Source organism: Rhinolophus sinicus, chromosome 1 (assembly GCF_057876585.1).
Source record: "Rhinolophus sinicus isolate RSI-liver-muscle chromosome 1, RSI-T2T, whole genome shotgun sequence".
NCBI lineage: Eukaryota > Metazoa > Chordata > Mammalia > Chiroptera > Rhinolophidae > Rhinolophus > Rhinolophus sinicus.
The window spans coordinates 74,410,677-74,482,765 of NC_142501.1; the positions used below are offsets into that span (position 1 = coordinate 74,410,677).

At 36.4% G+C, this 72,089-nt stretch overlaps 1 pseudogene; it reads left to right on the forward strand.

Annotated features, from left to right (window-relative positions):
• The first annotated feature begins 42,877 nt into the window (after positions 1-42,877).
• On the forward strand, positions 42,878-43,022 carry LOC141570300 (U6atac minor spliceosomal RNA; annotated as a pseudogene).
• The last annotated feature ends 29,067 nt before the right edge of the window (positions 43,023-72,089 follow it).

Sequence of the window (72,089 nt, forward strand, 5' to 3'; positions counted from 1 at the left end):
TCAAGTGATCTTTCTAAAACACTTTCTGGACTTTGGTTTTCCATGGCTTGTAATTCTTTAATGGGTTCCTGTACTCTACAGGACAAAGTACAACCTCCGTATTACGCAAGCATTTTTCATACTGTTTTCTTATATGCACTTCATTCCAGATATACAGACCTGGTGGGATTTACAAAAATAGAGCATGAATTCCAAAATTCTGTGCCTTTGTACATGTTCCTTTTTTTGAAGTGGCCCTTTGTTTCACCCCCTCATTGCCTAAGGAAACGCTCACCTCAAACTTAACTTCCTCTCCGGAGTTTTACCTGTGCCAAGAGGCTCTTTGAGGCCTATACTCCTTTGTGATTTTACAGAATCCTTTTTATTCTAGGACTGACTACAGGCTTCAAGAAGATTCTATTATAAATATTTCTTTTATGTTTTTCTTCCTCACTAGTCTGAGCTTATTCTTCTCTTGTCTCTTTTTCTACTAAAAAAATAAAAATGCTTGTTAAATGTTTACAGAAAGAATTAATTAATGATAATGCAGTTTAGTCTTTCATTTCTTATCAACTCCAAAATAATAAGAAAAAGAGAAGACAAGGAAAATCTTGGGAAATCGGAATAAAGTGAGGGACCAGTGTGATAAGCTTCCATCAACTTTATCAGAAAGAAACCTCTTTCCCTGTTTGTTCTGTGCACCAAAAGAGATTCTTTCTGACTTGTTGTTTGTGACAAGTTAGGGCCTGTCCTGTGACTCTATTTTGTTTGTAAAGACTATATGTAGTTATCATTGTTTAATGAAATACCACAAAATGTTTTTCTGAGGTTTCAGATTAGTAAATGGCTTTCTTTTCATGAAAGCATTAAAAACTAGTAATTCTGACCAATAATGCTTCACATTTTTGAACATTAGACTTTCTTTATATCTCTAATTTATAGGTTTTGTGGGTAAATTCACATTTATTACAAACATATTTGTAGATAAAAACATCTTTTGAAAGAAATATATATAATGCTTTTTTATTTATGCTAGGTTATTTGCCTGACATTATATCTATTTTTAAGAGTAAAAACAAGCACCTGAGCAATAAATGAATAGGATTTAAAAGCAGCACCTTGTTGTCGTCAGAGAACCCTGAAGTACAATGTGTGATCATATTCCTGAAGCCCAAGATCCATCATGACAGGGAGCTAGTATATCATATTGTCATGGCAACAGGATGTCTTTTCAGGTCTAAATTAGTTTGTGTTGCAGATCTATAACTTTACAGGATTACCCAAAGCTTTTCAAAAACAAGTTGTATTGCTTCCATGGTGCATGCTGTATGCTAAAAATTCATGGCGCTATTGCAAATGGTAATTTGAGTGTTCATTACTTTTGTTCTTTTTGTCTCCAAAGCGTGCAGTTATCAGACTGAAACGGTTATGCCTGAGTGTTTTGTTTTGTCATTCAATATAGAACTGTGGGGGTAAAGATTTTCTTCCCAGTATTTGCTGTACAAAGACTCTGGATTTAGGTTTTTGAATATTTGGATATGTATTTGGAAATATATGTATTCTTTCATTGAGACAATAATGATGAAAAACAAGCAGCTATTTTAATGGGCTGGATATTACGAACTTAACAAGCTTTATATGTTATCCCCAAAAGCCAAAACCTTGCAGCACTGTCAATTCTTTCTGCATGGAAAAGATACTTGTCCTGCAGATTCTCTGTAAACAGTGAGGAAAAACAATGATCAATGGTCCTGTTCATTGCAAATGTCCTTGACACCCTCACATTGCAGCACACGCTTAACAGCTCATTTGGAAGCAGGGGAGTGAGAACCACCACAAAGAGTGAGAAGGAGAGAATGAGGGGGGTTGGAGGGTGTGTGTGTGTGTGTGTGTGAGAGAGAGAGAGAGAGAGAGAGAGAGAGAGAGAGAGAGAGAGAGAGAGAGCTATTTGTGGTTGCTTTCTTTGCATTCTTTGTAATTGTTAACCCCTTAGAGATGAAAATTTCCCACATCAATATGCACTGTAGTATTATTCCCTCCAGTAAAGCAAATTGCTTTTGTAAGTCAGCTTCGTCTTTAAAGAGGCATACAGATGAAGGTTATGGACAGAATGTGAAATAGAGAAAGCACTTCGTGATGGTATTAATACTGAAGTAAGAGGAAAAGCATCTGCAGATTAAAAACAAATAACTACACTGGGAACTAAACTATACTACGTTATACCTTTTTTTCTATTGCCAATTATTTGTCTCAGTGTATACATGTATGGATGATGAAAATGATAAGATACAAGACATTCAGTAGGTTTTTGAAGTGGACCTCAGGAGTTTTTGTCTTGTTACTATTTTTGTAATTTGATTTTTTCCCCCTGCTTCTTTCTGAATATGACATAGATAGCAAGAGCTAAAATCTCGGAGTTCTTATGCCTGTTTATCTGCTATCTATTTGCCTAGAAATATGATAACTTGCATGTAGTCCATTTCATTATTTATAGTTTGATTTAAAGAAAAACTAAATTTGTGGGTCTCATTATAATTATTAGTCACAACTCCTCTGAAGTCCTTAGCTGTATGTTTTAGGAAAGAAAATGAGGAGTGTTGTATTAGATAAGAATAGAGAAACAACCATTTGTTTGGTTAGCAAAAATTAATCCTTTACTTCCATTGTTGGAAAATCGACTAAGCTTCTAACATCCATGGAGATGATATAGCATGCCTATTGCAGAAAGACAAGAATACCATTTTAATATCACAGCAAACCAGATGTTCAGGGCATGCTTTACTCCAGGTTCTGAGTATAGATTAGACATTTTTCTTTTAGGTTCCTCAAGCCTGGAGCCATTTATGAGTATTACAGACACTCTGTAGATCCCCAGTGGATTGAACGAGTAAAGACTTGCTTTAAAATTCCAGCTTGTTCCAAGAAAATTGCTTTTGGTGATGGAAAAGTTTCTTCATATATTTCTGCTGGTAATAAGTGTCATAATATTAAGTAAGCATCCTTAGAACATTTTTCAAAGGGCCGGGATTTTATATGCAATGAGTTGGAGAGAAGGTCCAATCTTTGTAAAGTACAGTTAAACTCCTCTCTTTTCATTCCCTCTCCCCTACACACTCGCACTAAGGGAACATTGAGCTCAAACTCATTTGAGGGAAAGAGAATCATCACCAGAAGAGACTGTTTCACTTCTTCAGGGACTATATTTGTAAGGAATATTCAATCAAGATGCGGTTGGTTGAATGGTACCCATCCCCTGCCCTCCCCAAAAGATACATCCACGTAAAATCCTTGGATCCAGTTAATGCTACCTTATTTGGAAATAGGAATTTTGCAGATGTGATTAAGTTTTGGATCTTGAGATGAGTTTTTCCTAGATTATCCGCCTGAGCCCTAAATACACAAACAAGTGTCTATGTAAGAGAAAGATAGAGGGAGATTTGAGACAAACAAGCAGAAGAAAAGAAGGTAATGTGACCATGTAAGGAGAGATTGGAGTCATTTATCCACAAGTCTAGGAATGCCAACTGCCACCAGCAGCTGGAAGAGGCCAGGAAGGTAATCTCCCGTAGAGCCTCTGGAGGGAGTGCAACCCTGCTGATACCTTGATTTCAGAGTTCTGGCTTCCATGACCGTGAGAGAATACATTTCTGTCTTGCATGATGACACCAAGTTTGTGGTAATTTGTTACAGCAACCACAGGAAATAATACACAGAGGATCATGAGACCTGAGTGAGTGATATGTGATGGTTACTGCTTCACCAACATCCCTCTTCCCACGCCCTTTCCCCTCTCTCAGTCTGTGCAATCATAGGAGAGAAGCAACCAGTTGGAAATTGAGAAAGCCATCATATTGCTTTGAGCTATTCCTGTTTCCTTCTGCCAACACTCTCCCTTGGCTCTTATGCACCACCCTGCTCCCAACACACCAACTTTAACATCAGTGGCTTTGCTTCTTATTCACATCCCCCTTTCTGCCTTACCTTCTTTGAACTCACTATCATTCCCAGGTTTTATGTTTCCAAAATGTACTGCTTCCCAATAAAAAAAAAAATATTGTTTGTGTCTCTTAAAATGTTTGAGATGCTTTTGAATCAAAGCTTTTGCAACTTCTGGCGTTTTCTCCAGAAAATTCTAGGTTTAACTAGGAACTGATCATAGAGGGATGCCAAAAAAAGGAATATATAGAAGAGGGCTGGCTGCCAAATGCAGTCTCTTCTGTTGCTTCTGTTTTTAGATCTGTGTATTTTTTCTCTTTTGCAATTATCAATATCCTTTATGGCTAGCACCTGCCATTCTCCTAAAAATAACAGCAATCAAATTGGACACTAATTGGTGAGTTTGTTTCTTTCTAGCATTTTTAAGGCAAAGGCTGTTGAGAGATTCTGGTCATAGAAAAATAGGAGATTTTGGTTTGTCTTATAGCAACAAATATAATTTTCCAATCATTATATGAAATAATTGACTTAGAAGAGATGGATTGCTTACTCATGTTTGCTTTCACATCCAAGCAAAAGAGAAATCACTGTAATTGCAGTGAGTTGAAAGGCTGGACAAGGCTATAAACTCTTATAGCTTCATCCTTTGCCACCATCTGATATAGTGGCAGAGATAAAATTTGAACATGCAGTAGCTGATAAAATTGACTTTCTCTAACTACATATTTTTGATTGTGTGTAGAGAGCATGGAGCCTGATGGCTAGAGATGGACAAACAGTTGAGGAAAGTGTAAAGATGGTTAAAATATCAGTTCATATTGAGACTATTTTGACACTGCATTTTCTTTGGTAGCACCAGGTAAAAATCCTATTTATCAATGATGCAACTTTTGTGGAGCTGCTCCCTTACATAATAGTTGGAAATTGAATTAATAATCCAGTAATTCATTAATAAGCTATTCTAAGTTTAAATAGGAATCTCTGTTGTAATTAAGCTTATGATCTTTGGAATCAGACAGGATTACAATTCTGACTCTGAAATATATTCCTAGACTTTTGTGTCATCTTACTTAATTATTTGTGTCTTATTTTCCACATTATCATTGAAATGGTTATAATACCTACCTCAAAGAGTTATGAAAATTAAAAGAGGCAATGCATAGCAAAAGGAGCAATGGTTGTCCCATAGTGTGTGTTCAAAAATGTGTACTATTGCTATTTCTATATGACAAACCCTGGAAATCCTCAAGTATGCTTTCTAGTATAAATCCAGAGAAGACAAAAAGGAACATGTAAATTAGTGTGAGTTAAGCATTCCCTGAACTGCTTTGAATGTCTAAATAATTTAGAGGAGCAATAAACTCTGAAAAGGGGATTGTTTGAGATGCACAGGAACAGAGGATATTTCCATGTAGTGACAATTAATTTAAACTCTAATAAATAAAAATAAGGAATAAATTAAAGTCGATTTAGCAAGCTACGAACATGAAAGAATGTTTAGTCAATGGAAATCTTGAATTTACAACGGGTATACCCTACTCCAAAATAAACCAGAAAAGTATGGTAAAGCATGACAACATGTTCCTCCATATTTTTGGTTTTCATCTTTATTGCTGTGAAATAGTAAGATAATCAGTGTTAGGAGGAGGGAGAGAGGAAAGAGAAAAAGCAATCAGCAGAATTTCAGGGCTCAGGCACTGGGAATGTTAGAAATTTAGTCCTCATGAAAATACTGGAAGTCAAGTACTCTCACTTAATAAGTGAAGGAATTGAGACGCAGAAAGATTAAATAACCTCTCCAGTATCCTTAGCTTATGTGGGTTACAAAAATAAAAGAAAGTATTTTTGTCCCTTTTTTCGGAGTCTACTTGATGATAATCAATGAATAGAAAACCTGGGGAACAGTTTCATTTGGTAGAGCTTGACTTCCTTTTTTATGCACCGCTATTAGTTATCTTAATGTATATATTTACAACTGTTCCAGATGGTGTTATGGGGGAGAAAACAAACAGAATAAATGCTTACAACGGGAGAGAAAGGAGGTAAGGAAGAACCATTTTCTCTCCCTTGGATTAATATTCCTAGGGAAATAACTCAAAGTGGATGGTACAATACCTCATCAAAGCTCATCTCAGATGTCAGTTCAGATAGCCTGTTACTTTGTATAATTCAAGAATTTAGGCATGGAAGCCAACAGGTCTAGATTTTACATGAAGCAAGAAATTCCAAGGTTTTGAAATCTATACTATTAGCAAAAATCATCATACTCAGGAGACAGTAAAATAGTTTGCCATTAAAAATATACTGAGGAGTGAGGAAAATAATTTTAAACTTGATTCTTGGTTTATTCCCCAAAATAGTGGGGTTCTTAAATTGTGGTCCCCACGGTAGCAGCATCATCCTTACTTGGTAATTAGCTAGAAATGCAAATTTTCAGACTCATTTGTAGAATAAGAAACTCTGGGGGTGGGGCCCAGCAATCTGTGCCTTAAGCTTTCCAGGTGATTCTAATACAAGGTAACTTTTGAGAACCCCTCTCCTAGAGTTGCAAATGAAGACTAAATAAAGGAAATGACAGAGGGAGTGAACTTAAAAGATCTGTTGCAGGGATTTCTCTTTCCAAGGAACAAAGTGAAACAGTGACAGAAAAAGAGAAAAGTCATCTTTAAAAAATAAAAATAAAAAAAGGTCTTGACTGAGACACACTATCAGAACTCCAAAGGCAGGCATTTGTCTTCCTAGCACTTCCTTGCTCAGGAACCCAAGGGCAAGACTATCACAAAGGGACAGAAATCAAAACATGAAGGCAGAGAACTTGAAAAGAGGCCCTGTGCCCACATTCTCTTTCCTAACGCAGCCAGGAACAGAATTCTTGGGAACTTTGGAGCATTGCATTGATGGTGACCATAAGCATAAATTGTTCCCATCTCTGGACCTGTTGAGGGGCCTCTGTGGAAGCACCCTGTGTGCCTGCGCAGTGACATATCTGTGTTCCTGAGCTGCCCTCTAGCCTCAGGACGAATTTGTGGGATGTCTGAGGAGAGATGCAAATGCTGTTTGATTGTCCTCAGGTGTTCTTCTGCTCCTCTGCCCAGTGTGGCTGTGCAGCCAAGCCTCATTTCTCATGGCTTTGTGAAACGTTGTTAAAAGCCACCTTTTTTTTCCAACAAACAGTGCCCATCAGGGCACTTAGAAATAAATGCCAACCTGTGCCATTTGAGAAGAAGAATATAGTACTGGCACTGGAGTTCACAAGATGTCAACACGAAAGCTACGGAACAGAATCCTGGAACTAGCCAGAGTCCCTGAGGTCTTCTTGTCCAAATACCCTACTTCTCAGATGAGGAAATGTAACCATGGAGAAATTAAGTAACTGATACAAGGTCACACGTGAGCAAAGACAACTCTGTTCCGGGTCTTAATTTACTCAACAAATACTGATTCAGCATCTAGTAAGTGCTGGATAGTAGATGAACAATGATGAGTAAGACTAAGCCTTTGCTTTCAAAACTCTTACCTCCTAGTGGACAAACTCAATAAGAAAACAAGTGATTATGTGGAATTTAGTAATTTAAATAATACAGATAAGCCTGTGGCACTATACGAGCACATAGTAGGGCATCTAAGTCAACCTTGGAGACTGTTAATGACCGCTGTGAACCAGGGACAGCTCCGTACCTTCCATTTCTTCTTGAATGAAAGCATCTTTGACCATCATCCTATTCTCACCTCACCATTATATGTTGGGTACAGATAAGCAAAGAAGCCTTGTGGTTCACAGGTCTACAGATTGAGTGGAACTGCACTTGAGGCTGATTTAGCTGAGAGATCCTGGGCTTCAAGCCAGTCCCCTAACAGGATGAGTCTTTGAGGCTGCTGGGAAGAGGATGAGTATATTTTGCACATGGGAGAAATGTGACTATAATGGCCAGAGGATAGGCGATGGTCAGTAATTTTCAAAATGGTGGCCACCAAGTGTTTTCCTATCTATAGCACATGCTAATCTTCACATCAGAATAGGGTCTAATTTTCCTCCTGTTAAACTCAACTGTCCTGACTGACCAGCTTGGTCAATAATATATAGCAGAAATGATATGTGAGTACTTCAAAGTTAGCTCATAGGAAAGCTCGTTGCTTTCACCTGGGCCCCTGGGAACTCTGTGTTTGAGATGCTCCCTCTTGGAACCCGGTGCGCATGCCTTGAGATCCCAAGCCACATAGAACGGCCACAGTTGACAGGCCTAACTAAGCTCCCTGCCCACAGCCACTATCTGTGGCCAGCCATATGTATAAGTCATTCTGGACATTCAGCCTAGTGAAGTCTTCAGATGACCACAGCCCCAGGCTAACATCTGCCTGCAGCTGTTGAGAGACCCCAAGTGAGAACTGCCCAGGTATGTCCAGTCAACCTACAGAACCAGGAGAGATAGTAATAACCCATTTTGAGCCCTCAAGGTTTGGGCTGGTTTACTGCATAGCAACAGATACTTGAAATACCGTCTTATACATGAGGAGGCCAAAAGAATTAAGTAACTTGTTGGAAGTAACAAAGTACGTCACAGAGTCTAGAATTTAAGGTTTTAAGACATATTACTTTATTTCCCAGCATTCCCTCCAACTCACTATATTTTATTTCTTCCCACTGTTAATATATCAGACATTTACTATGTGACCTTGACTGAGCCTAATTCCTCATCTATGAAATGAGATGCTAGACTGAAAAAAAAACAAAAAACCAACAAACAAAAACGGTGACTCTTTAGACAGAATTTTTTGATTGTCTATTCAGTACATATTTTTTTAATGCTACTATAAGCCAAGCCCTGGACTCTTATCATCACACTTTCCTTTAACGACTTCACTGTATAGGATACTATGCTGATACAGGATGAGAATAGTTATGTTATTTAAGGTTAAAGCTTAGGTGCTTTATCAGTGAGATCCTCAAATATAGTTATTCAAATATAATATAGTTTTTTGTTTGTTTTGGTTTTTTGTGGTTGTTTACTTAATAGTTCAGGCAGTCACAGCTGGTGAGGCAAACCTGCTCCAGGAGATGTGAGGCAATTGTTCTTTCCACCATGTCCCTCCACCTTCAAAGACAGTGTGCTATCTGTATGGTTGAAGCTGGGTCAACACACACCCATGAAAGGTGATTAAAACACCAAATGGAGGGCATCGATTTATTTTAAGTACGTGAAAAGGAGGTTGCCATTAGGCTCCCATTCCTATTGTGAATTTAGTCCTATGACCACACCTAGTTGCAAGGGGGGCTGAGAAATATTGCCTCTAGCTGGGCAGCTACAATTATATTGTTATGGACAAAGGAGAGAAAGATGTTGGGAAACAACTAACAGTTTTCTATAGATAAGAAATATTAGCATAAATATTATCACATCAATATTTCCATTCTTAAAATTTATGTGGAGAGCAGCCAACAATGCTGCTGGCGATATACGTTGCCTAAAGTCTAAAGGGTGAGTTGAATTTGTCTATAATACGTGTAAAAAGTGTTGGGGTTATTTTTGGCCATTTCTGACAACTTTGTTTTTAAAATATTTTCAGCTTCTGAGGAATTCTATATTTAGAAATGTAGAGAATACCTAAAATTCTTAAATTCTCTAAGTGAAGATGTGATCAAAGAGTGAATTTGGTCTTGGGTTTCTATCTTCATCTGCTTGCTATGAGATTTCTTATTCTAGGGAAATTCTCCCCCAAACTACTGAAGAATATTAGAACCAAATTATGAGCATCTTTTTTATAGCAAACCACTTGATTCACCATATTCTCTTAACATCTAATAAAGTTCACGCACTGAATTTTCTTGAAATCTACCTACAATGGGTACTCTTCATCTACCTTTATTTGTATTTAGCTTAGAGGGCTATTTTCTACAAAATCCTATCTGATCCTGACAACATAAGCAGTACATTGGCTAGGTCTCATATGATTTAATAATATTGTTAGCCTCAGGATTAATTTAGTTCAATTTTTACAGTTCAAATTCCATAAGCATTGTAACAAACAATTTTATAATATATAGCAAGACTATTAAAATAAATCAGATGAAAAACCAGACTTTCAGAAGCTCTTCTAATGAAATTATTGGTAATTTATTCACAAGAAATTATTTCTAACAGAATACATCACATCCTGCATCATCTGTAACTGTTATATTTCTTTCAGAATGACATATATGTCTTTCAAATGGCTCCATATTAATAGTTGGAGACAGGAATTCTTTGAAGAAAAATTTTAAAACCAATTATTAGATTATATAAATTAACAAATGCTTATTATTAGATCTATTAGATTGACTTATTAAATCTCATTATGTCCATCTCTAAACCATAGTGATTAAAAAACTATTATAGTCACATAATAGACTGTTTTTCATGAAACATCCAGTTAATTTAGTTAAATAATCATTTTTCTAAAAAAGAAAAAGTTCCAGTAAACTCAAACAAAATTAGTTTGACTGCTTTTTGGACTTATGAACTTACTGACTTGTCATTTGAGTCAAGATATTCATATCAATTATGTGTATAGTTAAAGCCCATGAATCTTAAAGTTCACTAACTCCCATCTAATACAGTCAGAACGTATATAGTCTTAAACTATTGAGACTCAAATTACATGTTACAAAATAATTTAATCTATCAGATTTTTGTGGCTAAAGTGTGGCTTCTTCCAACTTACATATTCAGAAATTACAGCCTTAGCATTTGCAAAACTATTTAAAATAATCACAGAGATGAAAACTTAATATTCTATTATAGATATAGCTGGAACTATATGCACACTGAAAAATCCAACCTGCCTTTTTATGCACAATTGAAGTAACTCTTTTCACATTTCTTTGGTTGTTTTTGATACAGCTTTCTAAACAACTGACTCAGATCTGTCACTACAGTATCCAGAATATCTGATTGCTGCTCGATTTCCCACCATCTTTTTGATTTCTTGACCATTGTCTAGGTTAATGCCAATATGATTGGAATGAGATACAGAATTTCATGCTGAGCTTCACTCCTATGAGTAAGTATTCTAAGTAACCACTTTCTTGCATATACAATAGTGTAGGTGATGGAAATATGGAAAAGCTAGCACATCTGGAGTACAGTAGGACCTTTAAGAAGATTTATCATGAACAGCTCATGTTTAAGCTTTGAGTATCAGGAAAAGTAAGAGATAACTTAGTAGGTGATAAAAAAATGATAACCATTGCTAATCAGAATGGTAGTTTCTAGTGAAGGGCTAGAGAGTTCTACCCTATCAAGTATTATATCCACAGATACAAAATTTATATAGGCATATTCATACACTTTGTGATGATATAAGATACGGATTTACACATGCAATGTATTTTTATATCAAGATGTCAAATGCTTTGACAGTCTTTTGGGCTGAATCTATGAATCAAATCTAGGACTTCACCCTTTTCCTCAACATCACCCTTTTCCCCACCAGTAAAGGATAGTGAGATATTGAGATGTGGCTGAAAACCAAAAATTGACAAATCAAACCCTAAAATCTAAGTGAAACTTTTCCAAATTAATAGAAGTACAATATCTCAAGCCAGTATGAGCATGATGACTATTTTTATTGGTCAGTTTATGAATGAAATTTTGATTTGATATATTTAAGCTTATAGTAATCACATGGTGAAGAGATATAGGCAGGGGAATTGAAAGCACTCAGCATGTTTATGCTACAGAAGAGAAGATTTAGTGGGAGGCAGAAAAAGCATAGTATTTTTTCATTGTCATAGGAATGACAGACTAAGCTTACTGTACATGGCTCCAAGGGCATAAACAGGAAACTGCAGGCTGAAGGGGCAGATGTAGCCTTGACTTAGAGGAGAATTTTGTAACTGAGCTGTCCTGTCCCGAGACAGAATGAGTCACTCAAGAGAATAATCAATTCCTCATTTTGAGAGTTTTCAATTACAGGCTAGACTATTATTGGCAAATATAACATTTTAGAAGTTCAACTATTACATAAGTAGATGATAAAGTGAAATGATAGATGATCTCCTTTCCAATGCTCTAACATCTACATGTTTTACACTTTTTCTCTGGAGATTGACTGGAAAAACATGTTTTGGGATAAAAAGTTTATTTTAGGTTTTTACTTTTAATAATAATTTGAATTCCAGGTTGAGATAAAAGCAATTTATATAAACAAAACATTTCATTAAAAAGATTGCTGAAATTAGAATTTAATATTTATCAACCCTGTGAGATAACTTGCATATTTTTGAGGTAGTAGAAGAAATTATGAAAGAAAGTGTTGGTGGAGTCTTCCACAATTAAAAACAAACCAAAAGAAAAAAAAAAGTCTTCCAGAATGCTTTTAATGAGCTATAATAAAATTAAAATAACACATAAAATGGAAAGCCATTTATACTACTTGCAAGGAGTTAATACACATACACACACACAAAATAAACAAGCTTACACAAATATACAAAGCACATTTTGAAATCCTTAGAGATAAATATTCGAAGAATAATACAATTTGCAAAGAAGGAATACAGATATTAAATGTATAGAAAATTTTACTTTCTAGTAATAAATTCAATGTCAATTACATCAACTTTGGAATAATTTTACACCTATTAAATTAACAATATTGTAAAGATGATTGGACCCAGGTACAAATGAATTTATTGGGAAGTTATACATATATACACTTTATAAGGAATTGCAAATTGTTATAATTTGTTTGTTAAGCAATATTGTAATATGATCATTTGTTTGGTATTGGGAGGAAATCCTTCGTAGGTCTTTCTCATTTCTGTACATCATGTGAACAGATGCACTGATGCCTTTGCTCTAGAAAACCTTTTCAAGGGTATTTAATAGCAAACAGCCTTTGAAGATAAGGACAGTTAGTGCCTTTTTACTACTCAGTATCATAAAAGTAATGTTTCCCCCTTAGGGCAAAAGGCAGTGATTCGTACTGCTCATTATAAAAATATTGAGATATGAAAAAGACGGAGGGTTCCTTTCCTGTAACTCAGCCCACTGCATTTGCAGGTGTCCCCTGCCCTTCTTAATATTACCCAGTGGGAGTCAGGGCTTGAGGAACTGATACAAGAAAAATTATGGTATTTTGGTTATTTCTATTTCTGTGCATGTGAAACTGTCCTTTATCTCTGGCCCTGGTGTCTTGTGTGTTCTGTTGGCATCCATGAAACTATGGCAGACTTGCCTGCTAGTTCTACAAATAGGGAAAAATCTCAGTTCTTGACATCCAGCATAGAGACAATACAGTGTATTTATGTGTAGAAGGAACATGAGCTTTGGATCAAACCATTTCATAGTGAAATCAATCTCTGCCTTTAAGTTATCCTGGGTAAATCTTGAGACCTCTCATAGTCCCAGTTCCTCATCTCCAGAATGGAAGATGATCATGCCTAACTTTTAACATTTAGGGGAATATTCAGTAAGAAAAAGCAGGTAACGTGCTGACATTTTGACCTGGCAAATACAAAAAATATAATTAATGCTTATATGAGTATTTGTCTTTCCCTTCTTCCTGCCCCCCAAAAAAAAATTTCCATCTCATGGGCATTCAACTTAAGAATGTCAATTAGCAAAAATAAACTCGTAATTTTTTAATAAATCACATTTATTGCATATTAGTCTCTTTTTTACTTGACAGGATGTTCGGCCAAGATCAGGAGTTGTGTATCCTGGTCATCCAACCTGTTAAGAGCTTTCTTACCATTACTGAATCAAGTTCTGAAATGTTCTTATATGGTGTTAAGTCCAACTGCAAAGGTATCTGGAGAGAAACAGGGAGATTGGCAACCATATCAGACAGCATCTTAATAAATCGACCCTAGAAAGCTTAAGGATAGGAAGGAAGGTTGTATGTGTTTGTTTGCTTCTTTATCATTTTTTGCCTGGGGTGTTGCTTATCTCCTCAGTCTCTGATATTATTCCCAAATTATCTGAGGCAAGTTTATCAGGAAAGGTATCTGAGGCAATTTTCTCTTTCTCTTCATTCTCACCATCTCCAAAAGACCTGGATATGGTTCAAATGAGTCTTCCATCTGTTTCTTCTCCCAGTGCCATGGCTTCAATCCTCTTTCTTAAAGCTGTATTTCCCTTTGAACACTAATTACTGCCTGGAATCTGAATCAAGTTTGTTTCTCAACCTCAGACTCAATGACTCTGCTGAGCCAGATTCCTTTTAACCTGTAAACACTAAATAGGCTTATATTCTCTGCCTATTTTTCTCGTGGGTGTTGTTTTTTTACTTCTTATTTTGTAGGTACTCCTTATGTGTTCTTCCTATGAAACACATCATTTGAAGGTTTGCTTGTTCGTAATTTGCTTTTGCTGATTGTGTTTTTAATTATGAAAATGTTGAAGTAATAGATTTTTAAATGACTTCTGGAATTGAGGTTATAACTTGGAAGCCTTTCTTTACTCCAAGACAGTAAAGAAGTATGCCCATATTTATTTTCTTCTAGTATTTACAAGGTCTTGTTTTCTTTTCTAGACTTATCTTGCTGCCTGTTCTGTTGCTGTGTAACAATGTGAGTGTTTACTTCTGATTCAGTTTGGATTTTCAGTGAGAAAGGAGTCAATTCACCGTGTAGAATAAAAACATAATAAAATGAATGAGTTAATACATTTATGATTTTAAATTCATTTGATATTGGAAAAATAAGGAAAGACTCAGTGTGTTATAAATTTTTTTAAAAGCCCTGGTATGGCGGTATTGTGTATTTTAAGTGTACATCAAGCTTTCTGGAGACACCTTGAGATGGATGTTTAGTGTGTTGGTGTTACATTTTCAGACATGTCCCCAAGGTCTCATTATTTGTCTTTTCATTCTTGCACCTTCAGCAACTAGAAATGCCTTTGATATTTCAAAATCCTGTTGTATCTTTTTACTGTAAATTTAGATTTTGAATGCCATTGTCACTTGCTGAATGCACATTTGTAAGAAATGTGCAAATAAGCAAGTCTTTTTCAAGTGTATTTTGGCTAAATTATCTTACCTTGATGAATAGTTCCAAAACAAAAGACATGGGTGATAGTCATTACCTAGTTTTGTTGTTGCTACCTTGGCAAACTACAAAAGACAATTAAAAATAACCATTTGTTCTAATTTATAAAGAGTAGAGTTTTGTTTTGTTTTCTGTTGCCCCTAGAATTTGGCTTTGTACAGCTACTGTTAGCGAGCTAGAGCTATAGAAATATACTTGATAAAGTAACAAAATGAAAATGCTTTCATGACTATAAACAGATAACACCTTACTCAGACAGTGACTAGTTATTTTCTGTTGAAAGAACATTTATTTCAGTAGCGGCACTGAAATATTGAATATAAAAATAATATTATTAAATATCCCTAAGTAATTATAAGTAATTGTGTCTATTATTATTATTAATAAAGACAGCATGTAGCATTCAACCTTAACATTTATGAGTTGGGTAAATAGCTACTGCAAGCCTCAGTTTTTTCATGTGTTTAATGTAGATAATAGTATCTACCTCATTAGTTGATTATAAGAATAAAATGAGACTGCATCTACCGTTGTAAGCACACAATTCTAGGAGAGTACGGATAGGAAGAGAATGCATGCTTATTGCCACAGAATCTTACTTTACACCTCTGTATGTGACTTCACATTAATTTATTTTAGACATAAAGCTTACTTCCATATTTTTCTATTTATAGATTAAATGGTTTCTTTAATAAAAACCATCAAACTAAAAACCATACACACGTTCATATTTACAAGCAGATTATTGTTTTGAAAGTCTGTTTATAAATCTGTTCAGAGTTCAAGATTTAGGAAAGGTGATTTAAGTTTATAGTTCTTTCTGTAAGTATAAGAGTAAGACTATATTCTTCGGAGTTTTAAAGAAATTCATAGTCTTTTTTTCTTACAAATGTGTGTTCTATTCAGCAACTTTATTTAAAGTAGGCCAACTACTTTATCAACATTGAAAATCTGTGAAATAAAGTAATTTGATTTCAACTTTATGTTTTTTGAGTTTATCTTAGGGCTGTGCTATCTAGTAAGATAGCCACTTATGCTATTTAAATGTAAATATAAATGAATTAAAGTATAATTATAATACTAACTTTAAAATATTATTAATTAAATAATATTGGAAATTTAGTTCTAAGTTGCACTAGCCACATCCAATGCTCAGTAGTCACATATGGGAAGTGGTTATTTTATTGAACAACACAGATATAGAACATTTTTTATCATCGTAGAAAGCTCTGTTGGCCAATGTAATCTCATAGAATCTTAGGAGCTACTCCTTTACACAGGGGTAATAGGCTCTGACCTCCTGTGCTTGATATATTTTTACAACAGACACTTCTTTAATGTTAAATTTGAGGTTTTAGATCAATTCCCAACCTTCTCCTGCATTAACATTATACTAGTTGGCATCTGGCATTGAAGCTATTACTTTAATTCCGTGACCCTCAGTCTTGGCTGCACATTAGAAACCACTTGGAGAGATTTTTAAAAATATCTAGATATACAGGCTACAGGCTATATCACAGATCAATTAAATTGAGAATCCCTGAGGATGGGCTAGCAGACATTAGTATTTTCAATGCCCTCACAGTGAGTCCAATATCTGGCAAAGTTCATCAACTGTGGATTCAGTCACACAGATCTGGTTTTCCCATTGGTTTACTCATTTTTCTCATCAGTTGGTAATCGTGTCTTGCAAAGGCCCATAGCTCGTGATTTATGCTTTTCTCTTAAGATATTACATTCCATAATCACTTTTTTATGCACATGTAACATTATTTTCTCACAAATTGCTTAATTTCATTAGTACTATTTTCATTCCAAATGAGAACAAAAAAAAAAAGCCAAAAAGAAAAACCAGGTAGAGGAAAATAAAATGATCATATACTACCCTTTTTCAAATGCTTGTAAAAGTGAGAGTTAAGGTACTTTTGCCCTAGAGTGCTGCATTTATCCATGCACAAACTTTTTTAATTTAAAAGTTCATAAATGTAAGAGCTTCTGTATTGAGATCCTTCCAAACAAAATGATTTTCTAGGAACAAGCTTAAAACTACCTATTTTGGTAAGTCTCATAGTGCAAAAAAATTATATTGAGAACTTTAGGCAAATGCTAACATTTTCTTTAAATAACAGGTGAGGAAAATCTGTGGATGGTGATAATTGAGAAGAAATACATCTGTGAAATAGTATTTTAAGCCCATGTGGCACTGAAATTATATTTTGCTCATCTATCAAAATAATCCAATATGACAGCAAGTGCTAGATATTCCCCAATAACTACTCTTTCTTTTTTGTCGATTAATAATAACACTTTTAGTTGATAATAGTAAGATTTTTAAAGATGAGATTTAAAAAAAGAAATGAAAACTTTATAAATTTAAGGGACCAAATTTAATATATACAGAGAAGGGATAATGCTGAGTCATTATGGAGGTTGAATGAACATAATAGTTTGAATATTGTTTCAGCTCAATAGTAGAAAATAAAGATAATAGTGGCTTGATCAAAAGAGACTTTCTTCTGTTTCATGTGAAAGCCTAGAAAGTTGATCTAAACTAGTATGGTAATTCTATAAATACCAAATATCCGTACTTCTTCTACTTATTTTTATTTTATTTATTTATTTATTTTTTGCCCTTTCATCTTTAACAAGCAGCTTCCATCTCATGGAACAATATGGTTTTTACTAGTTAGAAGAAGGAGAATACAAATGGAAAATAGAGGGCATATTTCTTTCCTTTATGGCCATGAGTTGGAAGTTACACATGGTAGCCCTACGAGTATTCACATTTCATTAGCCAGGACTTAGTCATAAGGCTATACCTAAGTGTAAGGGAAGTTGGGAAATTTTGTCTTGAGTAGTTTAGTGTTCAACCCAAAATCCTGTAGGTATATAAGAGGAAAGAATAGAAGAATAGATTTGCGAGGCAAATATTAATCTCTACAATAAGGCATTCAAATATTTAGACACATATTCCTCTACCTTAAACATGCTCTCCCCACTACCTCATCAAATGAGACAACCATTACTAAACTCAGCTTAAAATCTAGGATTTCTGAATGATATAGTTTTCCTCTTTAGATTTTAAACAACAGCTTAAAATAAAAATTTTATCCATGGATAGTTACAGAGTCTGGCATTTCTTAGGAAGACACCTTACAGAGTTAATTAGGAAGAAGAAAACGTCAAGTGTTACTTTTAGACATCTTCCAAAAATACTGTCCTGCTTGAGTTGCCATTTTATATTTCTTATTAGAAAATGAAAGTTATGAGGAGTGACAGTAAGATACCACTAAGGATTCAATTGTCAAATCACATTCATAAAATCTAGAGATGTGACCCAGTATCAAACTTTTCTAATAATTCAAAGGAAAAAGAGGTAAAATATGGTAAAGTCTGAGACTAATAACACAGTTTTCCACGTCTTTCCTTATCGCATTGGTATCTAACCTGACACAGATTTAATATATGAATCTTAAGTGATGTGTGAAGGGCACTGCTGATACAAAGGGAGATGTGATGGTCATAAAACTCATTTCATACTTTGTTAATTGCATAGCTGATGTGGCATTTGTATCTAGCCATGCCTCATATATCCATAAGGCCCAGGTTTGTTTACCATTAACAATCTGAGTAATCAAGATAGAGTCTGTTAAAAGCATCCACAGATAAGAACTTTCCATTACCTTCCTACTTGTAACTACTAGTAAAATGTTGAATTAACATGTTTACTTAGAGATTTAATCAGGTGTCATTTTTCCCAATAAAGATGGCTTATGCAAAGGGAAAATGTAAGAGACCATATAACATAAAGTCAAAATGTAGGATGGCTCCAAGTTTGGTTCAGAGACTTTATTATCACAGCACAGACCCATACTCTTTTCTTCTTTCCACTCTGCAATTTCAGTGTGTTGGCGTCTATCCATAGGTTGGTTTCCTCTTGGTCACCAGAAGGCTGCCACAGCTCCAGGTAGCACATTCTCTTTTTATAAAAAATGAAAATGTTTTCTAAGAGCCCATCAACAAACTTAACCTTGGTGTCACTGAAGAAGACAGAGTCACCTGCCCACACTCTATCTGAGAGACACTGAGTGACTATCTAGTATTTTCTGCCACCAGAATGAGAAAGTAGGATCTACCAGCAAAAAACAAAAGGGCAGAGGAGGGAATGGCCATTGTTTAACCAACTGAAAGTGTCCTCTTCTACGCCTTTAAAATTTGTTTCTAATGCAAAATATAAACAGCAAGATTGTTGTCTTTTCTATAGTTCCACACAAGTCTTCCTAGTTCAGAGCTAATCTCCTCTACTGAACTTTGATGAAATTTCATTTGAAACTGTCATTGACTAGAAAAATTGAGAGTTACCCATGAGAAATCACTCCGAGAGTTAACTCAGGCGATCCTTAAACCATATTAATCTCCAAGAAGAGCTAAAAAAGCAAGTACCAAAAATAGTTCAGAGGGATTTTTTAAATACTGCTATTATATTGTCCCTATTAGTATTCATCATCACTATGAAAGGTCTATAATTTAAAAATCATACTGATATAATGTGTGTGAGCCTACTACACACATTATGTGAAAAATAAAAACGTCTAGGTGGTATCATCATTATTCAATGTTAATTTGAAAATACTTTAAAACTCACAAAAATGGTTATGCTTTAGGATCATGATACAGAAGTAAGCCATATAAAACTCATTTATTCAGTTACCATGAAAAAATATTTTACACCTTTTTCCTCTTCTTTATTAGTGTTTTATAGCACAACCTAAGAACTTTATTAAAGCTCCTCATAGTAACTTTTGCTCATAGTTAAAAGAAAAACTACATAAACTTTTCTCTCTATAATTGTGGCTCCCAACTACTATACATAAGGAAATTTTGGATCAATCTAATGTTTACCAATGAAATATAACTGAAAACCATTATCTAGTGTAATTGTAATTCTTCACCACACCGTTATTTTGGTAAAATTCTTATATTGGTTAAATTATCTGCAAAATTAATTCCTCCTGATTGCTTGCAAGCAAATGATTACTTAGCCTTGGGGCAACACTTCAAGTTGATGCTTGAGTCCTGCCCCAAGTTTGAGGTTTTCTTAAGGAAAGCTAGAAGGAGAGATGACTCTAGTTAGGCTGTGAGTCACTTCCTGGAGGTGCAAAAGTGCAAGTACTTTAATATGGTTATACTGGTAGAATTTCAGAAGCAAGAAATAGTATAGTGGAGGGAAGGGGTGTGATATAAAAAAGGGATTAAGTTCTGAGCATTTGAAATCTTTGGAAAGCTAAAGAGATGATAGTAGTTCAATTTCAGTAAGAAACCAGTACTGGATTTGGGAAAGATGGGAAGGGGAAATTCAGGAATGGATCTTACTGGTGGGACAAATACTGAGATGGTTAAGGTCTGTGGGATATAGAATTACAAGGTGGAAAAATTAAATGATGAGACTAAGTCAATCTTACCTTCCTAGCTTTCTTTCATATGTTGATCCTTTTGGTCTTTCAGTATCTATAGCACTTTGCTCATGCATGTCTGATTCTCTGTGGCTCCTTTAAATTGCCATAACCTACACTTGGAGCTCACTGCCTAAAAATTAAGACCAATTTGTCACCTCTGACTGCTTTGTCTGAACTTCTTTTTTATTGCAAATGTCTTCAATGGCTTTCCATTGATCTTACTGTTCAAGACCAAAATTCAAGAAACGACCTATAAGGTTCTGCATCATCTAACTCTGACCAGTCTCCCCAACCTATCACTCCCTGTCTCCATCACCCTTTTCACTTTCTGTGCTCCTGCCTCACCGGCCAGTGTTTACTTCCTCCAATGCCTACTTCAGGGTCTTTGTGCATGTTCTTTCTCTTCTTTCTTTTTGCCTATCCCCCTTCTTCAAATCTTAGCTCAAATTTTACCTCCCTCTTTCACAGCATTTAATTGGTAATTATATATCTGTGTAACATTAATATCTGCCTCAGTTGGAACCAAGGCTGAATCTATTTCTAAGAATCCTCAAAGCCTGGACAGGTCTAGCAAGCAATAAGGACAAATCCAGTATAAACATACAGAGAATGCCAAAAAAATGTGTACACATGTTAAAAAAGGAAAAAAACTGCATTAAAAGTGTAATACTCAATATATACCAATAACAAAAGATGAATACAAGTCATGTGTATACCTTTGTTTGGCACCCCTGGTATCTGTAAGGGACAGAGAGTATCCGGAGAGAAAACTCATTCTAAATAATGGGTTCCCAGTGGAGGTTAGATAAAGCAACCTTTCTCCAAAGAGACACATGTGAATTACATAAAGTGGGGGGCTACCCTGCCTGTTGCATATTTTAATACACCCGCCTCCAGAGATGTGACCCAGTGGATGAAACACTGTGTAGCTTAATTTTTGTCTGTCGATGAGAGGGTGGTATAGGCTTCAGGGATGTGAAGTAGAAGTGATCCAATACCTCTCCCCCTTTCCAACCACAGCTTCCTGTTACACTAAGGAAAATAGAAAGCCATCAGAAAATAACTTCCTCTACATTCTCCATTACATACCGTCTACTCTAGAGTGTATCCCTACTCTCTATAGTCCCTGCTGTCACTAAGGATGCAATGCTCCTGCTCCTACCTCATACTAACTCTACTGTTTCCTCTCTTGGTCTTATACCCTCTTACTTACTTAAGAACATTTCTCCATTAAGTCCCCCTTCTCTATCCAGTATTTTCATTCTTTTCCACTTTACTAACTCAATCGCATAGTCATAAAAACAGACTGTAATATCCACCACGTTAAAATCAAAACAACTGCTTTTATCCAATATTTACCTTCAGCTGCCCCACACTATTTTCTGCTCACCTGTATAAAACTCTTTGTAAAGGTCGTTCATATTCTGTTTCAAATTTCTCTCCTCCCATTTTCTCTTGAATCCTCTCCAGCTAGTCTTTCATCCATACTACTCCACTAAAACACATCTGATCAATGTCACCACAGACCTCCAAATTGCTAAACCCAGTCAATCGCAGACCCCATCTTATTAAAAACATCATGAAAATTTGACACTTGATTACTCCTTCTTCCTCAAAACAGTCTCTATCAGTCTGTTTTATCAGTTTCTTGTTATTACCCTAATCTCACAATATCGCAATGCCACAGAGCTCAGTCGTACTTCTTTACTTCTGCCCACTCTCCAAAAGGACCTCATGTAGTCTCATCACCTGAAACACCATCTGAAATACACCAAAGATTTCCAAATATATAATCAGAGTTAGACTCGTATAACCTACTTGCCTTTCAACACCGGCACCTGAATGTGGAATAGACACCTCAAGCTTAGTAAGTCAAAAATCAAACTACTGCTATTCTTCCTCCCCCCAAACTGTTTCTACCACAGCAACGCAATAGTCACAAAGTTCCCTTCAAAATGTCAGTCAGATCATGTCAGTCCTCTGTTTGAGCCTTTCCAACAGCTTTCTTATCTCACTTAGAGTGAAATCTAAAAATACAATGATTTATAAACACCTATATCAATCACCTGCCTCCTCTTATTTTTCTGGCCTGTATCCTACCAGTGTGTTCTGTGGTTTCCTAGATTCTGTGTTCGTCTGCTTTGCATCCATTAATCACAGGTCCAAACTAATGGCCAAACTTGTTTACATCTCCCCTGTGATCCAATTTTTGCAGGCACATGAAAATGATACCATAAACTCTCCAAGTAATCCTGAGCCCATACTCCCAAACACCTCCCTTATCTAACTCGCACAGACTAAGCTAATATTTTTCCTGTCTGAGTCAGCCAAGGGTCAGATACCAGACAACTATGGACAGCTCCAATGTTCCAGAATGCCCAGAAATTGATGAAACTAGCCCATCTTAAGCTGTTTACCCTGCCTGGCCTTTCTGTGGAAATCCCAGTCAAAGTGGTGGCCTGTGCTTTCCCCTCAGTCATGCTTCTGCCTCCAGATCAAACCCAGTGCTTCTGGCAAGCGGCTCTGCGTGGTTTGGCATGCTGTCTTCTTTAGGGAACTGTAGGCAATGCATTCTTCCTTAAATGACGTTAAACTCTCTGTGTTGTCACTCAGTCACCTTTATAAATTAAGATCTGGGCACAATTTGCACTGTTGCACTCATTTACTCCCCTCCAGCCTCCCTGGTTGATCTCCTTACTGTTCCTCATGTGAACTGAGCATACTCTCCTCCCAGGGTTTTTGTCTTGTTCTTCCTTTTCACTGGAATTCTCTCCCACAGTTATTCACGTGGTGGAACCCCTCCTTTTCTTCAGGACTTGCTCAAATGTTATCTTATCAGCAAGGCGTTGGCTGATACCCCCTTAAGAATAGCAATTTCCTTTCACCTTCCCCACCCTAAATTGACACTGTCTGTTCTCCTTAACCTGCTTTATTTTGTTTCCCCATAGACTATATCACCACCTAAAGTATTACCTGTTTGCTTTTCTAGAAATGTGACTAGAACATAAGCTGCATGAGGAAAAGAGCTTTGTGCACAATGTAGCTCCAGAGCCTAGAGCAGTATTTAAAATAAAGTAGATATTCAGGAAATATTATTGGTTGGATGGATCAATAAATGAATGAATGAATGAATGAACAAACCAACGAACGAACGAACATGGCCACTCCCAGGTTAGTCGAAGGGGCTGTGGACAAGATGGTCAGGAATAAAATATGAACACTTGTCTGTTTGTATCCCTATTTTAATCATCCCAACTTGCCCTTGTTCCCCATCACCCATGGGTAAGATACACGCTTCGATCTGACTTGGGAGGGGGTTGAGTACATTGAAATGTGAAAGAGAAAAGTTAATTTATCATTATAAAGGATAACTAAAAGCAACAAAATATGACAAAATAGGGAGTCAGTCTCTGGGGGCTCTCCTAAGGTGCCTGGTGGAGTGGCAGTAGTGTCCAGTGAGACCCCATGGGGCCCAGGAAGCATGAAGACACTAGAAGATAACAGGCATTCTATTTGATCCATTATCTTGCATCGGAATGTCGAATTGTGTTCAGAAATATTACATAGGATGAAAACAAAAGTCTGACACTACATAGTCCTGACACTACATAGCTTATTATGGGCTTTCCTCTCATCAGCCATGCTGTCTTCTCTGTCATGTAGAGAAACATAAACTACTCTGATATTTTCTTTCCAATATTTATATACTGAGTTGTATATAATGTTGTCCTTTTTACTCTTTTTAAATAGTAGCAAATTGATCATCATGTAGCATCTTCAATTTTTCACCCAGATATATAATTTTATTTCTAGATGAATTCTCCCTCCTTTTCTCATGGAAGAAATCTTTTCCAGTTTTAAGAACCTATACTAGCCTCAAAAGATATACATTTTCACATATTGTTTCTAACCATATATTTTACATATGAACATTGAATGGCTTTATAGATGAATGCACAGACAGGCTTTTTAATGGTTGGGGTCTTCAACTGTTTCTCAGCTGGGTCCTTAAAACCTAATTATTAGTTAATACATTGTTTGCAGCCTACAGTTTTTTTCACATTTGACCTTTAAAAAAAGAAATTAAATGCTTATGTTGTGCCAGGAATCGTTAGGCACTGTTTTAGTGGAAGAAAGAGCGAAACAGTATAGATATATGCTATTATAAAATTGATATAATTTTTGGTGTTTTAAAATTACATTGTTTATAAATTCAAATAGGAATTTCTGATTAACTGAAATGCTAAATTATTGCAACAGGTAGTTTCAGCTGTTACATACTCATAGTCATGGCGTAGCTGTTTTTCTTCAACTCTCTTGTTCATGTCTCTCTCTCTGCTTTTTTTTCCTAATTCGGGGAAAGAGGCTGGTTGGTTCTCTCCCTGACCATCTCCACTCTTTTCTCCTTTCAATTAATCTTATTACAGCTGATAGAGGAATCTTTGTATATCAATGTAGTAAATATATGTCCCTGCTGAAATCCCTTTGATGGTCTCCCATTGTCAATAAAACGAAGTTCCATTGCTTAAGTGGAATCCAAAGCCCTCCCAACTTCACCCCACTGAGCTTTTATCTCTTGCTGTTATCCTTCCTCTATGTTAGGCTTTCCTTACACCATGATATACACTGTTTTCTGTAAATGACCTGAACTCTTTTTTTTTAAATCTCTGTTTTGTTCATGTGGTTTTCTCTGCCTAGAAGGACCAATCATATTTTTCCTTTCAAATTGCCACCTCCTTTGTGAAGTGTTTCTAAACACTTCTGGTTGGAATTAGCTTCTGTAGTTTTTACCTATCATGTTTTAATAGCACTTATAACATTCCTCATTTCATTTCCATCGTGTATTTCAATTGTTTATCACATCTCTCATGAATCTACATAGTTGAAGTAAAAGACCATTTCTGATCCATAGTCATGCCTTGTACAGCAGTGGGTTGGACCCCTGAATGTACAAGACTCAAATATTTATCAAATCAGAACTCATATATTTATATAACAAAGTTAAATAATCTTTCCTGAGTTCACAAGTATCCATATGTTTGATTTATTTTTTCACTCCTTTCCTGTCTTTGAAACAGCCTGGCTAGGAATTAGTGCATATGAAGTTTGGGCAATTAAGTTCGCGAACTCATCCTAGAAAAATTGCTACACACCTCATTGCTAAATGCCACTATGGTCACCTTCAAAGTACTTCCCTTGGGAAGCTATGCACTGACACCAGCACTTAGTCCACCCTTCAAAGCAATTTGGAATTCTTTTTCGGGAATGACCATCAGAGTATCGTCATATTACCCTTGATGTCCTGAAGATTATTAAAATGTCTTCCTTTCAATATTTCCTTTTTCTTTGGGTAAAGAAAGAAGTCATTGGGGGCCAGATCAAGTGAGTAGGGAGGGTGTTCCAATAGAGTTATTTGTTTACTGGCTAAAATCTCCCTCACAGACAGTGCCGTGTGAGCTGGTGCATTGTTGTGATGCAAGAGCCATGAATTGTTGGTGAAAAATTCAGGTTGTCTAACTTTTTCACTGCCTTTTCAGCACTTCCAAATAGTTAACTTGGTTAACTGTTTGTCCAGTTGGTACAAATTCATAATGAATAATCCCTCTGATATCAAAAATGGTTAGCAACATCATTGCAACAAGTTCATGAACTTAATTGTTAGACCTCATACACCTCCCTGACAGGCCTTCCGTCAGCATTTTGTCACAGAGATCTAATTTTGATTTTTACTTTCTCAATCTAGTGTAGTATTGGGCAATCCTGCATTTTTATGCACAGATAATAATAATCTTAGAGATTAGTTATAAATTAATAACGATAAACAAAACGCCACAGATGATTGTCTCGTTTTAAGTTTCTCACTTTTGGTCTCGGTTTCCTCTTACTTATGAGGGTGATCTCTCTAGTCACTGCCCACCTGTGCATACTGTTTTAATAGTATCACCCATCAAGACCTAGTCCAGTTTTGCCACTTTGATTTTCATATTTTAAAGTCAATTATTAAATTGAGTAAGAAATCTCTGCTGGAAACCTTGCATTAATTATGGAAACAATCACATTATCAACTGTCAGCCCCCTTCTGCTGGAGGACAACAGAAGGACACTCAGGGAGGCGAGCAGCTCCACATCCATCCTGAATGCTCAAGTCATCTTGCCAGCATCACCTCTCATCTGTTTTCAGAACTGAATGAAATGATGGATGTGAAACTACTTTGTAAGGTCTAAAGCACTAGCCACATCTCGGGGATCATTATTATCAGTTTTGATGCCAGCTTTATGGTGTGATCACAAGGCCATGACATTTTTGTTTTAAGCAAATGTACTAGCAATTATACAACTGAATGAGTTTTAGCCTCCTCAAATAGTATTTGGGAAGTTCTCCACTTATTGCAACAATGCTCCTATTGCTCAAACATGATTTAGAATCCATTCAAAAACAGAGAAGGAATTATTAATAATGGGTCCACTGTAATTTTTAAGAAAACTAGTTGTCATTATGGCATATACACTAAAGCTACATAATGCTAAATACATAATTTTGGACAATTAAACATTTCATAAAGCAGAGATGGGGATCTTAACAAGAAAGATACCACTTGATGTTGTTTGCCTTCAGATATAGTGTAATAAGAAGTAACTATACAGTAAAAGCTATGGAATATTCTTGCCAAAAATTTCAACCTGAATCTGATCAGCATCTAGATCTAAAAACCAAATTAAAGAATATATATATGATATATATAGGATAGAGGAGCATTAAAGGGTAAGGTGATATAGTTAGTAAAATCCATAATTTAGAAATTCTATGGAAAGAATAGCCCAGTTTCTTTGGCCAAAAGGATTAGGAAAAAAAAATTAAAAGAGGACAATGTATTGTTATAGGTTGAAACAGGTGTAAGCGACAGATTAATCAAATGCTAAATGTTGAACTTGTTTGGACTCTAATTTAAACAAATCAACTTGAAGACATTTATGAGACAATCAAGGACAGTTGAGCACTGATGGGATATTTGATAATATTATTAATTTTATTTTGAATTTACATGTGACCATGGTTTTATGGTTCTATTACAAAACAAAGCATATCTTTTAGCAGTATATAGAGAAATATTTACTAATGAAATGTTATAATGTCTAGAATTTGCTTTCATATGCTCCAATAGTGTGAAGTCGAGTGAAAGAGGGAAGAGATGAAACAAGAATGGTAGAATATTGTGACTGATGAAACTAAGTTATAGTTTAATTGGTGTTAATTATACTCTTCCCTCTAGTTTTGTGTATAATTGAAAATTTTATAATAAAAAGTTCAAAATAAAAACATAAAGTAAGCATTTAAAGAGAAATTAGAGGTGTGAGAATATTTCTGGGTCTCACAAATCCCAGTTTATAGAAGATAGCTGCTCTCTTGCCCCTGGGTTATACAAGATATCCTCAAACTCCGCTCTTTTTAAATTAAGTTTGCACTGAGATTCTATTTGCAACTGAGATCCCTAACTAATACATAGGACCAGCCAAAAAGAATGCTAATGAGCTTGCTTAGTAGTTGTATTAGAGAACTAAAAATGTTTCAATCTGCTTTAAAAATGACCTGTAAAAGGTATCATTACTTTCGTTTAAGTCATTTCAGCCATTGTTGGACATATTTTTCATCTAAAATAAAATTAAATAAGATTGAGCCTCTTGAAGAAGTATCACTAAGAAAAAAACAAAGAGAAAATGAGCTAAAAATACTCAAATTAAATCAGTGATTCTCAACCAGGGATGATTTTGCCCCATAGGAAACATTTGTTGATTTTGATATCATGACAGGAAGGAGATGGGGGTGGCAAGAGCAGGGAGGTACTGCTAGCAATATTGGGTAAAGGCCAGAGATGCTGTTAAACATCCTGCAATGCACAGGACAGCTTCCCTCCCTCTTTCCCCAGATAAAACCAACATGCTCAAAATGTCCTTAGTACGGAAACTATTACTTTAAATGTGAGGCAGTCAAATATCCCTTGAATTTTTTTGTCTATTTTAGCACTTGTTAATGTATTCAGCACTACTTACATTATGAAACATCATACATGAAAATATAGGCAAAAATCTGTTTTTCTTGAAGTTTGGGAAACAGTTATAGTGCAACCCTGAAAAAAAAATCAATCAACAATGATTGATTTTCTAGCAAATAAAAAATGTTATTTTCTGTCTTTAAAATTATATCTCTTCACATATTTGGAGTCATTAATTCTTTGCTAGCTTGATGAGTTATAAATAGTAATTGTTCTATTCGTCCAAATTACAGGCAATTATATTAATTTTCAGCTGACTTAGAACATGATTTATTAGAAAAATTGAAAATACGTATTTTAGATGTTCTTAGTTGAAATTTTATTTCATTTTGCCATCTCTAGACAAATATTATACTAATACATTTATAAATATCAAAGGTGCTTCAAAAGTTATATCTTGTTATAACAACAGTATAATACTCATATTCATTTATACTTAGTGCAGAAAATGTACTATTAAAGCAGTTTGTTGTCTTTTGGGGGCCTTGGTGTTTTAATTTAAGAAAGTAAAATTTTAATTTAAAAACCCAATATGTTTTTGAGGTACTAAAACAAAAGGAAAAAAAGAGCTAATATTTCCCCCCTAATTACCTATTGTTATGTGAGTAACATATGCCATACTTTAGTGGGATGGGAAATACTATCACTTAAATACTTTTTTAAAATAACTTATAAAAATGTACCATGGTATTTTAAAGACATATCCAAAGGGTATATTTTACTCTTATAACGACTCTTATAATTTTCTTGTGTTAATAATTATTTTTCTGCTTTCCCCTTTTTTAGGTATTTCTTCCTTATTTACTGTTGCCTTTTTTTTTTTAAATTGAGATCTCAGTTTTACATTCTACTTTCCCCCTAAATATATGTTGGTCATGCACTCCTTATTTCTATCCTCCATCATAATTTTTGCATGCATGATTACCTTAAAATCTGATGTTAATCAATAGTTCTCTAATATTCTTGGAAACTTGAAAGTTTTACAACCCTCAGTCTTGCATGTCATTTATTACAAAATTATAACTCGTCTTTTTTCTTTTTTAAACTACAATTTGGGTGGCTTAATCACAGAAATTTCTGTTATTTGTTGTCTCACAGTTTTAGAGGTTAGTTTTCCAAAATCAGTGTATCAGCAGGGTTAGTTCCTTTTGAGGGTCGTTCCAGGCCGTTCTCCTTGCCTTACAGGTGGCCATGTTCTTCCTTATGTCCCTTTGGATAATCTTCCCTCTGTGCATGTCTTTGTACACAAATTTCCGCTTTTTATAAAGACTCCAGTCATATTAGATTAGGGCCTACCCTGGTGACCTCGCTTTAACTTGATTATCTCTGTGAAGACCCTATCTCAAAATATATGGTGATGGAAGGAGAACTGACTCTGGGTGGGGAACACACAGTATGATATATAGGTGATGTATTACAGAATTGTACATCTTGAAGCCTATGTAATTTTACTAACCATTGTCACCCCAATAAATTTTAATTAAAAAAAATATGGTCACATTCTGAGCTACTAGGCTTTAGGACTTCAATATATGAATGTTGGGGCACCCGATTCAACCATAACACTCCCCAAATTAGACATTATTATGATGATCATCAATTTTTACTGTCAATGTTTGTTTAAATTTATGTTTATTGTTTCCTTTGCTCTAAAATGAAATGATAGGTTCTGAAATGTTTCTGGATTTGATTCCTTCCTTCTTCAAAACAAGTTATTTTAGTGAGTTTCTATTTGTAATAAACTTTTATCTGGAAATGTCTTCATTCATTCTACCTCCTGACTGATAGATTATCTGTGTACTCCTTTTGAGTTGACAGTTATTTTCTTTCAGAAGTTTGAAGGTATTGTTCTACTGCCTTTTGGCTTACTTTGTTGCTATGGGAAGTTTCTTGTCAGTGCCAGTTTTTACTTCTTTGCACATATGTGTTCTCCTCATAATTGCTTTATACCCCCCTTTTTTTGAATTTTTACTGTTGTAAACTTAGGTTTCAATTAGTTTTTATGTATCCAGGTTTGAATTTGTTGAGCTCCCTGAACATGAAGAATCATATCCTTATAAATTCTAAAAGTTCTCAATGTTATTTCTTGGAAATTTTTTTCTTCCCTTTTCCTTTTATTCTCTTCTTTGAACTGGAAGACATTTTTCTTTAATCGCTCATGTCTTTTCACCTTTCTTTTATACTTTCTGTGACTTTGAAAATATTCCTTAGCTTCTTGTGCAAGCATCTCTGTATTTGTTGAATTTTACCCCATGTATGAATTTTGTTTGGTAAGGTTTTTTCATGAAAATTTAGTTTTTTATACAGTTCCATCCCTAATCTATGGGGGGCTCAGGAGAAGTATACAAACAAAGGCCTATATATCATATGTCTATATATTTAAACACTACAAATTAAGGTATTGAGTAAAATATGTTCTGTCTTCTAATTTTGTCAAATAAACTTTCATAATGATGTGAAAGGCCCCGTTTGAATTTAGAATTCTTTGACTCTTCATATATCTGTGTTAGAATGTGGTGGTACAAAGAAAGCCATCTCCTAGCCCCTGAAGCCTGCTCCCCTTCTCTACTCACCCTTGTATCCATCCTATTACATAGGGGATCCCCCCACTTGCATGTAGACACAGCATCCATGCATCCAAGCACCATCCCTGCCCCCATCAACAGCTCTCCCTTACTCAACCTTCCAGCCAGGAGATGTGAGTACCAATGGCTCAATCTGCTCTTAGGATGATCAACACACGGAAGAGACCCAAACAAAACGTGGAGCAGGCTAAGTAAGGTCACGCAGGCAGGGAATTTGGGTTCCTCTGTATCAAAAGCATGATCTAGAAGAGGAGAGCTAGAGACTCTTACTGGGCAAGTCTCCTTGAATCCATGTTGCTTACCCTTTGAAGACGGACATGCCCAGAGAAGGACCATCCAGGCTCTCCAAAGTGCAGGACTCAGGCATAGGCCTCTCATGCTTAGATGTAGGGGCATTACATTTTTGGAAATAGAAGGACTGTTATCATTCCTTAAACTATCAGGAGCTTTTTCTGTGCCCACTACTAAAAAGTAGTCTGCTCATGAATAAGAAATACAACAACAAATATAGCCAATATAGTATATGTTGCGATTTCTATTTGCGAGGAACCAAGCTAGTGCTAACATATATTTTCTCATTCACATCCCTTGGTTTTACTACTTCCTATCCATCCTTACTGTCACTATTCATTCAGGTTTTTATTACCTTTCTCCTAGACTATTGGAATAGTTCCCTGGTGGGTCTCCCTATCTTACTTAAACATGATTTGTTTTCAGGCTTTTTATTGACTTCAAGATGAGATTCAAATACCTAGTGTGATTTCCAGAGGCATCTGTGATATCAACTGTTACCATCTTTCCTACTTAAGACCTTATCAGCCCTCCTTTTTATCTTCTAGCCATATCAACAAATTTGTAGTCTCTTGAATGTCCTTTCCATTTCCTAACTCCATCTTTTTCTTTTCTGTGCCACTTCTACATTTCTCTACATGTTATTTGTTCAATGAAGCCTTTTCTTGGCAAGCTGGTAGAATTCTTTGTGCCCCAACTGTATGCTGCTATTGTAGCATTTAAAGTGAATTAGATATATTGCCTTATATGTTTGTCTCCCCCTACTGGACTGTGAGACACTTGTCTTGGTTTATGGTAGCATCACGCGCGGCTACATTGAGAGCTGCCCACCAAACACTGAGTAAATATTTTCTGAACAAGTGAATAAATAAGCAATCAAATGCTATCTTGCTGCCTGATTAATCCTAAGGAACACATTACAGCCTGTTCTTTTTCTCTCTTTAGATCACCTTATAGGATAGTTTAGGGTAGTACAAGATGGAGGAAAACGCAACCGGTTATGAGGAGTGCTGAGTTCCTTAAGGCTTCTTATACCACAGAGAAATGGAGATGGCTTTGTAGCTGAGTCACTTCCTGCAGGCACCCTTTGCGGAATGGTTTAAGATCCATGTTCTTTCTCAAGTGATTGTGGTTTGTTTGTTTGGTTGTTTGTTTTTCCAATGATCTGTCTCTACTATTAAGGGGGGAAAAATCAGACTTATTAGAACAGAAGAAAGGAATGTCACCTTTTAGCAGTCTGTAAGGCCTCAGGCAAATCTTTCCAAGAAGAAAACTCTTTTAATTGTCCTCAAACCTTCTTCAGTGAAAGTGAAACCAAAGTATAGTATTTCCATTTTTCTTCCTCCCTTCCTTTTTTCTTCCTTCCTTTTTCTTCCTTTCTTTTCTTTCTTTCCTTCCTTCCTTCCTTCCTTCCTTCCTTCCTTCCTTCCTTCCTTCCTTCCTTCCTTCTTTCCCTCCTTCCTTCTTTCTTTCAGTATATGATGTAGAATTGTGTAAGTGCCTTTTGCTATGGTCCATGTCATTTCAGTTTAAATGCTGGAAGCCTTAGTTCTTATGGATTAAAGCCTATATATGAAAAAACAGTGTATAAGTGACACCTGTAATAGAAGAAGCTGTAGAAATAATTTTTAGAAAACATTTTCAGTTTAAAGGGTTTTACTTGTTAAAAAAGTAATTCATTTATGTTTTCTTCCATTTTGTACTGGCATAGATTAACCCCTGGTCATTCACAGAAAGTGAAAGAATTCACAGAAAGTGAAAGAATTCACAGAAAGTGAAACAATTCACAGACTCAAAAGGGATAGAAGTTAGAAAGTTTCTTTAAGAAGAAAGGTGCCGGCAGAGAGGCTGCCAGGTGTAGAGTCTCAAGTGGACAACTGCACCTAACTTTAGGTGAGCATTTTCTTATGTAGGAAAGGATAGGTAAATTTTCTTACAGCAGGAGATATGACGTCTAGACTGAGGTCATTTGATTGACACGTGCAGGTTATACAACTAGTTTCTTTCTGCACATGCTCTTACCCATGATGCATACAGAAAAGCTTACAGGGGTGGAGGGGTACAAGCCTTAATGTTCATTTAATTCCAATTGTATTATAATGAGGCTGGAGTTCATGCTGGGGGCAGGCTTCAACTATTTGTGTGGGGGTCAACTTGATTTTTCTGGTTGGGTCTTATCTCTTTTTTCTAAGGATGTTCTGATAAGATTTATCCCTAGGGGCTGAGTTTGGGCGGTCCCTGGGGAGAGGACCCGGCCCGTGCAGTCCTGCTTGGGCTCACTTTTATTTACTCTTTTTCTGCCTCATCTCATTTTACATTGTATTTTATTAATAAACTCAACATTCAACCAAATACAGTTGTCCCTTGAACAACACAAGTTTGAACTATGCAGGTCTACTCATATGCAATTTGTTTTTCAATAAACATTATAAATGTATTTTCTCTTTCTTATGATTTTCTTAATATTTTCTTTCTCCAGTTTATTTTATTGTAAGAAAATAGTATCTAATACATATATCATACAAAATATGTGTTAATTGATTGTTTATATTATTGGTAAGACTTCAGGACAACAGTAGGCTATTACTATTTAAGTTTAGGGGAAGTCAAACGTTACATGTAGATTTTCCAATGTACCGGGGTGGAGAGCGGTTGGTGCCTCCGACCCTCATGTTGTTTAAAGGTCAACTGTTTTATATTGTTACATATTTCTCAGCACACAAAGGACTATTCTGATGACTTCACATTGTTTTATGATGACCAATTCTGGACTCTTCCAGAAGGTTTCTTGATGACTGGGAAGAGGAACTAGAATATATCTTCAGTGTGAGCTGTTGCAGGTGCTCTAACTGCCAGCCCATCAAAATCAGGCTATAAAACTTGGTTTAACATCTGAACCTGAAAGTTATGGATGTCTGTTACTTGGCTCGGGCAAAATCTCAGTCTGTGCACATTGAGAGAATGAAAACGTTTACCAATTTCAGCAGTTCTCTATTTTACAAATATCGTTGTAATCACGTCCAAATCAACTTTAAGTCTGGAAAATCCCCATGAGTCAAAATTATGAAATGTGAATGTGAATGTACATGTGAATGTCATGGTGACTTTCCTGTAACACAGTTTGTTAAACATTCTCCCTCTTAATACTGCCAACCTTCCCCCCTTCTTCCACTCCCACTCCATGGTGCTGTGCATTCTGGCTATTATGAGCACTTTCATATTCTTGCATTGATGAGTTAATTTAAGAAAACTTCATTAAGGTCTCGTTATGCATGGCACCGTTCTAGATGCTGGCATAAACAAGATGAACTCGGTACAGGCAACATGCTTAAGGTGTTCATAGTCTGAAAGAAAGGGCAGTCATGAATACAAGCAATTACAGTGTGTGTTAAGTACAAACTCTAGGCAACACTTGGGATTTTAAGGGAGCATACAGGAGGGAGGTAGCAGTGAGATTATTAAAAGGAGGAAACAAATTCCAGATAAAGCAGATACCATGAACAAGAGTTTGAGTTGGAGTCTCATAATGTTTAGGTTGATAGAATATAGCTCAAGATTCAAGTATAAGATAAAGAGGGATGGGATTGGAAGCTCCAGTTTGCATGCATATATGGAACTAATGGGGGTCAGTCTAACAACTGTGTGAGCCAAATAACAGCGAGGTAAGCTTGACTCCTTTCTGTTGAGGCCCGAGGGAAGCATGGGTAGGGGTAAAGGAGAGGTGAACATAAAAAAGAAAAATAATTCTGGGATGTCATCTGTTTAGAATTATGCTTTGTCTTTTAGTATTTGTAGAAATATCTGTACATAATTTGTGAAGCAGCATTTTCTAATGGTCAACAATAAGTTTGTTTCTGGATATTATACTATTTTGTGTCAAAATACTGCAGCTATCAGAGAAGTGATAATCAATTACAGAGTCGGGTTGAACCGAAGAAGGATGAAAAGTGATAAATATATTAGATATAGTCGTCATTACAGAGGGGGCTGTTAGAGAAGGAACACGGAAGAGACTCTTCGTTAGCTTGTGACGATAGCCAAAATGACACCTTCTTACTCTGAAATGGATTTGCTGTTTTATACTACGTTGGAAGTGCTTATGGGATGTTGAGTTTGTTATTTTTGTAACTAAAAATCTTAATGGCATATATTGCTTACAAGCATTTTTATTTAAATAATAATATTTTTAAAAACCCAGAAGCCTCAACGTTCAGCACCACCACCTTCTCTGAAGAGTCAATATATTGTCTCAAACCACATTTTAAAAATAAAGTTTTGTCTAAAATTTATTTTTGTTTGAACACTTGCGAAACCTTGTTCACTGTGGAAATTTTTACTCACTGACATTCACTGTTCATTTTCCTCTAGATTTCGTGTCATTCCAAACTGAAATTAAAAAATATATAAAAATAAAAAATAAAAAAAGTAAAAATTAGTTTTCTAAAGAGGTACATTTATATTTTTTCCTATTGTGAAGCCAAGCCATATGGAGCACGCCCTCAGACCAGTGCTAAGAAAAAGGCAGCTGCTTTTTTTTCTATCCGAGTCATGTGCTGGGGATAAATGCAGTCTGAAAAAGATGTGACTATGAGCTCAGAGGAATCCTAAGAATTTGAGGTATGGTGATAGGGGCTCATTATTTATTTTGAATTCTACTGTGAAACCCACTGAAACTCATTCCTAGTCATGTTACTGATTCCAGGTACTTGCATTTCTATGCTTTTTATTTCCAATTGTGAAGGACTTAAAGGCGTATAAAGAGAGATTTATTTTTCCAGTTAAAGGCGTATAAGAGAGATTTATTTTTCCTTTCTTCTCTTTTGTCCTTGTTGTTTGGTCTTATATCTAGGAGTAGGTCTGGTTTTTTGTTCCTGAAATCATCCTTCACCTGAGGTTATCACTAAATGTAAGCTTCCTTTAATAATCAAGTACGCAGAATTCAACTGAAGCATATAAAGCTGAAACTTGCCTTCTAGACCCATAGGTTTAAAACTGCTGGTTTTGATACATTAATGAGTGGATAAATTAATTGTGTGGGTTTGACTAACGTTTTACTAACAGATGCTCGTAGAAAATATTAGAGTATTACAAATAATTAGGGTAGGTTTCATGTTATTAAACTTTTGTTTTAGTTATACATACAAATGAATGGAAAAGTCTGCTGGATTTTCCCCAGATGCCTATTTGCCTCTTAAGATGATAACAACACTTCAACTACATTTTCCATCCACCCTTTAGCTGTGTGGCCATATAACTTTGAAGAGCACCAGAATATGCCACCCCAAAATATGCCTCTTTGGCATATGGATTTATTTTAAGCTACGTAAAAGCCACCAAAAATCAGCAGAAGCAGGAAAAGCTCTAAAAACAGGGCACACATTTTCCCTTTGTAAAGAAAATTTCCATTTATTCAAGCTGCTCCCTCTCCCATACCTGGAGGAGGGGGGCTCTTAACAACTCTTATCAATGGAGAAGGTACCCTCTCATTTAAATTTGCATAGCAAATCTAATAAACAATCCTTGTTTACCATACTTACCTGGTCACCTTCCCATAACTTGCCTGCCCTGCCTGGAATCCCCAAACCCTTGTTCCTTTGTTTAGCCTAAGATGGTATATAAGCCCAAGTTCTCACCAGCTCTTTGAGTTCAGCATTGATGGGTGCAACCCTGTGTACATTCACAATGCACAGGTTAGTAAACTTCTGTTCACTTTTCTCTTCTTAGTCTGTCTTTGGCCAGTCTAATTTACAGAGTCCTGGTTGGAAAACCTAAGATGGGTAGAGGAAAAGAGTTTTTTTCCTCTACTATAACCTAATTCTGGTAAAGGGATGTGAATAGAGTGAAGTATTCTACGTTGGGTTATACCTTTGAAGAAAGGAAATGGGGTCTCTTTCCTCTGATTTCCACTTTAGCTGGAATGCAGGCATTTTGGTGACAGCTGGAGGAGTGAAACCACTAAATAGAAATTGCATACTCACCAGAATGGCCAGACAAGGAGGTCTAATGAGCCTGGATCCCTGAGGATTATGGAACATCCATCTCAGCCCTGGACTCAATTAGCTGACTTCTAATTAAGAGATAAACAAACAACTCTTTTGTTTCAGCTTTTATTATTTTGGATTCTCTCTGACCATGATTGAATTGATACTCCAGTTAATGCAGACAGCAGTACCTGGGAGTGGAGCTGTAGGAACACCTAAAAATGTCATAGTGGCTTACTGATTAGGTGGTATGGACTGAGAACACAGAGATTGGACTGGAAAGCTGTTGACAATAAATATGTCCTAGTAAAACATTTGCCAAATTTGACTTGCAGAAATCTTGGATATCAGACCCTGTGCCATCTGACCCTTTAATGTATACTCTTATCACCTATTGGCTGTTTATTTCTTCTTAAATTTTAAAACTATTCTGCTACATGACAAGTCCTACTGGAGAGCTGACACTCAAGTTCGAACTAGCCTAAAAGGAAGAGACTGGATCTCTGGCAAGGTAGGCTTTCTGTGTATTTGGCCTGCAGTCTAAATTGACTGAGAGTCTTACAATGCAGGGCCTTATCAGTCAGTCCTGACGTTGTAGGAATATTTTTCTGTGAGTCCCCAAATGATGTAGGGGAATTTTGTGTGAGTGAGTGCCGGTATCATGTCTCATGAGACCAAAGGATGGAAACACAGACCCAGGAGAGGTAAAGAGTTTTAAAAAGAGGATAGTTTATTGAAAGCAAAGAGTCAGAGATCCTGAGCAGGAGGGGGTCCGGAATGGGGGTACCAGTGACTGAGGCAAAAGTTCTTACTTTTATACCTTCCCTTGCCTGTTTGGGGAAAGAGAGCTGGAGCCTTTTAATGGAATTCGTCTACCAGGTTTGTTCTGTTAGCCCATCCTAAAGGGATTAGCAAAATAACATATTCCTATCTATCAGATCTCTTCCGTTTGTCAGGCCAAAAGGAATTTTATGATTAACTTCAAGGTGCTGTTACATTTGTCCTGGAGCAAAGGAGTGATTTCAAAACCTGGAGTTTTAGGTATGCTTTTTGTTTATTCCTCCAGGGACTTCCCTGTCTACTTAAAAACGTGGTAACTAACCTGTCTCATTGATAGGAAACAAAGGCATTTGTGCCCTAACTGAGGCAGTGATAAAATGCGTCTCTAAATCAAGAAAACAGTTTTAGCAGGAGATAAGAGTGGATAAAACCCTTACAAGGCCAGATAATGGGAGCCAGCCCATTGGGAAACATTAGATTAAGGACATTGCCTTCCAACTTAAGCCAATTGTTTTATTTGGCCCTAAGGTATTCACTATTATATTGAGCATGAATGATTGGCAGGGTACAGAAGCATATAAACAAAAGACCAGAATTTCAGGCTCAAAAGCAACTTACAGGTGAGAATATGGTCATTATTTACTTGCGACCAGAATCAATGAAAGTAAAGAGTCCGTTGGCCTTCTAAAAGTTTTTTGCAACATTGTGTTACCAAAGAAATTGTGGGCTAGTCTTGCAAAATTCTATTGTAGTTCACCCCTTAAAGCAATCTTTGTCTCCCTAAACTGTCCAACCAGCAGGAAGCAGCTTGCCGATATTCTGAAGCTCACAAGTTGGGAATACTCTGTAAGGTTGGCTTGCTATGTGGCCATGGAGATAAAGGACATGCAAGAGCCTCCCTGAAAACAAAGTCAGACATTGGCTGGATGCTTACCAAGGGGATCTGCTCCAAAGCTTAGAACCGAGGCCTGGCAGAGCAAAACATAAGAGACTACTCTGCTGCCGTGACAGTCAGTCCTGTCACAGTGGTGGTGCTGTTTTTATTTTTCCCTTTTCTGAATTCTGTTTTTTATTATCTCTATTCGGTTCCTGTTTCTATCCATCACTATATATTAAATTGGGGACATATAACTCAATTTGATTTGTAGTTTGTCAGTTCACTCCCAGTTTTGATAGAAATGCACCTCACCCAGAGAGGCCAGACTTGGAACAGGATTGGAGGACCTGGATGGGACTTAGGCTTGTCTCTTTTGCAGAGTGGGAGGGCAGGAGCATGCTTTAACAGTGAAAGAAAAGAAAAATGTGACCTCCATGGGCAGTGATGGCAAAGACTGAGGTAGACTTCAACACCCGTTGTCCTCTTCTGTGGCAGACAAAGCTCCCCGTCTACCAAATGTCACGCTCCCATTCATAGGACCGAGTTGGTCTTGGGAAGTGGGTGCTCATCCCGGGACTACATTTTCTAGCCCCTCTTGTACCTACATGGGATCGTATAACTACTTGCCAGTGAATGCGAGTCCATGTGACACGTGGAGTCTGTCATTTTTTGGCCAAGTTGTTTAAGAAGCATGCATACCTTCTCCATCCTCTTTGCTCACTTTCCCATGAGTAGAAAGGAGAAGGCAATCTCACTGCACCTCAGCAATTAAATCTATATATTGGAGATGGCAGAGCCACCTTCAGTCTGAGTCTCTGAACAAATGCCGAACATAAGTGAGAAATGCACTTTCATTGTGTGTGACCTATTTCGCACTTAGAAAAGCCTCTCCTTTTTTTTTTTCTTTTGTTTGTTTATAAATAGCAGATAATTTTACCCTGCCTAACATACCTTTTTACATGTAATAGAGGGTTGATTGGGCACATGGTCACCGAGCTACAGCCTGCATTCTCTAGTCTCTTTTGCACCTGGATGTGGCTACATGACTAAATCCTGCCAGTGGGATACAAACTGAAGCGATCTATGTAACTTCTGTGACATGCCCTGTAAGAGAAGGGATATGCCCTCCTCTTTCATTTTTATTTCTTCCCACTAATTGAATGTGGGTGTGATGCTAAGAAGAGAAGTACCCAAATTAGACAAACAAGTGGTCTGATCAGGAACGCAGGTTACCAAGACAGATGGAGCCTAGGTCGGCATGATCGGTCTGGGCCTCCTATTTGGAATTTTACATGAAAAATAAACTTCTTTCTTAGTTAAATCATGATTATATAACAGGTCTCTCTGTTACAGTGTATGAACAGATAGTTTATCTTATGCATATATGTATGTGTGATTAACAGGAAAATCTATTTTTGCTGTGGGTTGTAGTTTAAAGAAAGTTTAACTAGACTGTTCCATTGTGTTAATTCTATTAATATTCTTTTTTCTATTAATAATCTGATGCCTATTAATTTCTCCTAAGCATTCTCCTTTTCATGACACCTCAGTAGATCAAGGGTTCATAAACTCAATGCCTTTTTATGCTGTCTTCCTCCCCTAGATATTGTATTTGTAGTCAATGTAGGGAAGAAAAAATATTCTTTTCCTTTACCCTTCTAGGTTCTTGGCAGACACCCCTGTAATAAAAGATGGGTTAACAGGAGAAATATAAACAGAAATTTAATAACAGGTATTCCTCCAGTATACATGGGAGAGACTAAAGAAAACTAAGCAACATGCCAAAATGGCCCAATCCACAACCTTAAATACCATTCGCAGATAAAGATAAGAGGTGTTGGTGGTGGGGAGGCCAGTTGTGGGAGGTCACCAAGAGCACAGTAAACCAGGATGCAATTGTTAAGCAGATTTAAATCCTGGCCTTCTCCACTGATAACTCTTTCTAGAGATACCTGCACAAATGGAGAATTTCCTTATAAATGTAAATGTCTTGCACAGCTGCACAACTTGCATACCTGCACAACTGCATACCTGCACAACTGCATACCTGCACAACTCTTTCTAGAGGGAGCTACCTGCACAAATGGAGATTTTCCTTATAAATGTAAATGTCTTTCATGTAGAGGTAATTTTTAATGGGTTTTCAGAGCTTCTCCTGTGTCTGCAGTTTATTAAAAATGGTAAGGGGGAGGGGGGTGGTAGAAGAGGGAAAGGGGATCAAACATATGGTGATGGAAGGAGAACTGACTCTGGGTGGTGAGCACACAGTGTGATATATAGATGATGTATTATAGAAATGTACACTTGAAACTGGTATAATCCTATTCATTGGTGAGTAAGATTTAGGACTTTTGAATTTTAATGCAAGCAAGGATGACAATTTTACTCATATCAATAAATTGCCCAGTCCTTTTGGAATAGAAATAATATAAACATTGATAAATTAATAAATGAGTAACTCATAGCAAATAAGTTAAAAATTAATGGAAAAAAAATACTTGGCCAGATGAAGCCGTGTTTCTTGGTAATTTATGTTGTAGTTCTACTTCCCATGTAAACCAATGATTAGCTTGCTAAGCAGAGAATAAATTAATGTGGATTAGTTTTTTTTTTTGTTTTTAAATTATAATATTAACTATGTGTGGAACAAAGTTGTTTTCTTTAAAATTTCCTATTTAAAATGCACAGCTCTGGACTTTATGGGATTTAAATATCAAAGTCTAATAAAGGACAAGTACCCTGGATAAAGTAAGCACAAAGATCAATCAGTGCCACTCACTCTTCCACTTTAATTATCTTATTTATTTGCCTTGGACGAAGGAATGTATGTAATACAACCTTAAAATCAACACTAGTGTTGATTCACTTGTTCGTGTGTTTTAATCTTGGGAGACTGGCTAAGTGACTGTTTACAGTCACTTGGGAAGCATCTATGATCTGATAACAGTGGGAACAGGATCTTGAAGAAATGAGGACATTCCATTAGGAGATAGGAGATTTGTGTCTCTTCGATCTACCACTAAGAAGTTTTATGTCAGGGCAAATTGTAGCAATATTTGGACCTCTATTTCATCACCTCTGCAATGAGGGGTATATGCTCTCTAGCCCTAAAACTCCTTCAAGTTCAAATTATGAGTTAAAGGAAAAAAACTGTAATAAAAAAATAATAAAGTGACACATCATAATGACGGATTCCTATTTTGAAGGAAAGGAGTGGATTTAGATGTGTATTTTGCTTTTGGGAAATAACCCAAAGTATAGTATAGGTCTTCACACTGTATCTTAGAAACATTCTCAATGCTCCCAATTTCTTCGGATTGTTTTGGCATCTCACCCCTTCATCTCAGCTCAACAGTAAATGACTGTTAAAATTTTATCCCCCAGATGGCAGTGCAGCATTCCAAGTTTAGAATGGTCTAGCCCAGTGCGGTAGAATAGGCAATACAAGCTTGCCTCTGGCACATTTCTGCCCTATGTTTCTTCCTTTGGGAGGAAATGTACTACAATTCTAATGTAACAAGGCTCGAGCAATCAGAGACAAATAGCTAATTTTGAAGCGAACACAGCAGCTATCTACTTCCACGCTTGCATAGCACCATGTCCAGCAAATAGCAAGTAAGACAGTCATATAAAGTAATCTAATGAAATAATGAGAGTTTAAAAATGGTTAGGTCAGAGAAGTCACCTATAGTTTTAATTTTTAATTTTGCATGTTATTTTATCAGAGTTTGAAAACATTTATTAAGTGTAATAGGATTAAGTAACTGCTTAGCAATTATTTGTAAAATATATAAATGAAATGGATAGCATCCACCATAACCTTCATTTAAAGAATTATAAGCTACTTTTGCTATTACAATTGCTGAGATATGCTTATAAGACATATAAAGACTAACAAAACAGCTTCATGTGGTGTTGTATGAAAGGACAGAAGGTTAGTGCTCCCCTTGACAAGGATGGAAGAGGCCCTCGGGCCTAGCAACATGCATACGGTTAAGGTACATGCATACGGTTAAGGTATTGCCGCCTACTTTGTGGCATCTAACTGTAATTTAATTTTTTTTAAAGTATATATATATATCTTCATGTGGTAAGAAGAAAAGTCAGGGAGGAGACCACGTTTCAATTTCATGATAAAAAGCTAGTGGAACCATTTGGATCAAAACAATTCTGTTCATCTATATGATGGTCAAAGAGATTAGAGTGAATCCTGTACGCTTCCACTATACGTTGTGGAAATTCTCCGCATTGTGGAAATCTATATTATGAAATTTTAGATTCATAATACTGAAGAAATACTCATTGGTAATGTCATGAAAGTAGTATAAGTAAGGATAGGAAAACAAAATTTTAAAAGTCTCTGAAGGGCCATCTTACAAATAAAAAAAATAGTTCATTTTGATGGATTGTAGAATGTGGTCACATTTTTATGTTCTGGAGATTTCTTTACCTTTAAGTTCAATGAAGTCTTCTTTCCAGTTTCATATTTCTTAGTAACAGAATGGATTAATACCACAGAGATTGGGCAAATAAGAATAAAAGTTTTGTTTTTCTTTAACCACAGAATTTGGGTTATTTTGTTGGAGCTGCTGCTTATAGACTTTCTACCTTGACCAGACATACCCCAGATGAATATTTAGTTACAGAATAAAATTCTGTCATTCTATACCTAGTCTTCTAAATAGTACCATACTTCTCAAATCAAGTCAATTAAGGAAAAAAATCCATATATGCACTGTAATATTCTAATCACTGCTTGGGATACAAAGAAAAATACATTATATCTGATTTCAATGAGTTTATACTCTAGTGGCGGTGATAAGCAAATTGCAAATAACCCTGGACAGAACAGGAGCTGGAAAAGAGGCAGATGGTAAGAATCATGGGCTCTGAAGCCAGCATGCTAGGATTAATATCTTGGCTCTGCCTCCTAATATTTTTGTAGCGTTGGAAATATTACTTTTCTGGTTTCTTTATAAAACAGATGATTGGGTATTTATACGAAATAAATAAAAACACTAATTTGAAAAGCTAGCTATACCTCCATGTTCACTGCACCATTATTTACAGTAGCCAATATATGGAAATAACCTAAATGTCCATAGATAGATGAATGGATAAAGAAAATGCGATATATATATATATATATATATATATATATATATATCGCATTTTCTTTATCCATTCATCTATCTATGGACATTTAGGTTATTTTATATATATATAAAATTAAATACTGCTCAGCCATAAAAAGAAGGAAATTGTACCATTTGCAACATACTAAGTGAAAAAGTCAGACAGAGTAAGACAAATACCTTATGGTCTTGCTTATATATGGAATCTAAGAACAAAAAACAAACTCAGGGATATAGAGAACAAACTGATGGTTGCCAGAAGTGGTAGGTAGGGTGGGAGGTAGGCCAAATGGATAAAAGTGATCAAAAGTTACAAACTTCCAGTTATAAAATAAATAAGTCCTAGGGCATAATATACAGTATGGTGACTACAATTAATAATACTATGTTTCATATTTGAAAGTTGCTACCAGTGTAGATTTTAAAAGTGCTCAACACAAGGAAAAAAAAAATTGTACCTAGGTATGGTGATGGATGTTAACTAGATTTATTGTGGTGATCACTTTGCAATATATATAAATATTGAATCATTATGTTGTACACCTGAAACTATCATGTTTTTGTCAATTACAGCTCAATTTATTTTTTGAAGAAGATGATAACAAGAGTACCTATCTCATAAGACTGTTTTGAAAAAATGAGTTGAGTGAAGTGCTTGCCATATAGCAAATTGATTAACAGTTAAAAGAAAAGTCTTAGAGTTAAGAGGAGGGGTAAGAGGAAGGATATACCAGTAAATAAAGTAACCTTTGAGATTAGCCCTTAAAGAAACCCTTTAAGAATTGTCAAGGATAGAGACATTAAAGGGAGTGGGGGAGGCGGGATGGGAAGGGAACTTCAGCCTAAGATGGTAGTAGGCCAGATGTTAAGATGCAGGGGCAATAGCTTAGTTTGGCTGCAAATAGAGTCAGGGAGAAGAAAATGTAGGCCCACACATATATCAGGGGTGCCAAAAATATGTATACAAGTGGACGCTTTGGTCAACGTTGCTCAAGTAGTAGTTCGCCATAATCAGAAGTGTCTGGATGCTGATGGTAAACACTTTGAGCACCTCTTGTAATTTCAGAAGTCATATGTGACTCTTACTCATCTTTTGTTGTCAGTATATATTGAGTAGTACATTTTATACAGTTTCCCTTTCTTAAAATGTGTAGATATTTTTTGTACCCTCTGTATGTTAAGAATATATTGCATTGGGCTAGTTAGGAGATACTGCTTAATTTAAAAATATGGAATGACACTGAAGATTTTTGACACAGTAGATGGATAGTCAGATTTACACAGCAAACGTCTCATTCTGGTAGCACTATGACAGAGAAATTGAGTGTAGAAGGAACTAGAGACAGTGAGATCAGAGATGAGGAAGACAACAGAATCCAGGACAACAGGAATAGCCCTGATCATCACTAAATGATTACTGGTTGGCTTGCCAACAGATTTAAAAATTGCCTTAGCTACATAAAGGCCCTTTCAGTAACCTGCAAATTTTTGTCTTTCCTATCAGAATGCAGAGTCCCACTCTTTCTCCCATATACATAGCATTTCAGATGCAAAGTTTAAAACTTCTACACAGAAATAGCTACATTTATCAACAGCCCTTCTTCCCTGCTCCCTGAACACTCTAAGACACAAACACAGAAGGAGCCACATCTTTTCCTCATAACTGCAGTTTATTTTGAGGAAGACTGAACAGGTTGAGGCTTACAACAGTAACTTTTTTTTCCACTTCGTTATTTTTTCTGATGTCCCCATCAGTGATAAACTTGATCTAGCAAGAGACCCATTAAATGGAGCACATACAGTGTCTATCGTCCTCCTTTTCACTTTTTCTTGTTTTGTTATTTTTGTTGTTTATTTTCTGTTTCCATCGGACTCTGATCAGTTTCTTACCCTCCATCATTAACCTTTATCCTTTTTCTTCCACCTTCTTCTTAAATTGAATCAAAATACTTGAATGCTTTCCTTTACTTCTCTCTTCCCACCAGTGAGGGGTCTTCATTTAGCTGGGCCTCGCTGTTTTGAACAAGAATGTGATTTGACATAAAGCAACAGGAGTCCAGATGGGATGGTGATCTCATGCCTTGTTCCAATTGTGGAAGAACAGCCTGAATTACTGAGTAGAAACGGAAACATTTGAACTCTTGAGTCTGCACTAGGATAAGTTCAATTATAAGTCTCTAGGAGAGCAATAAATGGCCTTGATATGAAGCCTACTTCAGGAACTTTCCCAATTTCCAGCTTTGATCAAGGAGACTCTTAGTTATTTTTTATTTATTTATTGGGGTGACAATTGTTAGTAAAATTACATAGATTTCAGGTGTACAATTCTGTATTACGTCATCTATAAATCCCATTGTGTGTTCACCACCCAGAGTCAGTTCTCATTCCATCACCATATATTTGATCCCCTTTACCCTCATCTCCCACCCCCCACCCCCGTTACCCTCTGGTAACCACTAAACTATTGTCTGTGTCTATGAGTTTTTGTTTCTCATTTGTTTGTTCTTTTGTTGTTTTTGGTGTATATACCACATACCAGTGAAATCATATGGTTCTCTGCTTTTTCTGTCTGACTTATTTCACTTAGCATTATACTCTCAAGATCCATCCATGTTGTCACAAATGTTCCTATATCATCTTTTCTTACCGCCGAATACTATTCCATTGTGTATATAGACCACAAATTCTTTATCCATTCATTTATTGAAGGACATTTTGGTTGTTTCCATCTCTTGGCCACTGTAAACAAAGCTTCAATAACATTGGAGCACACGTGTCTTTATGTATAAATGTTTTCAGGTTTTTTGGGTAGATACCCAGGAGAGGGATTGCTGGGTCATATGGTAATTCTATTCGTAATTTTTTGAGGAAAATCCACACTGCCTTCCATAACGGATGCACCAGTCTGCATTCCCACCAACAGTGTATGAGGGTTCCTTTTTCTCCACAGCCTCTCCAACATTTGTTACTATTTGTCTTGTTGACGATAGCCATTCTGACTGGGGTGAGGTGATATCTCATTGTGGTTTTGATTTGCATTTCTCTGATGATTAGTGATGTTGAGCATTTTTTCATATGTCTATTTGCCATTTGTATGTCCTCTTTGGAGAAATGTCTCTTCAAGTCCTCTGCCCATTTTTCAATTGGGTTGTTTGTTTTTTTGTTGTTGAGATGCATGAGTTCCTTGTATACTTTGGATATTAGCCCCTTATCGGAGGCACTGTTTGCAAAAATCTTCTCCCATTCAGCTGGTTGCCTCTTTATTTTGTCGATGGTATCTTTTGCTGTGCAGAAGCTTTTAAGTTTCATATAGTCCCATTCGTTTATTTCAGATTTTACTTCCCTTGCCTTTGGAGTCAAATTCATAAAATGCTCTTTGAACCCAAGGTCCATAAGTTTAATACCTATATTTTCTTCTATGCAGTTTATTGTGTCAGGTCTTATGCTTAAGTCTTTGATCCATTTTGAATTAATTTTGGTACATGGTGACAGATAGCAGTCCAGTTTCATTCTTTTGCACGTGGCTATCCAATTCTCCCAGCACCATTTATTGTAGAGGCTGTCTTTTCTCCATTGTATGTTTTTTACTTCTTTGTCAAAAATTATCTGTCCATATTTATGTGGTTTTATTTCTGGGTTCTCAGTTCTATTCCATTGGTCTATGTGTCTGTTTTTCTGCCAATACCATGCTGTTTTGATTATTGTAGCCCTGTAGTACAAGATAAAGTCAGGGAGTGTGATACCTCCAGCATTGTTCTTTTTTCTTAAGATTGCTTTTGCTATTCGGGGTCTTTTGTGGTTCCAAACAAATCTGATGATTTTTTGTTCTATTTCTTTAAAAAATGCCATTGGGATTTTGATGGGGATTGCATTAAATATGTATATTGCTTTGGGTAATATGGCCATTTTAACTATGTTAATTCTTCCAATCCATGAGCATGGAAAGTCTTTCCATTTCTTTGTGTCTTCTACAACTTTTTTTAAAAATGTCTTATAGTTTTCAGCATATAGGTCTTTCTCATCCTTGGTTAAGTTTATCCCTAGGTATTTTATTCTTTTTGCTGCAATTGCAAAAGTAATTGTTTTTTGTATTTCTTTTTCTGAGATTTCATTGTTAGTATATAGGAATGCAATGGACTTTTGTACGTTGATTTTGTAGCCGGCAACTTTACTGTATTTGTTGATTGTTTCTAATAGCTTTTTGGTAGAGTCTTTAGGGTTTTCTATATGTAGCATCATGTCATCTACAAAGAGTGACAATTTAACTTCTTCATTCCCAGTTTGGATGCCTTTTATTTCTATCTCTTGCCTGAGTGCTCTGGCGAGGACTTCCAACACTATGATGAAAAGCAGAGGTAATAAGGGACAGCCCTGTCGTGTTCCTGAACGTAGAGCAAAGGGCTTCAGATTTTCACCGTTAATTATGAGATTAGCTGAGGGTTTGTCATATATGGCCTTCATTATGTTAAGATATTTTCCTTCTATACCTATTTTATTAAGTGTTTTAATCATAAATGGATGTTGTATCTTGTCAAATGCTTTTTCTGCATTAATTGATATAATCATATGACTTTTGTCCTTTATTTTGTTTATGTGATGTATCACATTGATGGATTTGCGGATGTTGAACCATCCTTGTGCCACTGGGATGACCCCCACTTGGTCGTGATGGAAAATCTTTTTAATGCATTGTTGTATTCGATTTGCTAGATTTTTGTTTAGGATTTTTACGTCTGTATTCATCAGAGATATTGGTCTGTAGTTTTCTTTTGTTGTGTTGTCCTTGCCATGTTTTGGGATCAGGGTAATTTTGGGCTCATAAAATGAGTTAGGGGGTACTGTCTCTTCTTCAATTTTTTGGAAGAGTTTGAGCAGGATTGGGATTAAATCCTCTTTGAAGGTTCAGTAGAATTCACTAGTGAAGCCATCTGGTCCCGGACTTTTGCTTTTCGGAAGGTTTTGGATGACTGATTCAATTTCCTTACTGGTGATTGGTCTGTTTAGATTTTCCAGTTTCATGGTTCAGCCTTGGAAGGCTATATGTTTCTAAGAACTTGTCCATTTCTTCTAGGTTATTGAATTTGGTGTCATATAGTCCTTCGTAGTATTCTTGGATAATCCTTTGTATTTCTGTGGTGTCCGTGATAACTTTCCCTTTTACATTTCTGATTTTGTTAATTAGTGTATTTTCTCTTTTTATCTCAGTGAGTCTAGCCAAGGGTTTGTCAATTTTGTTAATCTTTTCAAAGAACCAGCTATTTGTCACATTAATTTTTTCTGTTGTCTTTTTGTTTTCTATTTCATTTAGTTCTGCTCTGATTTTTGATATTTCCTTTCTTCTGCTGACCTTGTGTTTCACTTGTTTTCTTTTTCTAGTTCTTTAAGGTGTAACATGAGGTTATTTATTTGGAATTTTTCTTGTGCCTGTAATGATATAAATTTCCCTCTTAAAACTGCTTTCACTGCATCCCAAACATTTTGGTAGGATGTATTTTCATTTTCATTTGTTTCTATGTATCTTTTGATCTCCCCTCTAATTTCTTCTTTGACCCAGTCGTTCTTTAAAGTATGTTGTTTAATCTCCATGTATTTGTGTTTTTTCCTGCTTTCTTTTTGCAGTTGGTATCCAATTTCAAAGCCTTGTGACCAGAGAATATTCTTGGTATGATTTCAATCCTCTTAAATTTGCTGAGGTTATTTTTATGTCCCAATATATGGTCTATCCTTGAGAATGGTCCATGTACACTAAAAAAGACTGTATAGTCTGATGTTTTAGGATGAAGTGCTCTATATATGTCAATTATGTCCATTTAATCTAATGTGTCATTTAAGGCTGCTATTTCATTATTTATTTTCTGTTTGGATGATCTATCCATAGCTGTCAATGATGTATTTAAGTCCCCTAGTATAATTGTGTTTTGGTCAATTTCTCCCTTTAGTTCTGTTAGTAGTTGCTTGGTATAGTTTGGTGCTCCCTGAATGGGGGCATAAATATTGATGACTGTTATGTCTTCTTGTTGTATAGTCCCCTTTACCATTATGAAATGTCCATCTTTGTCTCTTGTTACCTTTTTCACCCTGAAGTCTGTTTCAACTGATATCAGTATGGATACACCTAATTTTCTGTGGGTACCTTTTGCTTGGAGTGTCAATTTCCACCCTTTCACTTTGAGTCTATGCTTGTCCTTGTAGCTGACATATGTCTCTTGGAGACAGCATATGGTTGGGTTTATTTTTTTGATCCAATCTGCTACTCTGTGCGTTTTTATTGGTGAGTTCAGTCCATTTACATTTAGGGTGATTATTGATATGTGAGGATTTCCTGTCATTCTATCTTTAGTTTTCTGGTAAGGTTGTGTCTCCATTGTTTCTTTGCTTTTTTGTTGTTGTCTATTATTTATGTGTGGTGGTATTCTATGATGCGTCCCTCTGTTTCTTCTTTTATTACAGTATATATTTCAGTTCTGGATTTTTTTTTTTCGGGGCGGGGGGGTTACCCTTAAAAGAAATTTTGATATTTAGAGTATTCCTTTTTCTTCAGCATGCTCACTTTCTCCATTCCCATATTCTGGTTCAGGCCTTTACTCTCCCCCTTTTTAAGTTTTGGTTGCCACAAATTGTCCCTGTTGATGGTGGTCGAATAGACTCCTTTTGTATTTCTTGTAGTGCAAGTCGTGTATTAGAAAATTCCCTCAGCTTCTGTATGTCTGGAAAGGTCTTTATTCCTCCTTCATATCTAAAGGATATCTTTGCTGGGTATATTATTCTTGGCTCATAATTTCTCTCTTTCAATACTTTGAATACTTGGTTCCACTCCCTCCTGGCTCGTAGAGGTTCTGCTGAAAAATCTGATGATAATCTAGTGGGCTTTCTTTTGCAGGTTACTGTCTTCTTTTCCCTGGCTGCCTTGAGGATTCTTTCTTTGTCATTGATTTTAGACAGCTTCAATACAATGTGCTTTGGAGATGGCCTGTTGGAATTGAGGTAATTAGGTGTTCTATTTGCTTCTTGGATTCAAGGATCCAGTTCTGTCCACAAATTTGGGAAGTTCTCATCGACCATTTGTTGGAATATATTTTCTGTTCCCTTCTCTCTTTCTTCTTCTTCTGGTATGCCCATTATTCTTATATTGCTCTTTCTGATGGAGTCAGAAAGTTCTTGTAGAGTTCTTTCCTTTCTTTTAAGTCTCAAGTCTCTTTCTTCTTCCATCCATGTAATTTCCAGATTTCTATCTTCTATGTCACTGATTCTTTCCTCCATCTGGTCAACTCTACTACCTAAGCTGGTTATTTCATTCTTAATTTCTTCTATTGAGTTCTTAATCTCCAGAAATTCTATTTGGTTCTGTTTTAAAGTTTCAATCTCTTTCATAAAATTCTCATGTTCTTTGTTGATGTATTTCTGAGTTCTTTAAACTGCCTTTCTGTGTTTTCTTGCATCTCCTTGAGTTTTTTCAGAACTGCAATCTTGAATTTTCTGTCATTTAAGTCACATGTTTCCATATCTTTAAGTTCCTTTTCTGGAGACTTTTCACTTTCTTTCTGAGCTGTCTTGTTGCCTTGGTTATTCATGGCAATTACTGATTTATTATTTCTCTTCCTAGACATCTGCAGGAGTGGGTTCTGCAACAGGTTGATAGGAAGAGGTCTGTCTTTTGTTTTCTAGTACTTGTTGGTAGAATGTTTTATTTTCTCTCCAACTGCAGCATTTTTTTCTCTCTCACATGGTAGTGCTATGTTTTCTCTGCACTATTCCAGCTTCTCACACAATGGGGGGATTCCCTGGGAGATGGGCTTCTCCTCTGTTAATAGTTCACCTGGGTCACAGGGTGCAGTGTCCATGTGGGTATGCAGAGAACTTTTGAAGTTCCAAAGCTCTTCCTGCACCAGATTCAGATCCCGTATGTTTCAGCAGTTCTGTTTACTCCTGCAGTGATCCGCCCAGATAGGTGGGGCCTTGGGCGGGGTGAGTTGTGAGAGGTGGCCCAGAGCAGTGGCAGCGACCCCCACCACAGCTGGTCCTGTTTCCACAGCTCTCTCCCCTTTGCCGGAACTAGTTGGGCTGCGAATCTGTGTCTGCGGTCCACGGGTCTCAAAACAACAAATATTCTGTTCTTTTGATCTGACACTGGTACTGTTCCTCTTCTAGCACCGGGCAGGTGGAGCCAGGTGAGCTTTGGGAGGGTAGGGAGTGGGCAGCTCGTCTCAGTGCCTTAGGCTTCCGTTCTCTGCTTGGCAGTGAAGGTTTAAGCCACTGTTTTGAGCCTTCTTCCCTCAGTCTTTTCTCTGAGGACTCTGCCATGAGCGTTGGGTTCAGCCGTGTTATATGCTGTCCCCTCAGCCCTGTGTATTAGAAAATTCCCATAAATGGAGCCCTAGCAGTCCGAGTTCTTCCCTCTCCCACAGCTGCGGTAGTTCCGGGATGCAGCGAGCTCGGAGCACTGAGATAGGTCTGCATCCTGCGCCCACGTGGCTCCGTCTCTGTGCTTCTCCCTCCCTCCTCCCTCGCTAGTGCAATTCACCCACCTTTAGGTGAATTCAGTAGTGGGTCTCTTCGTCTTGCCTGTCTGCTGTGCAGGGTGTCCTTTGTGGAGTTATAGTTGTTTGATTAGTTGTAAATTCCAGGGGAGATTTACAGAGGCTCATCTCACGTGTCATTTTGATGTCCCCTGAGACTTTTGAGTCCCCCAAGACTCTTGGTTAAAAGAAAAGGTTTAGTTGATGAAAAAAGAACCAGAAAATAGCAAACTTTCAGGAAACCAAGTGTTCTATCACATCTCACATCATATCTCCATGGCCTCAGGGTCTTTCTTCTGGGTACTCTAACTGGTTACTCACTTCAGCCATCTGGTTTTATTTACTTCCACCTACATATGACCAAAAGAGGTTGTTCCAAGCTCCTAAATTGACATGCCTTCAGTTCCAGATGTCAACACCAGGAGATGAGTATCTGAAGAATGAGCTACTTACTGTTGGTCCAATTAATTTGGGCCCTGGAGGCATAAGATGTGGCTTATAGGGACTATATTGGTGATGATATGATGCTGTTTTCATTTGAAAAAAGAAAAGAAAATCAGTGTATTAAATGACTTTGGTTTCTTCTATAATGTCAGAGTTTTACATTGGATTCTCTGCAATGGGAAAGCCAATGGGTGAAGATAGGCGGCAAATGGAGGTGCTCCTGGGAGGAATTTTAGATGCTAGTCCTAGAAGTGGTACTCATCACTTCAATCCACTTTCCATTGCCAGAGCTCAGTCACAGGTCTCATCTAAATGCAAGGGAGGCTGGTAAATTCTGTCTTTTACCCATGAGCCCAGGAGTAAAAGAAATGGAATTATCTTTGCAATAGTGCCCTATCCTTGTTGGTCAATAGGGAAGTTATCAGAAGAACAGTGTTGGGTGTTGGGCAGAAACTCCAAAGATGTCTTCTATTATGAAACAACTGTCTGGCTAATATAGTGACTTCAGCAAAGCCTTGGTTGGCTTGCTCAATTCCTAGACTAGTTTGAATTGCTTGTTTCAACTAAAGGATGTGATTTTCTGACAGCATTCAAGAGAATTAAAGAAATGACTTTATTTCCTTTTGCTGCTGCTCATCTATGTTCTCAGATAATGTATTGGTAATCTCTATTTCTTTTTAATGTCATCTTTAGGAGAGAAAATTCCATTTCAGCCAAGAAATTTCATTCTGTAATTACATCACAAAGAATCACTTTATAAAGAAGGCATTGGCTTTGAATTTCTGTCAGTTTTGATTTAAGTAGATGGAAATCATGGAATATATATCACAAACAGCAAACTTTTTTTAAGCTTTGCAAGCCAGGTGTATTTCAGCCCTCCAAAGCATTTGACAAGCCTAGGATCTGCTTATCAAACCTATGTCTAATAAGTTTAACAAATAAGCACATTGTTCATAAAACACAAATATGAATGATATTTCAGACAGGAGAGAACAGAGCTGTCTCTCAAAATGAAGTTCCATTGTTTCAATACATCCGGTTCCCCTCCAACCCCAACTATTCTAGCAAGGTTGGCTGCAAGTGCTATGTTCGCTCAACTTCAAGAAATCTGTAATAATCAAACCTTTAAATTACCTCTTCTGTTTCCCAGAAACCTGCTAGAAAATATACTGTGGGAGTGTAGAAGGAATCCTAGCTGTTAGAAACCATGTCGGCTCATCACAGAAATGTGATTTCCACGATTACTACCACACCAGTAGTAAAAATTTAGGAAATGAGCCTTTTCATCTCTAGTTCCCCATTTCTGCTGCTAAAGCCAAGAGACCCCCATTGGTATGCAAGCCATTGACGTCCACAGGGCCCTGTAGGAGTATAGCTCTGCACACTTACAAGACGATAGATACTGAATGTGCATGTTGCTGTGTAGGCAGAAAGCTAATCCCTAGATTGTCTTTAAAGAACCCAAATACCATATCAAAGCAATATGCCTAAGCTTATGCATTTTCTAAGCCACTGAACACATTTTAGAATAAATAAATCAGATTTCATGGGCCAGAGACAACTCACTGGAGAAAACTTATTATATTTATGCAAGGTTGAAAATTATTGAGAATTGTGTTTTGAATGATAAATAATATGTTTTAAAAACCCCACAAATTTCACATCCCCATGTGCTAAGCCAGAAACCTGGGAGGTGTTCTCTCTTCATCTCCCACACCCAGTCGTTTATGACAACCTGTTGAGACCACTTTCTATAACTCCCCTAAATCTGCTTATTTCTCTTCCAACTGCACTGCTATCACCTCAGTCCGGGCTCCATCACTTCTCACCTCATACATTTCTACTTGCTGCTCAAATTGAGGATCTCAGTTCAGTAGCATCAGCATCACTCTGGAGCTCGTTAGAAATATGGAATCTCAGGTTCCACCCAAACCTCTTTATTATCTGCATGTTGACAAGATCCCCAGATGATTTATGTGCATGTTGCATTTTGAAAACACTGACATATCTTCCTACCTCCAGCTTTATTCATCTCCATTCCATTCTGAACACCAAAGCCAGAGCGACCATTATAGAATGCAAATCTGATCACGTCACTATCTTGCTAAGACTCTTCCATTTCTTCTCCTTGCTTTTTGGCTAAAGGAGTAAAGCTTCAAATTAAATTACAAAGCCCTGCATGACCTGATTCGTGATTACCTCCCCTCCTTCATCTCATAACACTTTCTCTCCCACACAACACTATAGCCATCTGTGTTCTAAATGTGACCCCCCCCCTTTTTTTTTTCTTCAAATGGGGTCTTTGCTCTTGTTCTCTAGCCTGGGATATTCTTTCCCCCACATCGGTCACCCTCAGTTCTTTAGACTTCAATGTAAATGTCAGTTTGTTAGGAACTCTATCCTCTGACCACCTTGATCTCTTAGCATCATTTCTTGCCTTGTCATAATACCCAACACTGTATTAACTTGCTCAGTGCACATTCTTCCAAATAAACTTTAATTTTCAGAAGGACAAAGACCCTATCTGTCCGGTGCAGAAGCAATTTCCCTGGTGCTTAAGACAGCAGCTGGCACATGACAGTTGTGAAAGAGTGACCAAATGAAATAACTTCTCATCAAGATGAATGGGCAGTTTTCCACATCTTTAAGAATAACTGTCTTCCAAAATTATGAGGTTTTGTCACAGGGAAGATGGATCTGAGTTATTCGGATGGATTCCTGAGGGCAAGGTGATATAGGCAGGGTCCAAGAATGACTGCACCGCTATATCTGAGCATGTTGTTGGAACCAAAATATCTCTTGACTAGATGAACCAGAACCAGTAAATACAAGTTTTAGGAAGAGAGAAAACATTGAAGAAACAACTTAATATCATTTACCGGGTACTAATAATGGAATGGATTGTTTGGTGAGGAAGCTCAAACTATATGACCATTTAAAGGCAGGATATGGAATATAAAATTCCTGCCTTAGAAAGTAGTCAAAGTAGATGGTGTATCAGATCCTTCGCAACTTTAGGAGTCATTATTTTATCAGTTCCTCTGTAAGGGGAAAAGGTGTTAATCATAAATGCTAGCTTTAATTTTTTTAAAAAGTGACTCCCACTTGTTAATAATTATATCACTAGTTTTATACAGAGCCTGGTCGTATGTTGTTTTATTATTTGGTGTAATCAAAAGGCTGACACCAAATATTTCCCTATTTGGTTGTTACCAGTCCTTAAACTCCACCATTAGAGTCACTCCTTGGAAAATGTTCTTTCCCCAGGCACCAATGTTAAGAAGTAAATGTTACAGGAGAGGCAATGTATGTGGCTATTATCTGTAATTTCCATCTGTATTTGAGGTCTTTTATGAAAACCTATTCTTATAGTTGAGAGTAAGTGATGGAGGGGGTAGGGATAGAGTGTTAGCGTTCAGAAAGTGAGAGAACTTTGGATACTGCTCAGTTAAAATCTCTCCATCAGACTTTTTAGATGCCTCAATCTAAATATTGTGTTTCTTCGTGTGATTTTCTCTTTTATCAACCTCATTCAAAATATATGCAGGTGCCTATTATGTGCCAAGCATTCACTGTGCAAGGTACTTTGGATACATCAGTGAACCAAAGAGACAAAAATAGACAAAACATCTGCCACTGTGAACCTTGAATTTTCATGAAGTGTGGTGCAAAGACCAAGAATGCCAGCATCACCTGGAAACTTGTAAGAAATACAAAAATATAAATGTCGCCTAGAGCTAGTAAATCACGTTCTGCCTTTTAACAAGATCCTAAGATTACTCATGTTTAAGTTTGAGAAACACTCTTGTAGTGTACCTGTCCTTTATTTTGCAGTATTTTCACATTTTTAATGGACATATATATCTACCTGTTTATTTGGTTAAACCCTGTTTGCTCCACTAAACTAGAAGCTGTATGAGGTCAGAGACTAATGGGCAGAGATGGAAGAAATAGGGAAATGTCAGTAAAAAAGTTGATCTGTTATTCAGCTCTGCCAAGGGACATACTTTGCTTTCCACAAAGTTCTCTTTTCAGTCTCACCAACTGATTCACCCACTGCCTAGAAGGTTGGGAAACTGTAATCTAGCAGGAGAATTAGCTAATGTATGTGAATTATTTTCTGCCTTCTGCCTCTGCTTCATCATCTACTGCATTTTTAAAGCTTGCATGAAAAAAAATTGACTAGCGTAAGAATATTTGTAATAAAAATCAATGGCATTCATTCCCATGGATTAAAAAAAAAACCAACTTGTGGTTTGCGGTACTTGCAAAATCAATGTAGAAACTCTGCCTCTACTTTTATACCTGATTTAAGATTTTCTTTTCTATTCTAATTTTAGAACGTAACATGTCCTCTTTAACAGGCACAGTAGGCTTTCCTGGATGATAGGATTGTCCCTACATTGAACTATTTATAACCTATACCTTATACAAGGAATTGGCAAACTATGTCCCGTGGGCCAAATCTGACTGACCATCCCCATTCATTTTTATGTGACCCATAAAGAAAGAATTTTTTTTACATTTCTCAGTGGTTAAAAAAAAAAGTCAAAAGAAAACTATTTCATGACACATGAGAATTATATAAAATTCAAATTTCAGTGTCTATAAATAAAGTTTGATTGGAACACAGCCATGCTCATTCATTTGTGTATTGTCTATTCCTGCATTCATGCTATAAAGGCAGAGAGGAGTAACTGAAACAAAACATATGGCTTCAAAACTTAAAATTACTATCTGGGCCTTCAGAAGAAAAATTAGTCAATCTCTGTTCTATAGTAGAGCCTTAGAAGTATAAAATGAACCATGTGTGTATTTTTAACTTTTCTGATAGATACATTTTTAAAAAGTAAAAAAAAGAAATTAATCTAAAAATATTTTATCCTAATATATCCCAATTACTATTTCAATATGTAATCAATATTAAAAATTCTTTATGAGATATTTTGCATTCATTTTTTGTACTAAGTCTTCAAAATCCAGTGTGTATTTTATACCTACAGCACAGCTCAATTCGAACGTGCCACGTTTCAAGTGCTAATAGGTGCGTGTGGCTAGCGGTTACCATATTAGAAAGTGCAGCTTTAGAGCATGTAGTGAAAAGTTGAATAATTTAGTTCATCTTAATTGTAGAGATGGAATTAAAAGTTATTATAGTATCAATATTAAATGATATCAGTTATAAGAATATGGTAAAGGAAATTGTACCTTGTAGCCTAAGACAACCCTTCTCTGATGTGCCAAGGAGGCAGAGCATTATAGGCATGTGGAAAATAACATTATAAAGACAAGTATTCAGACTTCTTGGACTCAGGTTTGCATAACAGAAGAAAATTTTTTCCCTAAGATTTCTGGAAAGAGAGAAACAAAACCTTGATAGGATATGTGGATGTAAGAAATGTCCAAACCTGTAGAGAATTTTAATGAGTTTATGTGAGCCAAATTGACCACAATTGCACAGATGCAAAATCTCAATGGTTTAAGAAAATGCTCCAGAGAATGGCCATTTTGCAGCTTATTTTATGCATTAGAATCAAAGGAGGAGACGTAGAAGTGTTAGATGAAATCCATTGGTGGTAGATTAAGTGGATGGGAGACAGCAAAGCAGGGAAATCTCTGGGATTGGATAAAAAGTAAAATGGAGAGACACATATTTCTTTTACATCGGTGAGTACATGACAGTTAATAATTAACATTACAGCACACAGAGATGGTATTTGGGGGACAAGATAACAATGAGGGGTTCTGTGGTCTTGTGCTTTGGTACAGTGGGCTGTGCCCTGAGGGGTCTGGAAAAAGGGATGATTCTGGTATGTTATCTTAGATGCAAAAAGACAATAGGCAGGCTCACTTAAGGTAAAGATTGACCTTTGCCAAGGAAGCTTCAGGCCCAGGATGTGACTACCTACCAGGACCTGCTTCTAGTTAGGAATTTTTTATATTCAGTCCTTCCTATGTGGTTAATTTTGGTCTCTGAGTTTGTAGGGCTTACCAGGCTGGTATCCCCAGAGCTTGTTAGGTTTAACATGTGGCCCCTCTTTCATCCATGCTTACAATTTATTTGTCAGGAAAAAAGAGTTGGATTAATTTGTGGATTCGAATGCTCTATAGAAATGAGTGGAAGAGAGAGAAAAAGAGAGATCCAGAGATACTTCATCTAAAAAGTGCCATTGTAGCCTATTACTTAGCATAATCCATTTAATCTACTTTAAATGAACCACTGAGAAGACCACAAAAAATTTGTTTGACTTGAACCCCTTGAAAATAGAACACTGAGGATATTTTAAATATAGGATACTGTGATATTGTGATTTATAAGAAATATGTATTGATCTTTCAGATGACCAAAATATATTTCTCATAAATGTTTGGTCTTTGTCCACAATTCCTTGGAATTACTTAAGTGTTGAGAGTGAATAAAAGGTCTTTTGTTATGTCAATGAGTTACTGTAGAAAGTCCCTAAGGGGGCGGGGGTGGGGGGTGGGGGGGGGTACTGGTTGCCAATGGAGCCAACCACATAATTAGAGTGTTGAAACTTTCAGTTCCACCACCTGGCTTCTGGGGCGGTTGAATCAGTTGCCAACAGCCAATGGTTTAATAAGTCTGACTATGTGAGGAGGACTCCTTAAAAACCTGGGAGGACAGGGTTTGGAGTGCTCCGTTGGTGAACACGTGGAGGTTTAGGGAGAGTGGTGCTCCTGGAGAGGGCATGGAAGCTCTGTACCATCTCCCATATACCTTGCCCTATGCATCGCTTCCATCTGCTCTTCCTGAGTTATACCCTTTTATAAAAACACCAACGGTCTATCTAGGAAATAACATGTTTCTCTGAGTTCTTTGAGCTGTTCTAGCAAATTAATGGAACCCAAGGAGGGGATTGTGTGTACCTCCAACTGTAGCTAGTCAGTCAGAAGTGCAGGTAACTTAGGCTTGATCTGGTGTCTGAAGTGTGTGTGTGTGTGTGTGTGTGTGTGTGTGTGTGTGTGTGTGGTGGGTGGGGAGGAGGGCAGTCTTATAGAACTGGACCCTAAACCATGAAATCTGTGATATCTGGGTAGATAGTGTCAGAGTTGAGTTGAATCCTTAGACACCCTGCTGGTGGTCCTGAGAATTGTTTGTTGGTGTGGGGGAACCCCCTCATGTGGAAATTGAATCTCAAAATACCCTTTTCAGCCACTCTTTCCAAAGAGAGCTGTATTTACAGCCTCAGATAAGGCAGTAGGGCTTGTTTTCAATGTCTGGGATTTCTTTTCTATTTAGCATGCAGAACAGCATCCAACAGCCTTCCAAGTTACTAAATGAAGGCCACCACATTAGTGCTTCCCTTCACTTACCATCTGTTCTTTTTTTAAAACAAAAGTGCCTCAGCTGTGCTGGAAATAGACAAAGTTCATGATTTTTAATTCTGGCTTCTATTTCTTAGCATTAGGTAGCTCTAATTACCTACCACTATCTCAGTTTCCCTCTCTGTTAAATGGGGATAATGATGATCAAATAATGGGCACAACAGAAGCAGGGGTTAGAAATATTCTGTTTTATCTGTTTGCTTAGATGGAAAGAACATGGTGCTGTTTTAGTGCAATACAAATGCACACACACACACAGACAGAAAATGTCCTTTGCTATTTAGCAACTCATTTGCTTTTCCTGCTCTAAAAGATCCAACTTTCCTTAATTAAGTTTGGCAACCAATGGGCATCTCCTTCAGGTAAAACCTGTTTCATAACAAAAATAAAAGGATTTGACAAGGCGCTGGGATAGTTTCCAGTTCAGGGCAGGACATTAGAGGATAATTCAATGAAAGAGATAGAAGGTCTGAGAAGGCAAAAGATGACTCTTAATTTTACACAACAACAGAGCAATGTTTGCAGCAGACAAAAGTGAGCATCAAACAGAAGGATTTTTGTAAGGAAAATGTATTCACACCTGAAGAGCATTCTACATTTTTGTTGGTTTGGTGTGGATCTATCCTGTGCTGACATAACACATTCTTTTGTATATTAGTCTTTGTGATTCTTCGCTCTTGTGGCCCTGAGACTTATAATGATATATTATTTCCACCAAGGGCAGGGTGTGCCTTATGATGGATGAGAGATCCCACAGTGAAGGAGATCCATCATCTCTTACAGTTGAGTTAATTGAAGTGACTCTGCCTGTGGCCAGTTGTCTGAAAGTACCCTTTAAAAAAGAATCTGGATGTGGCATGATGTGCACTTTATTTCGGGAATATGGCTGACCCTGTCACAGGAACCTTGGTAAAAAACACTAAACAAGTGGTCTACTAAAATGAGACACAAAACCATGGGAAGGTGACCTGTGATGATTTGGACATTTGACTGACTTCTGGAATAGACTAAAATGTGAGCCCTAAGAGTGCCCATTTTTCCTAACCAGGCCATAGAGCTGCTGAATGTCCTAAAGAGCCCCATTGGAAACCTCTGTTTTATAGCATAGCTAATGACTTAGTTTTCATAGATCTGAGTTATTAAATAATGAGAACTAGAGATAGTCCTGAAAGTATTCTACTATGGTATGTAAAATGTAAAGTTTGCTCCTTTAAGTTCAACAATACACAGATGAAAAGGTGTAAGCTTAGGAAAAAATGTTCTAGTTGCAGTTGCATTAACTCTAGCTGGGTAGAGTTGAGAAGTTCATTAACCAGGTCTGAATCTTTCTTTCCTTAACTTTTCCATGAATGTGCATTGAACCTGATGCATTGCAAGGCAGTATGGGGGAGACTAGCCACATGTATGTAGCCACACTGCAAAGTAGCTACTGCAAATGAGAGACTCATTTTAACTGTTATTTCATTTTAATTCATCTAAATTTAAATTTGAAAACAAAGTTACTGGAAATTTATTTTAATATTGATTATGTACTGGAATGAAATTAATTTAAATGTCACATTAAAATTAATTTCTCTTTTTTTGTTTTGTTTGTTTTTGTTTTGCTTTTTCTTCAACATGGCTATTAGAAAATTTAACCTTGCCTATGTGGCTTTCATTATATTTCTTTTGGGCAGTGCTATTCTAGAGAAATAATTCTCATTCACTGTCCTACTTTCATGGACATTTATAAAAATATAAATGTTCAATAGAAATATTAACGAGCTGTATTTTTTTCTCCTGTCCATAACTACAATTTATTTCCTTTTCCCACTTTAAACATTAAGTAGTTTTCATAAGAGGGAACCTATATTCTAGGTGAACAGGGGGGAAATATCACTTTCCATAGGAACATAAACTCTTCACATTTATGGTTCATCTGTGCCTGCTCTACAAATCCAGAAAGGGCCATTGACCTTAGATTTAACTTTGCTCCTTTTAAGGACATGCTTCAGACACATCATTTGGAGATTAAAGACTACCTAAATTGCTAAGTCTGATGGGTCTTTCTTAGTTGAAGGACAAAGGAGAGGTATGTTTGTCCATGCTGTGCAATCTGAGGAGTGTAAGTTTTCTAGATTTTGAAGGAAATGAGGTATTTGCTTTTCTCTCATCAGCAGGGAGGATCATGACGCTGCTGGATCTTTAAGAGCAGTGTCTTGACCTTTCTTGCACAGCCCCGGACATTTAAAGGTCAGGACAATCAAGCCTATTCAGAGGTGAAAACTGCCAGTTCACGATTTCATCAGCCAACTTCTCCTAGATATCATACGCATAGGGATTAAGATCAGCGTGTCATCATGTCCGAAAAATAGCACAGAAGCAAATGCATTTAGACAGATGTTTGCAAATGGACTGTATCTTTCCTGAATAGCTGAGACGGATATTTAGGCTGAGGTGGGGCATGCTTATCAAATGGATCTATTGATCAATTAGATATTATTGAAAACAATATTGCAAAATTAACATACTTTCTTGGCTGCATAGTAGTTTGCCGTAGAAAAACATCTGTATTCCGAACATCTTATAGTTGGTCACCCAAATAGGAAGCTTTGCCCCTTTAGTTCCGAACAGTATGCTCTATTTTTGATGGTTGAGACTGCTTTCATATTTTATTTTCTTCAGTGTCTTCTCTGTGCTTACACAAACTGGGACTTGCATGTTTCTGTAGCTGCCCTTGCATAGTGTCTTATCGGTATCATTCAAAGCTCTTTGTTTGTCTTTTATCTGGTGTTTGGTTTCTAATAGCCTAGCTTTTTTTTTTTTTTTTCTGCATATATTTCTTATTTCCAATCATTGTCATTTCAACAAATTTCCTCAAAGACCAAGAAATTTCCTTCACCCTAACTGCTTTTGAAGAGCTTCTGAAGGCTAATCACTCAACAGTGAAACAGCATTGCTACACCTGACTGCTTTTATATCTTTCATTCATGTATATTTTATTTCTCTGGAAAGAGAAAAGGTAGGAACTGACAGTGTTCTCTGACTTCTATTTCCCCTCTTTCTTAGAATGATAATCACTAGAAATATCTTTTTTCTAGGACAAGATGTTTGTGTATTTTTGACATTAAGACTCTCCTTCCCTGCTGATGACTTGTGTCTGAGGGAGAGGGGCACACAGTACCTCATGAAGAGGAAACCATTTCTCACAGGCAAGTCAGAATGACAGGCCTTGAAAATAAAGATATTGTGCTGATACAGATATGAAAACAAAGCATATCCACAGTCAAACATTATTAGGTGCCCAGTGTAGCAGGGCATCTACCGTGGTCTTCTTGAAAACTGATGGTCTGTCATCTGAAGATAGAATACAAAGATTATTGGTGGCACAGACCATCATTTTCAATGTAGCACACAATTAGGGCCTCCACAGTGTAGCTCAATTAGAGAAAATATTTTAATAGTTTTGTTTGCTTAATCTGGTCCAATTTGCTATTTTATTGCCTGACATTTTATAACACCTATTGAGCTTGAAAATCTATCCATATTTTATTATGAAGGAAGACTTCTTTAATTCCAAATCATTCCCTGAAAGGATATTCTGAAGTTCTTTGTAATCTTTTTAACAGGGAAGGTGATAAAATAAAACATAGCAATTCCCTTATAAGCTACTGGGAGCCTTATTGCTATGGTTATTATCTCTCCTCTCCTCTCTCTCTCTCTCCATCTATCCCATTACATCTCCCCTCCTTCCCTCTCTCTCTTTCAGGATTACTGATGCTAATATTATTTTTTATCCACCCTGCATAATTGTGCATATGTCAGGACTTAAGAATTTAATACCATTGATGCCATGGCGCTTATCACCTCCTTTTAGTTTAGATGTGACCTACCAGGCATGTTAGGTGGCAGTAAATACAACAGATAATTCTCATACATCACAATAAATGGCCATTAGCAACTACTAGAAATGAAGGGAATAATTTGAGCTGTTTATACTGTAAAATCAGTCCTTGGTACCAGCACTTCAAGAACAAAATGAGAAGTGAAGTGGAAAATTTGGTATTTCAATCAAAGAACATTTTTCCTGCATTTGTGTTTTCTCATTGGACCAGGCCACAGTGCTTTTTTGTTGTGGTTAGAAAATAAATCCATATTAAATGTATGTGCTTCTTTCAGAGAGGGGAATAATTATCTGTAGTTTCACCAGTTATGTTTTTCACACTTGGTTCTCTGTATAAAATCTTTCTAAAAGGAAAAATCTCATATTATTACAGAATCATGGATTAAACTTTAGTGTGATCATTTTATTTAACAGATTTGGATTAAAATTTGGGTAACAAAGAGAATCTTTAAAGCAAAACTATTTCTGTGTCCTGTTGCATGACCCCAGAAATGATTTGTTCATTGTTTACAATTAATTCCTTATAATTAATGATCTTATTGACTAAACTCCTTTAAAGTTTCTGATGCGTGAGTAATGATCAGTAACTCTTTCAAAATAAATCATCAGCTATTTTCAAGGCATTTTGATGAAGGCTGTATCAGATAGAATAAGCTAGGTAATTCTGTGGTAATGATAACTACAAAATATTAGTGGCTTACTAAAAAAAAAGAAAAAAAAGACATTTCTTTTTCATGTCCATTGCAGGGCAGCTGTGGCTTTACTCCACATTATCTTTACTATAGGATTCATGATCAAATAGGCACTCTCTGGAACCTTGATTTAGTTGACAAAGCCAACAGAGAACATGCAAAACATATGCTCACAAGTGATACCCACAACTTCACTCACATTTCATTGGCCCAAACAAGTCACATGGCCAAATTTCTTAAACAGCATAGTCATGTAATATCCTCCCACAAGGAGGCGCTCTGAAAGGAGGCATCAACTATGTGTGAATAGTAATATAATCTACCTCAGAGAGTATATCTCCCTCAGAGAGCGAGATGAGAACTAAAAAATATCTGGTGGCTTTTAGTTTTACAAACCAATGTCCTTGACCATATTTCACCTTAAATACCAAAGAGAAATCAGCATTTTTATGTTTCTAAAACCTAAATTAGAACAAAGTGTATATAAAATCCAAATGCTTAGAGTAGGAAAAAGGTAAGTTGAAATGTGAGGGGAGGGACAGAACTTATTGTCCCTCCATTAGTATTAAAATTAGGATCAAATTGTTATTGACCAATTTACCAAATAAAATCTTGGCACATTTTGTGCCAGATCAGCTAAAAGCTAGGCACAATTATTTATTACAATAGAATTGTACTGTAGTCTAATATGTTATTGGGTTAAAATATGCATTATTTATTTAACAACATTTATTTTGAAGAGATATAACATAAATATAAACAGGAAGAGAATTTCACAGGAGTTTCTGATGCTTTGCCCTAAATATTTAATTTAATAATTGTGAAAGGGGCTATGAAGACTGTATATACTAATATATATTTCTTCATAAATCACCAATATATTTTCACAGCTATATCCAGCATTGAGAAATTTTAGAGGAACTTATTTGTATTTTGAGGAACATATTGATATACTTCTCTGTTTCTTCGTCTGGAGATCATTTTATGTAAATTGGCATTAATATTCTAGTTCCAAGTAATCTGTATGAGTACTCTCCTGGAAAACTCCCAGTCCAATCTGGATTCATAAGTCTTCCCTTACTTTCTTATCTTCATGAAATCAGGACATAATGTTAAAATTGACCAATTACACGCTAGTAATACTTTTTCACTACTTGATGGAGTAAGGACTTCTGTTGTACTTTATAAATTCAGCATGAGCAATTGCTGCTATTTCATAATAGCTTGCTAAGAATTAGCCAGTGTTTGTAACTGCTGGACTTGAAGGTTAAGGTCATTCCTTAGGTATATGGCAAGAGCTCCTGATTGGGGAGAAGCTCAAGGTCCTGTGAATTTGAATCAGAGCCAAAAGAAAAAAGGAAAGGCACACGTGAACTGAGACATTGAGTCACTATGGACTTCATTTTCTTGCTGCCATGTTTGTGTTCATGTTTATCTTATTATATATTTAGGGAGCGTGCCCAGGGTGCTTAGTAATATTTTTGCAATGTATGTGAAACAAATCTCTACTCTGAAGAGCTCAGAACCCAAAAAATAAAATAAAATGACAGATCTGCAAATATGTAATGCACATTTCCTATGGGTGCCCCTTTTTATTTACTTTTAATTTTTCAAATCTCTGTTAAAGCTCTGTGCAAATTATATGCTGTTATGCTTTCTTTCTGGCTTATCTTCACTGCAGAGTTGTGGAAAGGACAGATAACTATTTCCTTTTTTACCAAAATATCCAAGGTTATCAAAGCAGGGCCGCAACTTGTTATCCTCAATTTTAGATTTAGCAGTTGACTCCCTTTAGAACAGTTACTGCTTATCGCACTTTGCATGAAATCAAACTCTGATTTTTAAACCCTCAAATAAGTTCACAAACATTTCATCTTCAATAGCTAATTTTTCTTGAATATAATGGGTGAACATTCTGCTATCTTGATGAAAAAGCTTTAGCTTGAATTGTATTCTGTTATTTTATTTATAAACATAGGGTTAAATGAGATGTTACAGATGAAGCTTAGGTTTAAAATATTCAAACTAATTAAAGTGGGAGACTTCACAGATGAGAATGAGATGTGTATTTCAGATTGTGAAACTCAACAAATATTACGGATGCTGCCCTAAATCTTCATACCAGAGGGACTTGGGAATGTGCTTATTTGTTTGAAACCAAATATTGAATATCAAATTCAGAAAATTAAAATAAATCTCACTGAATAATGTATTAAGCATAATGTAGTGTGGGTATTAGAGTTTGATTTTTTAAGCTAGAATCCTCTAGCTCCTTGAGAAGATAATACACATAAAGGACTTGACACATACTGTGTTTCCCCAAAAATAAGACCAGGTCTTATATTAATTTTTGCTCTAAAAGACACATTAAGGCTTATGTTCAGGGAGATGTCATCCTGAAAAATCACGCTAGGGCTTATTGTCTGGTTAGGTCTTATTTTGGGGGAAACATGATAGTAAACAGCTATTTTCTAGTCATGTGAATCTGGGCAGCTTTTTCAGCATTTCTGAGATTTCCTTTTTATATCTGTTAAATTGGAATAATAATAGTTACTTCTGGAGATTGTTATGAGGATTGAATGAGTATTGACAATGCCTAGTGATGTACCTCACGGTTTGAAGGTATACATATATGTTAAAATGTTAAATCCCTTGTTATTGGTTATGCATTCTTTGAATCACTGAAATCACTGTTATTACTTTCAAAACTAAATTTAGAGTCAGAAGTTTTAGTTTTGAAATTCAACTTAGTCACTTTCTCGTTGCACCTTCTTGGGAAAAAGATGTAATCACCATTTAAAATATGGAGATAATAATAGCATACAAGGTCTGACAATTAAGTTCCTGAACTTGCGACTGTGACAGCACTGTACAAACAGCTCAGTAAGGTTTCATAACCTTGGTATGTCAGTGTCTCACAGCTGTGTTCGTGTCAATGTGTGGCAGTGTCTTGCTGATGACATTCATTATTGTTGTTGCATGTTTTTGTGTGCCATCACAAGAATGTCTGAGCTTGAATTAGACCAACAAACAAACATTAAATTTCTTATTAAACTTGACAAGAGTGGGAGTTAGTCCAACTTTATGGGGTGATGCTATAAAGAGATAAGTGTACAAATGGATTAAACATTTTTCTGAGGGGAGAGAACACGTCACTGATGAAAAGAGGTCAGGGTGGCCAGTGACAAGCAGAACTGATGAAATCATTGCAAAAAATCATCAAATTTTGCGTCAAAATCATCAGCTGACTGTGAGAAGCATAGCAGACCAAGTAAACATTGACAGAGAAACAGTTAGGAAAGTCTTAACTGAAAATCTTGGCATGAGAAACGTGAGTAAAAACGGTCCTGAAGGAGCTCACCAATGAACAGAACTAAAGGAGAGTTGAAGTTTGCCAAGACCTTTTGGAGAGGCAAGACGATGTTTTGGGCCGTGTTATCATTGGTGATGAAACATGCGTGTGCCAATAAGAACCTGAAACAAAGTGTCAAAGTGCACAATGGAAGTCAGTCAATTCTCCATGACCAAAAAATTTCCGTCAGTCCAAATCAAACATCAAAACGATGTTGCTAACCTTTTTTGATATCAGAGGGATTATTCATTATGAATGTGTACTAACTGGGCAAACAGTTAACCAAGTTTACTATTTGGAAGTGCCAAAAAGGCTGCATGAAAAAGTTAGACGACGTGAACTTTTTGCCAACAATTCATGACTCTTGCATCACAACAATGCACCAGCTCACACGGCACTGTCTGTGAGGAGTTTTTAGCCAGTAAACAAATAACTGTATTGGAACACCCTCCCTACTCACCTGATCTGGTCCCCAATGACATCTTTCTTAGCCCAAAGATAAAGGAAATATTGAAAGGAAGACATTTTGATGATATTCAGAACATCAAGGGTAATACGACGACAGCTCTGATGGCCATTCCAGCAAAAGAATTCCCAAATTGCTTTGAAGGGTGGACTAGGTGCTGGCACTGGCGCAGAGCTTCCCAAAGGGAGTACTTTGAAGGTGATCATAGTGATATTCAGCAGTGAGGTATGTAGCACTTTTTCTAGGATGAGTTTGAGTACTTAACCGTCAAACTGCACGCGCGTGTGTGTGTGTGTGTGTACTATTTCTATTATTTAAAAATTTCCTAGACATAATAACCTTTTAATTCAAAGTATAATCATGTGTGTTCCCATTATAGAGAAGAAGCATCTGAGAGTGCTTTTGGACTTATGAAGGTTTATGCAGTATGTTCAGGTTTACATGGTTAGTACAGAGTTGGGACTTAGATTTCATACATCTTTAGTCCCTCAGGTTTTGTCCTCTAAGCAACTGAAATATAGGAATTCTCAATTAATGAAAATGTTGAAACTTGATTTAGAAGATATGGATAAGGTAATTATGATATTTGGTTTCTTTGAAATGAGAGAACATTAGATAAAATATTAAGACAAATACAAAAGCTAGTGAATCTAAAGTTTAAAGGGACTTTGATGATTGTGGGGGTGGTATGGACTTAGATTGATCTGTAATCTTTATTTTATAAAGGGGACATTTTCAAATTTGGGGTGAAATTATTATATCGTTTTAGTTAGTCATTTAATTTGTGTACTCCCTTCATATTTGTAGAATAAGGAAAAATAATGAGCTTATTCAATAACTTACTGTCTTAACATTCTATGATGTATTCCTATGTTAAAATATTACTGGATCATGGAATTGCAAGGAAATGCATATCTTCTATGAGTGATATATTTGGATAGTGCAAGAGTTTCTAATGGGAAGGGAAATGAGAATTAGTGGACACCTAGAAAATGTAAAAAATGTCATGTATATGTGCAAATGCATTGTTCTGTGAAGAAGTTCAGAGCTTTGATGAGATTCTGAAAGTTGTTCATGACCATACAGAGGTTATATAGAGGAAGGAGCTTTGGAATAAGAACTGCTGAAATTCTATTTACAGACTCCTATATGTAAATTGCTTACTTTATGGGGTAATGGAGATATTATATGATGTATAAGTTAAGAACTGGTTTTGAGAGTGTGTGTACGTGCATGCAGTATACAGTAGTTCTCATTTTCATTCATTGCTTGAGGAATAAAGTCCAGATTCCTTATCTTGGCATTCAAGAACATGGATGATTTGTATCAAACTGTCTTTTCTGTCTTCCTTTCCCTCACTCTGTTCTCTGGTCACTCAGAATGGATTATTCATTCTCAAGGACCATCCTCACATTCTTATTCCTCTAGGTTCTTGTTGACGTTACTCATTCTGTCCAAAGTCCTTCCTGCCTGTTTATCTGACCTAAATTTGGCCCAGATATTAAGGTTCAATTCAAGGGTTGCTATTATACCTCAGTGAAACCGTTGTTAATTTCTCCATGAAGATATTTTTTTTTTACTTCTTTTAATTCCATGGCTAATGGAATTGCTAATGTTCTGAATATATTTTATTTAACAAAAAGGTCATGTGTGTATCCTATAACTTTTCTCTTAGGCTATATGCTCCTTGAGTCAAGCACCATATTTTCTTCAACTTTGTGTGTGCCTAAAACCCAGATAAAGAAAAAGCTGATTATATGTTTGTGGAATTACTGAATGATTCTAGTCAACTCCTTACCTCTCCTTACAGAGAGAAATAAATCTCTGATATTCTAAGCATGTGCACATCTATGTTATCCTATACTGAGAATTTCCAATAAGCTCTCTGGCTTGAATGATATGGAAATTCAAATGCAGGAAAAAAAATATTTCTCTTTCCTTCAGAAGAACACACAATGGACTTCATGTAACACCTAAGTCAGTGTCTGAGCCTCACACATGGATAAATTGTCCTAAAATAATTCAAAAGGTTAAAAAATACAGTATGTTTTATAAAGTTAGTTAACCTTGCCTTTAAAGTAATAAAACTCCCATTAATATTAACTACAGAACCTGTAATTGTTTTCCTCTTTTAACTTTTGTTCCATTAAAGTGATTATTTTGTTAAATAACTTTTGTTTCAGAACTGGCTGTCCTGACTGACTAATCAAGTTACTACCCACTCTTTTCCTCACAAACTGCAGCTCCCTGATGTACTCAGATTCTCTCTTTGTTCACAGTAGCTGAATATTTCAGGAGAAAATGTCCCAGGGAGCACTATTGTAGAATATTAAAAAGAAATATGTTGCCAGTGGGAAGCCATTGTATTCTCACCTCTCATAACTACATAGATGGCACAAAAGTTTGAGAGCTTTTTTAGCTAAAGGGGTGTGTAAAAATATAACCTGTTAATAATAATCAGTGATAACAGTGTGTATTGCTTACTTAATGCCTTATAGGTGCAACAACTTAGGTGTTGACCTTTCATTTATGTAAAATCTCTATACTTCTGTGTAACCAGAAACTCAACTTTAACTGTGTCCTTCCTTTCCAGAGGTCAACATTTGGCAAATAATTACCCATAATAATTCTTAATCTCCTTTAGTCTAAGTGTTTCTTGTTTCCCCTAAAATGTTGGGGGGGGGGGAGAGAGAGAGAGAGAGAGAGAGAGAGAGAGAGAGAGAGAGAGAGAGAGAGAGAGAGAGAACAAAAATTGTGTTGGGTGATAGCACTCAGTGAACTTAGGTAGAATAAATTTCTTGCCTGTGATGAAACCAATCAATCTCCGGAACACTGAGAAACTTATTTATCGATTATAAAGAGCATTGCAAGGGAAAAGATATTAGGAGAGACTAAAGTTATCACAAAATGGTTCTAGAAATTGGCTTCTGTCTCCAAGTGAGTTGCTGCACATTGTCTTTATCCGTTATCAAAACACTGCACTTGCAACAACAGATGAGATTACAGGAAAGAGAAAAACAACAAACACACACATACAAATACCACAAAAAAAACTTCCCACAACCTTTTAGTGGGAAATAAAATATTTTGGCAAGAATTCCTACAGATCTTTATATTAAAACAATGGCTCATTTAAAAAAAAAAAAAAAAGATTTTGATAAACCTTGATAAATCTTGACTTCACTGGCGTTAATCAAATAGCCTCTGCCTGAAAACGTGAGGGCTGCACTAAGATATTTTTAGAACCATTTTATCATACATTTCGTGCCTTTAGAGGATGTAGTTGCTA